The sequence below is a fragment of the Phoxinus phoxinus genome, assembly GCF_949152265.1.
Source record: "Phoxinus phoxinus genome assembly, chromosome: 15".
In the NCBI taxonomy this organism is placed as follows: Eukaryota; Metazoa; Chordata; class Actinopteri; order Cypriniformes; family Leuciscidae; genus Phoxinus; species Phoxinus phoxinus.
In genome coordinates, this window is record NC_136890.1 from 16,225,326 (window position 1) to 16,286,273 (window position 60,948).

General features: G+C 36.9%; 6 protein-coding genes and 2 long non-coding RNA genes across 14 annotated transcripts; 1 reads left to right on the forward strand and 7 right to left on the reverse strand.

Annotated features, from left to right (window-relative positions):
- Positions 1–1,103: 1,103 nt before the first annotated feature.
- LOC307011704 (uncharacterized protein) lies at positions 1,104–10,064 on the reverse strand. 4 transcript variants are annotated; one of them, XM_079637682.1, is made up of 6 exons: positions 10,012–10,040; positions 9,488–9,594; positions 8,655–8,720; positions 8,480–8,554; positions 8,168–8,264; positions 1,104–3,824 (listed from the first exon to the last, which is right to left on the reverse strand). In XM_079637682.1, the coding sequence occupies exons 5-6, from the start codon at positions 8,193–8,195 to the stop codon at positions 2,071–2,073; spliced, it is 1,782 nt and encodes a 593-aa protein (XP_079493808.1). In that variant the 5' UTR covers positions 8,196–8,264; positions 8,480–8,554; positions 8,655–8,720; positions 9,488–9,594; positions 10,012–10,040; the 3' UTR covers positions 1,104–2,070. The 4 variants fall into 4 exon arrangements, with proteins under 4 accessions (XP_079493808.1, XP_079493807.1, XP_079493806.1 ...); XM_079637681.1 differs by lacking the exon at positions 10,012–10,040 and adding an exon at positions 9,983–10,011; XM_079637680.1 differs by lacking the exons at positions 8,168–8,264; positions 8,480–8,554; positions 8,655–8,720 and having other exon boundaries at positions 9,983–10,064.
- A 1,367-nt stretch (positions 10,065–11,431) lies between these two features.
- On the reverse strand, positions 11,432–16,259 carry LOC307011833 (uncharacterized protein). Of its 4 annotated transcripts, none has more exons than XM_079637848.1 (4): positions 16,147–16,259; positions 15,683–15,756; positions 15,184–15,320; positions 11,432–12,784 (listed from the first exon to the last, which is right to left on the reverse strand). In XM_079637848.1, exons 3-4 carry the CDS (start codon positions 15,266–15,268, stop codon positions 11,928–11,930), a joined length of 942 nt encoding a protein of 313 aa, XP_079493974.1. In that variant the 5' UTR covers positions 15,269–15,320; positions 15,683–15,756; positions 16,147–16,259; the 3' UTR covers positions 11,432–11,927. The 4 variants fall into 4 exon arrangements, with proteins under 4 accessions (XP_079493974.1, XP_079493973.1, XP_079493972.1 ...); XM_079637847.1 differs by lacking the exon at positions 16,147–16,259 and adding an exon at positions 15,993–16,066; XM_079637846.1 differs by lacking the exon at positions 16,147–16,259 and having other exon boundaries at positions 15,683–15,810.
- Positions 16,260–16,959: 700 nt separating this feature from the next.
- On the reverse strand, positions 16,960–29,660 carry LOC307012230 (uncharacterized protein). The gene is made up of 20 exons (XM_079638646.1): positions 29,323–29,660; positions 28,897–29,057; positions 28,560–28,737; positions 27,884–28,054; positions 27,712–27,806; positions 27,515–27,565; positions 27,046–27,424; positions 26,688–26,864; positions 26,351–26,439; positions 23,210–23,249; positions 21,269–21,445; positions 20,843–20,967; positions 20,506–20,683; positions 19,826–19,996; positions 19,654–19,748; positions 19,457–19,507; positions 18,988–19,366; positions 18,622–18,798; positions 18,287–18,375; positions 16,960–18,159 (listed from the first exon to the last, which is right to left on the reverse strand). The coding sequence occupies exons 1-20, from the start codon at positions 29,582–29,584 to the stop codon at positions 18,148–18,150; spliced, it is 3,057 nt and encodes a 1,018-aa protein (XP_079494772.1). The 5' UTR covers positions 29,585–29,660; the 3' UTR covers positions 16,960–18,147.
- A 4,195-nt stretch (positions 29,661–33,855) lies between these two features.
- Positions 33,856–38,824, reverse strand: LOC307012231 (uncharacterized protein; the record flags this gene model as incomplete). Its single annotated transcript, XM_079638647.1, has 12 exons — positions 37,987–38,824; positions 37,556–37,716; positions 37,219–37,396; positions 36,550–36,710; positions 36,213–36,390; positions 35,534–35,704; positions 35,362–35,456; positions 35,165–35,215; positions 34,696–35,074; positions 34,330–34,506; positions 33,995–34,083; positions 33,856–33,867 (listed from the first exon to the last, which is right to left on the reverse strand). Exons 1-12 carry the CDS (start codon positions 38,246–38,248, stop codon positions 33,856–33,858), a joined length of 1,914 nt encoding a protein of 637 aa, XP_079494773.1. The 5' UTR covers positions 38,249–38,824.
- Positions 38,825–42,640: 3,816 nt separating this feature from the next.
- On the reverse strand, positions 42,641–43,719 carry LOC307011428. The gene is made up of 3 exons (XR_013800418.1): positions 43,396–43,719; positions 43,060–43,148; positions 42,641–42,932 (listed from the first exon to the last, which is right to left on the reverse strand). It is a non-coding gene; the product is annotated as an uncharacterized lncRNA (long non-coding RNA).
- An 8-nt stretch (positions 43,720–43,727) lies between these two features.
- LOC307012233 (uncharacterized protein) lies at positions 43,728–55,766 on the reverse strand (the record flags this gene model as incomplete). The annotated part of the gene is made up of 11 exons (XM_079638655.1): positions 55,113–55,766; positions 54,682–54,842; positions 54,345–54,522; positions 46,621–46,781; positions 46,284–46,461; positions 45,617–45,777; positions 45,280–45,457; positions 44,592–44,762; positions 44,420–44,514; positions 44,223–44,273; positions 43,728–44,132 (listed from the first exon to the last, which is right to left on the reverse strand). The coding sequence occupies exons 1-11, from the start codon at positions 55,372–55,374 to the stop codon at positions 43,728–43,730; spliced, it is 2,001 nt and encodes a 666-aa protein (XP_079494781.1). The 5' UTR covers positions 55,375–55,766.
- LOC307011426 (serine/threonine-protein kinase pim-3-like) lies at positions 51,851–53,931 on the reverse strand. Its single transcript, XM_079637061.1, has 7 exons — positions 53,666–53,931; positions 53,494–53,588; positions 53,297–53,347; positions 52,828–53,206; positions 52,462–52,638; positions 52,126–52,214; positions 51,851–51,998 (listed from the first exon to the last, which is right to left on the reverse strand). Exons 2-7 carry the CDS (start codon positions 53,554–53,556, stop codon positions 51,987–51,989), a joined length of 771 nt encoding a protein of 256 aa, XP_079493187.1. The 5' UTR covers positions 53,557–53,588; positions 53,666–53,931; the 3' UTR covers positions 51,851–51,986.
- Positions 51,943–52,567, forward strand: LOC307011429. Its single transcript, XR_013800419.1, has 3 exons — positions 51,943–52,020; positions 52,107–52,232; positions 52,428–52,567. It is a non-coding gene; the product is annotated as an uncharacterized lncRNA (long non-coding RNA).
- Positions 55,767–60,948: the final 5,182 nt, after the last annotated feature.

Here is a 60,948-nt window from a genome sequence, read left to right on the forward strand (position 1 = left end):
GATGTAAATGTAAATGTACATGTTTTAATGTATTGTGTCATGTCTAAATGTTATTCAGCCTAAGAGCAAGTGGGGGTGTTGAACATTGGTGACCTTGAATGTGATCTCATGTTGACTAAGGGGGTGTGAGTTTAAGGGGTGTGGTTCATTCATTGTGGTTTTACAGGTGTTGCAATTTAATAAATGACTGCATTCGCCTGTGTGTGTGTGCACGCCAGTCAAACGAAACCCGATGGCTACGTGAGTTTATTCCTCCATCATGGTTTAGCCGGTTTTCTACCCTTTATGTTATGATGGCAAACTTAACACTATAGGTGATTTTTAAAAAGTTGCTAAATCCCAGTGACCAACAGATAGGCTACTGTTACAGAAACTCATGCTGATTCAGCTTTGGTCATATTTTAAGGATAGTTTTGTCACAATATTTAACGCTCAGTGCAAATAGCAATTGCCAAAACTCATTTAAACTTTTACGGCAGTTTTCATTGTTCTCACCTGTACCATAGGTGATACATTTTAATCATTGTTCCAAAGTCTTGCCAATTAATGACTGAAATTCCAAGCCTTGTTTATTTGAAACCTGACATATTTTTTCTGATTTGCCAGATGAGTTCATATGCATAGTTTTTGTTATATTGATAGGCTATAAAAGTAGAAAAGGCAACACATTGAAAAAAAAAACTAATGTTGATTGACAGGCTATAAATAGCCTACACTATTTATATATATAAATAGCCTACACACACACATACAATGTTGTCTTAAAATGACCTTAATGTAGCTTAGTATTTATTGCGTTCAAATGTTGATATAGAATGTTAGGAATTGGGAAGAGAGGAAAATAAAGCCATACAGATGCAACAAATATAAAACCAACACAACCGAATAGTTTACAAGCTATTCACATGCACACACCTCTTTGAACATAATGGGTGGAGCTTGACCTAATTATGTTTATGGTAGTCTCACGTAACCAGACATTCAGGTCTTAAATTGGCCAAGGATCCCGCAAAAGGACATCTGACTGACATGTAAAGCAACCAATCACAGTTTGTTATGTTCTGTGTCATGTTTAGGGGTGTGAAAATGTAAAGTCGATGTCCCTACAATAATAGCAGCATGAATCTAATAAATTATTTATTCAAGAATGTTGTGTAAGTTTACTGCAACAATGGAACCGCGAACTTCATATACTTTTGAAAATCCAGCGTTTAGTTGATCCTGGTAAGCGCTCATTGTCACAGTTGTAAACAAGACAGCTTTCCTCTACCATGAGGGGGTTCGGCATCACAATGGATTTGTTGCCAGGTGGACCATTAAAGAACGTGACACACACCTTCAGGAAATCCTGTAGAATTCAACCAATCAGATGACGACTTAAAAACTCCTGAAGTGTTTCCCATTTTGTGTGCCATATGCATCGGACGTGCAGCCAATGGTCTGTGGCTATGACGTTTGAGGCTGAGACTAGGGTTATATGGGTAGGGTTAGGCTGTGGTTGGAACTTCTAGCTCCACCCATTACATCCAGAGAGAGAGAGAGCTTGACGTCAAGCTCCAACCGTTGGCTCTACAGTGAGCAGCCTCTCTTAACATGAGCACTTTTAAACCAAAGGATTTACACATTCACTAATTTAGTACACTATTCCACACATCCTCCTGCCTCCTGTTAAAGAACACTGAACGAGTTCAAAATCAGACTTACTAGTTGCTGAACTGATGAAGACTAAACAGAAGCCATACAAGACATTTTAATACATCCATCTCACAGTTTGACTTAAAATAGTCTAGAAACTCTGAAAATATTTGTTGTAGAATGCTGAGCACATTTATGAGTTAAATTTAGGATTGATTATATAGAAGTTTATATAAAAGTCTATGTATTCAAGTGGATGAATGTTTTAATGGGGCACTGCACAAGCTGCCTCTATAGATGAGCCATGACTAAGTAAAACTATTTACTTGGTGATACAAAATGAAAAACAGCGAAACAGTACCTCCACCACAACAGTATTGGAAATGTTCACCCATGACACTTTGTAGCACAACACAGCAACTTTGTTTAACACAATTAAGGCGCCATCACATGACCCCCATGAAAGTCACTTGTTACTATGTCAGGTTTTTCTCCTGTATGGATTTGTTTCTTTCGTTTCAAGTAGCTTGCTCTGGAATTAGGTTTCACACAGACATGAAATCTCCGATGCGATCTTAAATAGCAGAGCCATTTAAAACTCTTTCCACACCGAGAACACAAATAGGGTCTTTTGTCTGCATGACTTCTCAGGTGTATCTCTAAGTGTGAAGGCAAAATAAATGTTTTATTACACTGATTGCAATTAAATGGCCTGAGTCCAGAGTGAATGCGCAGATGATTTTTGAAATTGCTCATCTTTGTAAACCTCTTGCCACACTCAGAACACTGTGATTTCTCTCCAAAATGAGTTTGCAGATGACTTTTAAGCTGTCTCAGATAAGCAAAACTCTTCTCACACTGAACACACATGTAGGGCCTGTCTCCAGTGTGAAGTCTCATGTGAGCCGTAAGATTTCCTTTAAGTGCAAAACTTTTTCCACAAGGGCAGGAGAAAGGCCTTTCACCAGTGTGAATTCGCATGTGAATCTGAAGTTTTGATTTGCTTTCACAAATCCTTCCACAGTGATGGCAGGTAAAAGGCTTCTCATTGGTGTGCACACTTCTCATGTGACCATTAAGAAGTCCTTTATATCTGAAACTCATACCACACAGATGGCAACTGAAAGGCTTTTCTCCAGTGTGAAGTTTCATGTGATAATTAAGGAGTCCTTTATGAATGAAACTCTTTCCACACTGAGGGCAGGAGAAAGGCTTTTCTCCAGTGTGAATTTGTATGTGAATCTTAAGGTTTGATTTGCTTTCACAAATCCTTCCACAGTACTGGCACACGAAAGGCTTCTCGTCGGTGTGAATATATCTCACGTGGCGACTAAGCTGTCCTTCAAGAATGAAACTCTTTCCACACTGAGGGCAGGTGAAAGGCCTCTCTCCAGTGTGAAGTCTCATGTGGTAGTTAAGGGATGTTTCATGTTTTAAACACTTTCCACATTGATGGCACTTGAAAGGCTTCTCCTCAGTGTGACATCTCATGTGTGCCTTAAGGTTGTTACTTATTTGAAACCCCTTTCCACATTGGTGGCATTTGAAGGGCTTCTCTCCGGAGTGAATTATCACATGCCTGTTAAGGCGTGCTATGTCTTTGAAACTCTTTCCACACTGATGGCATATAAAATGGTTCTCTCTTGAGTGGATTTTCATGTGTAAATTAAGGGTCACTTTATGTATGAAACTCTTTCCACACTGATTACATGTGTAAGGCCTTTCTCCAGTGTGAATCCTCATGTGATCCCTCAAGGTCTTGCTTCGTATGTAACTTTTCCCACACTGATTACATGCGTAAGGCCTTTCTCCAGTGTGAATCCTCATGTGATCCCTCAAGGTCTTGCTTCTTGTGTAACTCTTTCCACACTGATCACACGTGTACGGCTTCTCTCCCGTGTGAACTCTCATGTGGTTTTTAAGGCTTCCGTTTGTAGTGAAAATGTTCCCACACTGTTGGCATGTGAAAGGGCATTGTCCAGAGTGATTCGCCTCGTGTTTTTTAAGGCTTTTTTCATAAGTGAAATTCCTGCCACACTGAGGACAGATGTAACACTTTTTAGAACCTGCCTTCCGAGCTCTTTTTTGTGAGGGCGCCCGTTCAGTCTGTGAGCAAAGTGTTTCTTCATGATGATCTTCCTCCTCAGTTTCATTCAGTTCTTGACTCTCCACTTTCATCACCACCAGATCTATGGTGAAACAAAAGAATAATTCAAGTTAACCCAGTTTAATGGCACAAAGTAACATCATAACATACAAAAATCAGGCAGCGTGCAATACAGAATGCTCATATTCTGGTGACAAAATGTGCACTGTACGCAGACACTCGCATACACGTAAAAACAAAGTAGCCAATACTTTGGGCTTAACACCTTAAATGCAGAACCAGGCATTTTTTCTATACAGTGCTCTATATATACTTGAGATACAGTATAATCAATCCAATTTTCCTATGTAATCATATATTATTTTAATGTTTTACCTATGTATTAATCTAAACTCTTTATGTTTCAGCCTTACTTAATCAAGATCACATACTATGTGTGGTATCTGCGAGTTTCTATTTTAATTTCCTGAATGACCATTTACATTAGGGGAGCGCGGGGCACAACCTAACGCGGGGCTAAATGTAACACGGACCTTTCATGTAGTTACTCAGGGTCACGCGGGTTGTGTTTACGCTCTTTTTCTCTCGCTGCCAGAAGACGGTCTCCCGTGGATTTGTGAAAATATATAAAATAAAATAGTTTTGATAATATTTTGTGAAGATACGGGACAAAGAGTGTTTTGACACCATCTAAGTATTTTTTTTCATCATACGTATTTTTCTGTTTCTGAGTTGTGTGTGTACGTCACCAAATCTAACTTTATATTGCCTTAATCACTGTCTTGTTGGCTAAAACATGGCACCATTTTGAAACATGTCAGCAACTCCTAGCAACTGTTAGCTAGGTTTAAAATATTTTTTACACAGCGGGGTTAGTTGTAACACAGTGTTACAACTAAGCTGCCAAGTGTTCACGATATAAAAACAGGGAGCCTTCTTCTTTCAGTTTTTTTTTTTACAGAATGAGACATTCAAAGCGGAAAACAGATAGAGGAGTGAGTAGGGACCTTCTGTGTATTTCTGCCAGATGAATTTGAATCAAAGTCAAAATATGATTATTTTTTTTTACTTTGTAGGCTATGGGATTTGTTTACTATATTGATCACTTGTTTATTTATTAAAATATTGCCTGTTTTCATGTAATAAACACTTTAAAATGTTATTTTAAGCTTGTTTTTATTATTATTACTGTTACTATTAATAATTGTAATAATTTTGCATGCAAAACTGTGCAGCCCTTTCCTAGATCTCTATCCATGAAATTGATCCATAATAGAAGGATGATTGGATGATTGGATGAGGGATGGATGTATGGATAACTATCTATACAGATGTACAAACAATATCAAACTATACAGATAAAATAGTACTGAATTATGTGTGTTACACACAAGTGTTACAACTAACCCCTCTGTCTGTTACAACTAACCCCGCATATGGGGTAAGTTGTAACATTTGCACTTCTGTCACTTTCAGTGCAACTGTACGAAAATGGAAGGTCCTAGAAAAAAACTTTAAGTGTTCATTTGTAGCAGAGATATGTATGTTTCTTGTGTAAAAAAAAAATTAGTCTAACCTAATTATTTTTTAAATAATTGAGCCAAAACCAAAATGCGCTAGGTTGTGCCCCGCTCTCCCCTATATCAGGGGTGCATGCCCAATCCTGCTCCTGGCGATCGACTGTCCTGCACAGTTCACCTCCAACCCTAATCAAACACACCTGAAGCAACCAATTAAGGTCTTCAGAGCACGTCAGGATCACTTGAAAAAATTAAAGGCAGGTGTGTTTGATTAGGATTGGAGATGAACTGTGCAGGACAGTCGATCGCCAGGAGCAGGATTGGGCACCGCACATAAATATTAGAAACTTTCATTTTTCTCCATCAACACCCAATCAAATTACAGATGCAAAACACCATGCTCGAAGACAAAGGATCATAAACTTTCCCTCGACTAAGCTTTAGTGGAAAGTTTAAGTTACCATTGGCTCACTGACCCCCTGAGGTGTGACGCCATTATGGTTTAAAAGTTCATCAATCACAAGATCACAGGCGGATTCAGTTTGTGCCAGGCAGCAGCCTTGTCTTTTCAATTATAAAATATCCTCTGACTGTTATTTGTGGGTCACGTCCATTCACTGGATTCCCCTATCATGCAGAATTTGGCTACATGCTAGTATTGCACAATAAGAAAATTACTTCCTATACCCTGGAAATCAACATTTCTTAGAATTAATAAACAATTAACACTGAGTGTTTGCTGGACAAAAAGGAAATGGTATTAATTATGCTGCATCAAGTTAACTCTTACGGTCACACTTTAGATTAGGGTCCAATCCTCACTATTAACTATTAACTATTAACTTTTGCCTCAGTAAACTCCTTAATTACTGTTTATATATAGTTAAAGGTAGTTGTTAAGTTTAGGTGTTGGGTAAGGGATGTAGAATATGGTCATGCAGAATAAGGTATTATTTTTGTGCATTATAAGTACTAATAAACAGCCAATATCATATAATATGCATGCAACTAGTGAGGAGTTATAATAAGCAACTAGTGAGAACTGGACCCAAACTCAGATGATCTACATATTTTTAATTAAATTATAACTAGTTTATTTATTCATATTTCCCTTTGGGCTAATTAACTACTGTCATGTTATATTAAAGGCAAATAAGCAAGTCTAGAGACCTGCAACAGTTATTTTATGATCATTTAGATCACTGATTGTTGGCTAGCAGAACCCTTTTTTACAAGGTTCCATAAAGAACCATGCTTTGAAATCCTTAATGATGTTATAAATAACTTTATTACTATTAATTTTATTACTACCTATTAATTATTATTATATAAATCTGCCTGATCTTATAATACTTTATTGGAGACTTTATTTTTTTTTATTGACAAAGGAATTTGTAGGGGAAAAATGACAATGCTCTAACAAGAGGGTTTGTACAGCGTTTGAGTTTATTAAGACTGTCTGATGGCGGTTTATCAACAACTTCAATAGAGGTTACATAGTTACGCCATTAGGTGGTGGCAAGGGACTGACTTTAAAAGTGAGTTAGTCGATTCATTCTGGAGGTTGTAAACAAGGAAATATTAACAAGGACAAGAAAAGCGACTCCAGGGGTGAATAGGGTGGCCATTTTCATAAAACCAAAAAGGAGGACACTTTGCAGAATTTAGTGAGGCAAGAATAGGCCTAATTGCATAGGACTCTGCATGATGTACTCGCAACTACAATACAATTTTGTCCATATCGATGGTATCATGATACAGTGATTCTGAAATAGCCTACTCTATTCATTGCCAGACAATTTGATCTACGGTATATCTTAATGTAGACCTATGTGTAACAGAAGAGGCAAAAAAGTGTTTGTTCACAGTATTTGTATTTATTCAAGACATTATGTCTGTTTCAAAAACTGACCACTGAGATGAACTTGTCTTGCAAAGTGCACTGTGCCTTAAAACATAACATTTCTTCTTGAAATAAAAGAAATACATAAATAAACAAATAATCTGGCACAGTGCCAGAAAACATTTCTGGACTTCTGGAAATAACATAAATACATAAATAAACAAATAATGAATGCGAAAAATAAATAACACATTTATGGATATAAATTCATGCTCTTTTGTCCATCCTGGATTAAATGAGGTCTGACGTTTCGGCATGTTAACGTTATGATATATGTACGTGGAGGCTTGTTTAAGTTTTTAACCAATGATATATCAGGTATTTATTTGACACCGCTTTCAGTCAATCATTTGTTTGACCAGAGATCTTACGGCATTAGACGCTATGCGTCCCAATAAAGATTCTAGAGTGGGGTTTTTTAGGCCGATTCAGCGCAACTCCAAAAAGAAGGACAAATGAGTGTCCGGCTTGAGCCTGTGCAGGACGCCGGACAGAGGGCTTAAAATCCGGACTGTCCGGCCAAAATCCGGACGTATGGCCACCCTAGGGGTGAAGCTGAATCTGACGCTTCACTTCAAAGAGATCAAGCCATTGACCAGCGCTGTCATTGAAAGGATACTATGACAAAGATATCGCTTTCCTCATTCAAAGTGATTTTTTTTAAATGTACAGTATATGATTGACATGAAAAATGAAAGCTGTATCACATACTTCAAACCATGTGAGCAATATTATGCTCATAGCCATACAAAATGGCTCAGTATCTATATCAAATGGGCTGCACCTTAATTTTATGGGAAAACTTTTTATTTTTGATTAAAAGATTAAACACTAATTTAATTTATATATAGTCTAAGTCAAATTCAAGTAGCCTACTTTAAGCACCTTGTACGAACCATGTTATTAGTATTAAATGGTATGACATCTGAAGATGATTAATACAGAAAGAAAGAAAAATAGAAACACAAAATAATGTAGTTCCAGTGAAATATCAATATTTACAGTCATCTGTGATGTCTATGTCTATCATTATGTGTTTTGGTATAACTGAGTGAATGGCAGCTTCTCTCTGCAGATGATGAGGTGTGACAGCATCTGTCTGGGTAGAAAAACATTTGTTCAAGTAAAAGCAATTAGGTCAAAAGTAGCTGTTGTGAATGTTATTACAGTTAGTAATGTTAAAATTAAGAAGAAGAAAAAATATATAAAATATTATGGGATATATTTAATGTTTTTTTGTGGACTAGGCATTTGCAAGGATAAACCCAAGTAATAATTGAAAATCCTCTAACAGTATGGATCTATGTCACTTACTTGCTTAGTGGAGAAGAGGAGAGAAGTATCATCAACTGAACCAATCTTGTCACACTTACGTGCTCCGTTTAAAAACTAAGAAAAACAAAATGACAGTATTTTTTTCCTATTTTTTCTAGGAAACCAGTTCAAATTTGACCTTTAAAATGTATAGACATTTTAAGAATGTTATTACCTGTTGAGAGTGTCGACCATCTGTGTAGTTGGATGGTTGAGCTCCAGAAAATCAATAATGTGATGGCTTTGAAATAAGTTTTTGAAAGTTACAGATAAAAAAAAAATAAAAAAAAATGAAGAACCCCCAAACTCTTAATTTCAGCATAAAAGGTTTCCTGACACTCACAGAAAAAAAGGTACAAAAGCTGTCACGGTGGAAGCACCGATACACCTCAGTACCTAAACGGTGCATATTATTGGTACCTTAAAAGCATTAGCTAAAGTGTAGCCTACATGTTAGAACCTAAAAGGTAAGTGTACCTTTTGAAAAGGTATCACCCCAGTGACAGCTTTTGTAACCTTTTTTTCTGAGAGAGCAGAATGATATGGTTCTAAATAGAATGTGTAAAGGACAAGTAAAGAAAATTCATTGGATCTGACATTTTAGATCAAACTGTGGGGATGATAGTATACATTTTAGTAGCAGATGAGAGCTACAAGTCAGGACCAGTGGTCAACAGCTTTTAATATAAACACAATGTAAACACACACTTCTTAGGACTTCACATCATTCACTCAAGAGTGAATGAAAGACATAGATAACATGAGTAGGCTACAACACAAATGAACCTGCAATCCATTATATTGTTTTTAAATTGTATTTTTATTCAAGAAATATATTTGCCATTATGACAATGATAGCCTGTTATTTAGCTAAATTTTCTAATTTTGTCTGTCCACATGAGGTGACCCACTCTGTTTAATTACGTGTCTCATATGATTTTTAAACACTTTTTGTTCAACATATATATAAACATTTTAATAATACAAATAAATGACTTATGAACCAACCTGTATGATCCTCAGCATCTTCATTTTTCACTCTCAATTGTTCTGAAATACTTATGTCTTCAGTCTCCTCTTTAATAAATTCCATCTTGAAAACTTGTTTCTTGTTCCTGCATGTTTGGACATTTTGTCATTTTTAATATGAGGAAAACAATAAACGCAAAGGAATATAAAATATAAACTGCTTATCTTTTACTCACGTATTCATAGGTAATCATAAACGAGCAATTTAGGCTACTAGTCAAACTATCAGGGTTCATGCAACGTCTTACAGTACAGTTGTCAAACACAAAAATATAACAATAAAACGGGTGTAATATAATGAAATAATCATTACTGAAGACACGATTTAGAAAGATGAAAATTGAAAGACAAGAGAGAAAACGGCAATTATCCATTGACTGAAATCCGAACTGCAAAGCGTTACACAGCACCACACAAAATAATTCGTTTACAAATGATTAATGCATATAACGATTTGTAGCCATGTAAACGCACCAAATGCATAGACGTTCAAAAACTCGAACCTTTGTTGAGCCAGAGGAGAACGGTCCAGCCTTATGATGTCATACCACCAGACCAAAATAAAAGTCCCGTCCACATATAGGCTACTGCCTAAAATCACAGAGTGCTTAAAAATGTACATGCATAAAAGACTTCATACAAATAATATGTCAAAGACATTCAGAGCGGAAATGTAAAGTGAATTATTGAATTAGCCTACGTATTTAAAAACAAAATGTTGTCAGATGATGTGCTGAAAATATAAAGATTAGGCTAATGATCGAGTGATCATCTGAAATTCAAAAATATTTTTTTACGTTTTGGTGAAGAAACCATTTATACCCAGAAGAAGACAACTGAGGGCACTCAATAATTATCATTAAAAGTCAACAATTATTTTCATGCTGTGATGGGGTGGTCTGAACTTTAAATTAGAACATGCATTTTTTTATATTATAATATTGAATGCTGGAAATTAAATAATAATAAAAAAAGTTTCCTTCTGTGCCATGACTGAAGTTTTACGGAGCCCCTAAAGGACATGGAGTAGGGATGTGTGCAACGACTAATTTCAGTATCGTTAAAACTGATTTTTTTTAACCGACTAGTTGACTAGTATAACCCAGAGAAAAGCCTGACGTGTACTGACAACCATACATTATTTAACCACAACATATTTGTACAACATATTTGTTATAGTACTTATTTATTAGACACTCATACATATTAAATATATACTAGTATTTATTTATCACATGGTATTTATTTATTAGATACTAGTACTTATTTATTAGAAACTCGTATCTAATAGCCTACTTTGTACTTTTTGATTAGCTACCAGTAGTTATTCAATATTCTAGTATATTTTATTTTACTAGTAAGCTTTTTGGTAACACTTTATTTTAAGGGTCCAGAATTATGCACTAGTAATTAATGATTAACTTGTCCACAATAATGCATTAGTTAAGCACGAACACACTAGTAATGATTAACTTAACATACTCTAAGGGCATATTAGCCATTATTTACAATTTATTAAACATTTGAACGATCCATATTTCTTTGTCACAAATGTGTACGTTAACTTTGAACACACCGCACAGGTGCACAGACAATCCGACAGCCTTATGGGAGAGTTGTGTCCTTCTTCTGTGCCTGCTTAAGGACAATAGCGGGGAAAGAGTTAAAAAGGGAAACCAGAAGAGATACTGTGGATCAGATACGCACAGATCAGCTTTAAAGTCACCCGAATGTAATGTTAAAATTAAATCATCCACCTGCCACCCACCCAAACCAATGATTTTCTCTGATTTAGATATCCGCACCTGATCGTCAGCAATAAGCATGATATGGCTTTACTCCTTCAAATTAAATTGTCACTGTTTCCATCACTGCAACTTCCCGAACATACACACAGGACATTCAATAAGTTCAGCACAAGCAAAGGCTAGATATTATTAGTTTATTGTCATATACAGCGCTTCACATCGTTACATATCACATATCATCACTGCTGGTCCACGGTACTTTTCTTTCCTTTAGTTCTTTAATTCTACTTTTTGAAATTTGATCTGATATGTTTTGCCTCCATTCCTGCTTGAGGGTATGCAAATAGAGCCTGATGATAATTAAGCTTTACACACGTCAATATTTCCATCATAATGTTGGAAAACACTTATAATCATTTCTGTTAAGCTTGTGTATATTCTTTATGTGTATGATATAAATTTAACTTGCATTGTTGTTGAAGAGATATGCGTTTTTGAAAAAAGTAAAAGAGTGGCACACGTTTGTTACGTTTTACCAAATTCAGTGTCTTTATTAAAATAAAACACTAATGATTTATCTCTCATCCACAGGCGACCGACCCGGGTCGCAAGTGTCCCGGGCTTTAAATCATTCCCTCTTATGAATTGTCATGTGACACTTAAGGTGTCCTTTATGTATGAAAATCTTCCCAGGTGTAAGGTCTCTCTCCAGTGTGAATCCTCATGTGAGTCTTAAGGTTTCCTTTAGATGTGAAACTCATTTCACACTCGGGACAGGGGAAATGCTGCTCTTTGGGGTGAATATTTTTATGAATGTTAAGGAGTTTCTTCGTTGTAAAAACCTTCTCACATTGAGTACATGTCAAATCGTTCTCTTTTTTGTGAGCTCTCATGTGAGTATTAAGCTTTTTTTTTTTAATGAAACTCGTTCCACACTGAGGGCAGGTGAAAGTCTTCTCTTCAGTGTGAATCTTCTTGTGGTAAGCAAGGGATTCTTTCTGTTTTAAACCCTTTCCGCACTGATGGCACCTGAAAGGCTTCTCCTCAGTGTGACTTCTCATGTGTCTTATGAGGTCCTTTTTACATTTGAACACCTTTTCACATAGGTAACATTCGTAGGGCCTCTTTCTGGAGTGAATTATCATGTGAATGTTAAGGCGTTTCACAGACGTGAAACTCTGTCCACATTGATGGCATATAAAACGGCTCTCTCCTGAGTGAATTCTCAAGTGGAAATCAAGGGTGACTTTACGTATGAAACTCATTCCACACTGATCACATGCGAAAGGCTTCTCTCCAGTGTGAATCCTCATGTGGTATTTCAAGTTTTGTGCTGAAGTGAACGACTTTCTACACTGTTGACAGGTGAAATATCTTTTAGATCCCGTCTCCTCACCTCTTTTTTGGGAGAAAGACTTTTCAGGCTGTGAACAAAGTTTATCTTCAGTTTTGAAATCAAGTTTCTCATACTGTTGTGTCTCCTCCATTTCATTCAGTTGTGGACTCTCCTCTTTAAGCGGCATCAGGTCTGAATGGTGGAAACAGAAAAATACAAGTTAACCCCATTTTCTTAAAGCAACAGACATGTACGTTCATTAATATGCACTATCCAAAAAAATAAAAACAACTATTTGTATTCAATGTGCTAAATGTTAATTCTGTCATCCTATTAATGGAAAATTAGCAGGTTTGGAAAAGCCGCAGCAGTTTTTTTTTATGGCAATTTAAATCAGGGGTTCCTAGCCATATTCCCGGTTTAGCATAAACAATCATTGCTAGACAGTTAATGAACATAATCTTGCTTTTTCATAACCTTGCATCTTTATTTACACCTGAAATGTTGCACGTATATGTAACAACAAGTATTAATCATAATGTACTTTGAATTATATAAAAAATGTCAGAAAGATATCAGTTCTGCTGTTGTTCATAAATACCAGTAGTGATGTTGTACAATGAGGATGTTGTCATGTTGCCAGAAACAGCATTATCAATGTCCCAATGTGTAGTGAGCCAGGGTCCTTTACCATCCTTACCAGTGCCTGAATTCAAGTACACGATATACTGATTCACGAGCTCGGGAGCTAGGGAGCTGAATGAGACTCATGTAATATGTCTCCTTTGGGGCTCTAGGAATGGTTTAGGCTACGTTCACACTGTCAGTCCAAATCCGATTATTTGTGTATCCGATTGGAATCTGATCTAAAATTATTGATGTCCACACTGTGTATCGCAACAGTTTAGATCCGATTTGTGTGTCCATGCATCTCTTTCGTTTTCAGGAATATCTGCATTGGTTTCTATGTCAATGACGTTGCATTGGTAGGCCAAAAACAATAACAAAAACAATAACAACCGCAACATGGAGGGGTTTGCAATAGAGACGTTGTCTTATTTAAATTTTAAAACATGGAAATGTGTAGCCGCCACGCAGGATTTCAAACCACATATGGATGTAGGCTACTGTAGCTTGAAACAGATTTGTTAAGACTACGTTTTTTTTTCTGTTCACATTAGCTAATTCTGATCGGATTTCTATCGGATATGCACAAAAATCGGATTTGGACTGACAGTCTGACCGTAGCCTTAGATCAGGGTTTCCTAATCTTGATCCTCGAACACCTTCAATGCACGTTACGCATTTGATTATTTATTTTTTTGACTCCTGATTCAACTCATCAGCTAGTTATTAGAAACTTCAAAACCTGAAATGTGCGTGTCAGATAAGGGAAACATTCATTCAAACTGTGTACTGTTGTGTTACACCAGGACCAGGGATGGCTTTTCAGCCAGATTACAGCACTTCTCAGAGGCTCGATCTTGAGGCTCTATTAGCACCACAGTTTACTCCGTCACACCCAGAAAAAGCACACAAGTTGTGTTTACAAGACATGAAATACAATCCTTGTTCCATCTTCTCTGAGGTGAATACATCCACTGTTCATCGTAACAAGAAGTTATTATGTTATGCATCAACTATCATTCTGACTGTCATCAGACAAACTGAGTTCCGGTCCGGAGATAACAGCCTACACGGATACTTTTTTGGGACTTCTAGGTGCTTTATTTCATGTCACGTTTCTGTTAATCTTGATTTGTGTTTTAATTTTGCTCACAACTTGTGTGCTTTTTTTGACGGAGTGAACTGCGATGCTAATAGAGTCACACGAATGCGCACTGAAGACCAACGGCCAAGGTCAGGATTTTTCGTTAACTAATACTTTAAATTTCATACTGCATAACCCCAGAACACTTCTGTGATACGTTTGCGTCTTTTTTAAAAAGTTTGATGCTGGTCGCTATTCACCGCCATTATAGGGACGAGCACGAACAGGACATTTTTTTATTTATTATTCTTTTGTGGTCCATAAAAGAAAGAATGGCATATGCCATTAGAACAACACCAGGGTGAGTAATTTATTATTTTATTTTCATTTTAGGGGGAACTATACCTTTAATGTATTATTTACTTATGATTATATTAGCATAAATAAGTAACTCAAGTATTTTTATTTTATTTTTAAATGGAAAAAATAAAATAATTACACAGTTTAATCGTTTTTGTAATACTGAAACTGATATTGACACAGACTACCTAAACTTTGGTATTGTGACAACACTAAGTGCTCTACATCTTGTAAATTTACATTTATCTTTTTTTTAAAGCATGGATTTAACTCCATATTCCAGTGCCTATCATGATGATTGATTTTGTGATGATGACATTAAGACAATTATTTATATTTTTTTTAGCAAATCAGCTTTAATTGTGGCACTCATGACTTGATTCTTCATATTCTTTAGTAATTCTTCATATGTTCAGATTGTCATTTTACATACTTTTTGAAAATGATCAATTATTTGCTTACATGTCAACATTTTAAAAAAGAAAAATAAGTTCTAAGTTCACATTTGAAATGAACCAACCTGTTTGTTCCTCAGTATCCTCATGTTTCACTCTGAATGGTTCTGAAATTCTCATGTCTTCAGTCTCCTCTTTAATAAATGGCATCTTGGAAAACTGTCACGTGGATCTCAGTTGTTTCACCGATTGTGTCTTGTTCCTGTATGTTTGGACATTTCCCATGTTTAAAATGAGGAAAACAATCAATAGAAAAAGAAAAAAGATAAATCCAAACTTTATTCGTATTAATGCACTTGCAGATAACAATCTTAAAAAGGCGATTTACGAGACAAACTACCAGCTCATGTAATGCTTTAGTTGGTAGAAATGGGTGTAATATTATTAAATAATAATTTCTGAATTGAAAACGGCCAATAACTGAGAACTGAACTGTAAAGCATCACACGACACCTCACACAATATAATCCATTCATTTCACATTACTTGTAAAAACTATGAGTATATTGAACGATTTGTATCAATTTAAACACCTCAAATATTTAAGCGTTCAAAAACTCAAACCTTTGTTGGGCCAGAGGAGAGCGGTGCAGCCTTATGATGTCATAACACCAGGCTAAAATAAAAGTCCCCTCCACCTAAAATCACAGAACGTGCATATAAATGTACATCCAAGACTGCATACAAATAACACAATATGTAATTCAGAGCGGAAATGTCAAGTGAATTCTTGAATTACGCATTTAAAAACAAAATATTATCAGCAGATTGTGTTAAAAATATAAAAACTACTAATGAAAGGGTGAGCAAAACAACTGGAAATACGAGATTCTGTCTAAAGACAAAATGTTGACGTTTTGGTGCAGAAACCTACGGTGGTCCATTAGTGCACAACACAACAACATTTTAAAAAGCAAACATAAGTTCACAACACAACGGAAATGAGCCACAACACAACGGAAAATGTACAACACTACGGACGGTGAGCATTGCGATAACTTTAATCCTTTTTTATTACATAATTTTACCTGTGAATGTGTAAATATTAGCATGCACACCTTCTTTTCAGCATAATATCAGCATAATATTGTAATCAGCTATGAATGGCCTACGTTCATCGTGTGTACTACTTATTGAGTTCTGAAAAGTTTGGAAAACTCTTGATTTATAACCGGTATGTTTTCAAGGTTTGAAATGTACTTGAATTTTAAAATATCATTGTTAAAAATGCTTGAGATTCTTTTCTTAGAACATATCTATATAGGCTACATGAAACCTGTATAGGCCCATGTATAACTTATATGTATAAAGTATGGATTTTATTATCATTTAATTGTATGTATCTTTTAAATTTTTGCTATGTACTTGTATTTTTGCTACCTTGGCATTAAAAATAAATAAAAAATAAGGTGGATAGAGGACCTGCAGAAGAAAACTGATTTGTTTTCCATATAAAGATAAAAGGGTTTGGAAAATGCTGAGGTGCAATAGGTGATTGTCTACAAAAAATTTTTTATTTGGCCTATGCTGGTTGAAAGTTTGCTCATATCCTGATATAGCAATCACAATGTTAAGCGGTGTAACAACACACATACCATTTCTCAAAATCAGGCACACCAATATTGTTTATATGACATATTATGTATTGAACAATAATAGTTAATGAACAATAACAGCCATTATACAAGAATAAAAAGTTTGTAGAATAGCAAACAGACAAGCCAACAATTCAGTCAAAGGTTGAATAAAAATATAAAGTTATAAAACTTAACTTTGCCCTCAGTCAAAACTATTTGATCAGGAACAAATAACAGATTTGTAATATCATTTACACTATCTACAAAAAAGACAGTCACCAAAACAATAACATCACGTAGTTAGTCTAATATAACTGAAATAGACCAAATGCTATATTAAAACACCAAAACACAGAATATTAAGTTTCTGATCATAGGCAGAGGGTGAACCCACACCATGAGGATATGTGCTTCCACTCTAAAAACATTTACTATATGACAGGCTATATGCAGGATTTGGCATGGCAGAAATCTTGCAAAGAGCGCTCATTTTATTATATCATTAAAAAGCTGTTATACAACTTCATCGCGATCTCACAAAGTTAAGCTATCAGTAAAGCTGATGCACAATAATGTCTTATTTACATAGCCCAACTGCTTATTATAAGGAGAGGATTTGCGCGCGCGTAGAACTAATCCACCAATAGTTTAGCCAATATTATTTTATGGAGAAAACTGATCCTAGACCAGCATTTATAGACAGCTTTCCCCTCTAAAAGCAATCAGAAGCATAATTTATCTCATAATTCTGACATAGATTTCCCACAATTGTGAGTTTATCTAACAATTCTGACTTTATAACACGCAAATGTGACTATATATCACGTGACTCTGACTTTATAACCTGCCATTTTGAGTTTACAGTATATCATGCAATTCTGAGAAAAATTACCTCTTTTTTTTTTACATGGAAACAGTAGCATAGGCTATTTTTAGCAGGCAAATGAATATGGAAATTCAACAAGTGCGTGGCCACAGGAAGGTACACTTGTGCAGAACCTATAACACACGCTCCGACTAATTTCCGATTTAGGCTATATTTCTGGAGACAATGTTATTTAAAGTTACAGAGATTAGTGCCCCTGTGAGCTAAATGCTGCTGAAGACATTTCGTTATGGAATACGTGAATACTTTTTTTGCTCTCAATAGTAAGTTTGCTGAATGACCATATGATTAAGGGGGCACATTGTGTCATCTGGGGGGGCACTGCCCCCTAATGCCCCCCCTTGGCGACGGGCCTCCCAGGGCTACAAAGCATTGTGGGACCACTCATATCAGCCTGTTAGATACAAAGCAGAAGGAGGAAGCAGCCAAAGACTGGAAATTCTGTGACATCCAGTGCAGGATCCTTTGGAGAGGGCCGTGGCAGAAGCAGCTTTCACAGGAACTTCTGGGGCGACTAAGAGAGCAATTCTGACATGACGTGCAGCTCTGACATTCCTCTTCATGTCTTATTCTGTGACCTGAAACAAACAAACAAAAAAGGTTACAGTCATAGATTACAATTAGAAGAATTTTTTTTTAAAATCTTTAAAATGAAAAGTGAATATAATCTTCAAAATCATTTGTAGCTGATCTTAGGCTCATTACCTTAAACCATTCATGTCGAAGGATTTCCCTCAAATGAATCCGTTGTCTTGGGCTTTCCTTCAGGAGGGATCGAATCAGGAGGCAGCATTCTGTGCAGAACGATAGAAGTGAGTCAGATTATTACCTTAAACTTTACACCTGCTGTCTTTGTATTAAGCTGTAAGATTCGACTATTCTATAAAGTACGGTCAAAAAATCAGAAAAAAATGCTTGTATTATCCAATATCCGTCTTTTATACGGCCACTTGGCTCAGGTGTTACTTTTTCTGTATTTCTTTGTTTTGTATGATTTAAATTACAGTTGGTCTTCTTTGCTGTGATGAATGCCATCTTACCGTTTGACAAGCCAGGCTCAGACCAGGTGTCTTCCTCAATCATTTGCTTGTCTCTTGGTTCTGGAATGCGTCCACACACCAACAGGAATAAGAGCACTCCCAGAGACCACACAGTAGCTGGTTTGCCGTGGTACTTGCCCTCTGTGCAGTACTCAGGCGGGCGGTAGTCTAGAGTGCCTGCAGAAAAAAGATTTGTCTGATGGGTAAGTACCATAGCATGAAATACCATAGCATGTGGTAAAAACATCTGGTGTTTTTAATTTAAAAAAATGCTGCCTCAAATGTGAGATATGGTTTATATGATACCAATTTAACTAGTCAATAGAACTTAAGTCCCAAACTACAGGTTTGATTCATAATTCATACCACAGAATCTTTTATAGGCAGATTCCTGCAGGAGATCCCCGCAGCCGAAGTCAATCAGTTTGACCTGAAGAGTTTCTGTGTTGATCAGCAGGTTCTCCAGCTTAATATCACGGTGAAACACTCCACGGCGACAGCACATATGAGCAGCCATGGTTGTCTGCGCCATAATAAACCGCGCTGTGTCTTCATCTAGGATGCCTTCGTGACCATTCCAAAAATCCCACAGATCTTTACATGGTGAGGGACGCTCCAAGACCATGATATATCGGTCAGGCTGGTCCTGCCAGTCCAGCAGCTCAATGATCTCTGAAACTTTGGGGCCCCTATTAGCAAGGATTAATAGGCCGACCTCTAATGGGAATTTTGCCGGATGACCAGGCTGGAAGAAAGATCATTGTTATATGAAGGTGTTGTCATTATGTTTACATATTTTAATTTGAAAACAACATAGTGAGTGTAGCCTACTTACAATGTAGATGTATTTCATGTTCTGCGGCTTTCTGGCAATTTTCACTGCCACCTGATAATAAAAAACAAAAAACATTGTAACATTTCTAACACGTCAAATGCAGTAAATAGTTGAAAAATAAACACAAAAAGACTTGAAATGGCTATAGTGAGACAAAATAAATTTGTTGGCTAAATATTGTAAGAAAATGACGATACCTCAAGGCCATCCTCCAAGCGTTTCCCTTCATAAACCGAGCCGAATGATCCCTCACCGAGCATTCTGCCGATTTCATACCGGCTCAAAATGTTGTCTGCAAAAAGTGCAACTTCATTTTAGTTGCATGGACAGCAGTGAGTTTAATGCTTGAGGTCATGGCCGTAAACTCACCCTCAGTTGTCACGTCCACTCTGTTGTTGTGACCTGGTGCTGGACTGACTGGACTGTGCTGGACTGGAGCTGGAGGGGTTTGAACCTGCTGATCTTCAAGACCACTGGGTAGAGGTTCCTGAAGACCATGATCCTCTGCACCACAGACACTGGACTGTAGACCATTTTGATCTAAATCAAGGAATATCAAGGACACACTTCTTTACAAACCAACCCTCAACAAACTACTTGTCTGGCCTTAAAATGTATAATACAGAATAAATAAATAAAGTGAATCAATCAATTCAATAAATAAATGAATAAATTATTAATTAAATTAAATTGTATTAAATTAATAAATTAAACACTGCATAGTCATATTATGGTGATTCTTCAGTTGCTACATGAATTCTTAAACAAATAAAAGTTCTGTTTAAATATGTAAGACATGTCCTGGAAAAAAATGTATAACTTTGATCAAACTTTTGGATTTTTGATATAGGTGTGAATTTGTAACATATGGTAATTACATGGCACTTCATCCAAGGGAACAGACAAATTCCCTTAATTAATTAAGTTCCCGTGAATGACACGTTTCCATTAATGGATACTCATATCTAGCTGAAAATGATGTAGACTTTATGATGTACAGAGCACTAATAAACAGCATTTACACATTCTCAACTGGTCATTGGATTTACCCTCAGCGTGTCTCTCACTAATGGTTCCAGTGGTCTGATCCTCCACTTTCTGACCCTGACCTGAGCCACTGCTGTGAAGAGAGAGACGCTCTCCAGAACTCCAGTGAAGAGAGAGCAGATCTACAGAACTACTCTTCTTCCTCTGTCTCTCCTGACTATCACTTTCCTCACTAACAGGCTGATGATATACATAGAGCACATAGAAGAGATTTGACCTTGATTTCTTCCCATATCACAATAAACAAAGAACATTTAAAACAAATGCACAAAAAGGTGTAGAAATCTTCCAAATATTAATATATTCAAATTCATTTGTAGCTTATTAGGGCCAATATACCTCAAACCATTTCTGGAAAAGTGCTGGACTGTGGTGGACTGGAGCTGGACGGGTTTGAACCTGCTGATCTGCAGGAGGAAGAACTTCAAGACCACTGGGTAGCGGTTCCTGAAGACCATGATCCTCTGCACCACAGACACTGGACTGTAGACAATGTTGATCTAAAGCAGGGAATATCAAACAAAAGTATGTTTCAAACAAATAATTATAATTATTAAACATTGGATCCTCATATTATGGCTATTCTTCTGTTTAAATGTTTTATTTTTTTGAACAACCCTTGTTTAAATATTCATGACATGTCTTGGAATAAAAAATCAATCTGATTATTGGCTCGATCAAACTTCAGTTTTTATATAATAATGGTGTGGTCATTTCATTAATGATGACACTCCAGTGATATTCTCCAATGGTCATTTGATTTACCCTCAGCTCTTCTCTCCTGTATCGGTGCGGTATTCTGGTCTGCGATGATGCCGCTCCAGTCCCAGTAATGAAGCTTCACAGAGCTATCCATCCTCCTCCTCTTTCTCCTTGGTGTGGACGGACGTCCATCATCTGGGCTCTGCTGGCTGTCTCTCTGGCACTCTCTCTTCCTGGGACCTGTGGGCACAGAAACAAACTCACAAGACAGAGGTGTTAAATGTTCAGGAATAAGCTCGGGGGGTGTCCGGGTCGGGCCTTGCATCCTCCTTCAAACTGCAATGAAAACAATACAAATACAATACAAAATAGAATACAATACAATGCTCCTCAGAAATACCCCTCCCCCCAAAACAAATAAATAAATAAAATAAAACTCCCTCTAAAACAAGAAAACAACAATACAATTAAAGAGTCATCCGAAATAATATGAACTTTAAAAAAATAAATCGATGTAACGTTAGAGGATAAATATAATCCGATCTCCTTCTAGAATAAAAGTTTCCTCTCTGAAATCCTCAGAACAGCTTCAAAATCTCCAGATCAGCACAGAAAATATTCAGCAAAAGTCTCTCAACCAACAGATAGCGATCAAAGTGTTTGTTGATAATATTTGCAGTCAGAATTCATAAGACGCGTCGCCATAGCAACTAAAATTCGAATCACTCATATGCACGCATGCGCACCCGAAGTCGCGTGCGTGAGCAAAGCGCACATCGAATCTGCAAACAAACCGAGTCTGTCCATGCAGGACTGAATGTAATTATTAAATAACCATTTAACAAGTGATATAATAATGTATCAGTACTGCTTAGCTAAAAAATGGAAGTTTACAATTCGACGGTTAAAACATGAAATAAGGTGCCATGAATCAGTTCAATTGAGTTTGATGTGGCTATATTGTCAGTAATAAAATAATCATTAAAAATGTGATCGTTAAAAAAAAGTATCAAACATTTATGTCAATTCGATTCAAAGTCAGATGAATACTAATGTTGTCCACCAGAGGGAGCCGCAGGATAGCAAATCCTTTACGATCACAGTTCATAATAATTAAGTTATAATGCTAACTTTGTTTTAAATAGTTGATATAAAAACGTTTCGATTGTTAGATTTATTCAGATACAGAAAAAGAAATGTACATATGATGAATATATAATATAGTGCAAAAAGTTATTTTCTAGGGTTATTTTTTCTAATTGTCTAATGAGTTTATTCATGACTTTTATGAGGTAAATGTAACATTGCTCTCAAGCTTTCTTAGTTTGAGTGATTACATGAGACATGATTAGTTTATTCATGATAGTTTATTTAGAAATGTGTAAAAAGGAAGAAATGGTATTCAGTTAAGAACCGCTTGAACTGAGATAGGAGCTACAATGAGGTCGGAGGAGCTACAACACGCGACATTAAAAATGTCAAAATGGTATTTATTGTTTAAATTTGATAATAATATTGACATAATTTGAAATCTGAAACTTTATAACAAAGCACAAAAACAAATTGCGATTTATTAGATAGAAGGTGCACTACAATGTTCTGTTCGTTCATCAACTAAAAATGACTGACTAAAAGATTGATTCTTCGAATTTAAGAATTGATATTCCTTCATAAAAATAAGAAGCGAAAAAAAAGAGAGAATTAGTTATTCTTACCCAGCCCTGTATTTTGAATCAATATTCATATGGATCACGCAAAACAAAAACGCAGAATGGATCAATTATATTTACTATAATCAGCAGAGATTTAATGACTTATGTTTGGAGATCAGTGTTGCACTTTTACCAAATAATACTGCACAGGGAGGAAAATTTAACAAATATGATTGAGTCCAAAAAGCTTAAGAGCAGAAGTTAAGAAAAACTTGATTTAAAGTTTGGAGAATTATGAGGATGGTTTGCTAAGTTGGAGTTGCAATATTGAAAGGGGGTTATTATTCTGTACTTCCCATGTTAAGATCACTAGTTGAAAGTCTCCTCATATCCTGATAGCAATCACAATGTTAAGCGGTGTAACAACACACATACCATTTCTCAAAATCAGGTAGGCCAATATTGTTTATATGATATATTATTTATTGAACAATAATAGTTAATGAACAATAACAGCCATTATACAGGAATACAAAGTTTGTAGAATAGCAAACAGACAAGCCAACAATTCAGTCAAAGTACAAAGGTTGAATAAAAATATAAAGTTATAAAAACTTAACTTTGCCCTCAGTCAAAACGATTTGATCGGGAACAAATAACAGATTTGTAATATCATTTACACTATCTACATTGCATTTTCATGTGTGGTCACCAAATACTGCTAGATGAAAATATCACTTCCTCAAAACAAGGCACCAGACACTACCAGGGCTACAAAGCATTGTGGGACCACTCGTATCAGCCCGTTAGATACAAAGCAGAAGAGGAAGCAGCCAAAGACTGGAAATTCTGTGACATAATAATAATAATAATAAATAATACATTTTATTTAAAGGCGCTTTTCATGGCACTCAAGGACACCTTACAAAATTCATAAAAAAAAAAGACATTAAACAATCAAACCAGTACAGCAACAAACATTAAATCACATAAAAACCTGCCTGTACAAATACGTTTTAAAACGAGATTTAAAGTCTGAGACACTAGAGCTGTTGCGAACCTCTACAGGAAGAGAGTTCCATAAATGGGGAGCAGCATAGCCAAAAGCTTGTGATCCCATAGAAGTTGTCCGAGTGCGTGGCTGAATACGTGTAAGTGCAGAAGCAGATCTTAGAGTGCGGGAAGGAATGTGTATATGAAGAAGATCTTGAAGATAGGAAGGAGCCAAATTGTTAAGTGCTTTGTAAGTTAAAAGTAAGATTTTAAAATGTACACGGAATTTAACTGGGAGCCAATGCAACTTCTGTAAAACAGGTGAAATGTGTTCAAAAGTGGAAGTTTTGGTAATGACTCGAGCTGCAGCATTTTGGAGGAACGGTCTTAAAGTGGTTCAAATCTTTTTTAACCAATAGAACTTTTTCATTTAAAATAGGAAACTCTAATTCATCATCGCGCAAGCTAACCTGTGGTGTACCGCAGGGGTCTGTTCTTGCACCTACTCTTTTCTCTCTCTATCTGCTTCCCTTGGGATCTATCTTTAGGAAACACAACGTTTCTTTTCATTGCTACGCTGATGATATGCAAATCTATCTGCCTCTAACCTCTGATAATGAGCATGCTCTTAGTTGTTTATCCACATGTCTGGACGACGTAAAATCATGGCTCTTAAAAAAATTCCTTTTTTTAAATTCAGATAAAACGGAGGCCATTGTTTTTAGCCCCTCCGAAACCAGTAGACAAAACTCACAAAATTTAGAAATCTCAAACCTGAGTACCTCATCCCAAGTGCGTAATCTAGGAGTGATGATCGATAATAGTCTGAAATTTGACAGGCAAATTGCCTCTGTAGTGGGCTCTAGCTTCTTCTATTTACGCTCTCTCTCTCAAATTAAATCTTTTCTCTCTAACGCCTCTTTAGAGGTTGCTGTCCATGCCTTCATAACACCGAGGCTGGACTATTGCAACTCTCTATATTATGGTGTTGCTAAGACTCAAATTTCACGGCTAAGTCGTTCAAAACGCAGCAGCGAGATTTCTGAAGGGATGTAAAAAGTTTGAGCATGTTACACCCCTTCTGAGATCCCTACATTGGTTACCGGTTCAGTATAGAATTGAATACAAAATTCTATTGTTGGTCTACAAATCACTAAATAATCTTGCACTATTATACCTGTCAGACCTACTTCACTTATATACCCCCAAGCGAGGGCTTAGATCGGTAAACAAATTCCTCCTTCAGATTCCCAGAACCCGCTTGAAAAATAGGGGAAATAGAGCGTTTGAAGTAGCGGGCCCCACGTTGTGGAACAAACTCCCAATCCAAATTAAAATGGCCTCCTCCTTATCTGAGTTTAAATCTGCTCTGAAAACTCATCTGTTTGATTCAGCTTTTAATATGTAATTGGATTTTGTACTCACTGATCCTAAGTGATCATTGTTTGTTTTATTGTGTATTTTATTGCAATTTTTGTACAGCACTTTGGTCGGTTGTCAGCCGGTAGTAAATGTGCTCTATAAATAAACGGAACTTGACTTTGAACATTTTGTACTAACTGTAATTTATGAAGAGATTTGGAAGCAATCCCATAAAACAAAGCATTACAATAGTCGATTCTAGATGTTACAAGAGCATGCACAAGTGTAGCAGTGCTCTTGAGTCAAAGGACAGGACGCAGACGATTTATATTGCGGATATGGAAGAATGCAGAACGGGTAACTCTATTAATGTGAGATTCAAAAGACAGAGTTGTGTCAAGAATGACACCCAAACTTTTGACCTGGTTCGATAGAGGAACAGAACAGTTATCTATTTCCATAGAAGAAATATTCGACTTACTTATTGTATTTTTTGAACCAACAAGAAGAATCTCTGTTTTACTGCTGTTCAATGTTAGAAAATTACTTGAACACACGCTCCGACTAATTTCCGATTTAGGCTATATTTCTGAAGACAATGTTATTTAAAGTTACAGAGATTAGTGCTCCTGTGAGCTAAATGCTGCTGAAGACATTTCGTTATGGAATACGTGAATTCTTTTTTTGCTCTCAATAGTGAGTTTGCTGAATGACCATATGATTAGGGGGGCACATTGTGTCATCTGGGGGGGCACTGCCCCCTAATGCCCCCCCTTGGCGACGGGCCTCCCAGGGCTACAAAGCATTGTGGGACCACTCATATCAGCCTGTTAGATACAAAGCAGAAGGAGGAAGCAGCCAAAGACTGGAAATTCTGTGACATCCAGTGCAGGATCCTTTGGAGAGGGCCGTGGCAGAAGCAGCTTTCACAGGAACTTATGGGGCGACTAAGAGAGCAATTCTGACATGACGTGCAGCTCTGACATTCCTCTTCATGTCTTATTCTGTGACCTGAAACAAACAAACAAAAAAGGTTACAGTCATAGATTACAATTAGAAGAAAACATTTCTAAAATCTATAAAATGAAAAGTGAATATAATCTTCAAAATCATTTGTAGCTGATCTTAGGCTCATTACCTTAAACCATTCATGTCGAAGGATTTCGCTCAAATGAATCCGTTGTCTTGGGCTTTCCTTCAGGAGGGATCGAATCAGGAGGCAGCATTCTGTGCAGAACGATAGAAGTGAGTCAGATTATTACCTTAAACTTTACACCTGCTGTCTTTGTATTAAGCTGTAAGATTCGACTATATTTTATAAAGTACGGTCAAAAAATCAGAAAAAAATGCTTGTATTATCCAATATCCGTCTTTTCTACGGCCACTTGGCTCAGGTGTTACTTTTTCTGTATTTCTTTGTTTTGTATGATTTAAATTACAGTTGGTCTTCTTTGCTGTGATGAATGCCATCTTACCGTTTGACAAGCCAGGCTCAGACCAGGTGTCTTCCTCAATCATTTGCTTGTCTCTTGGTTCTGGAATGCGTCCACACACCAACAGGAATAAGAGCACTCCCAGAGACCACACAGTAGCTGGTTTGCCGTGGTACTTGCCCTCTGTGCAGTACTCAGGCGGGCGGTAGTCTAGAGTGCCTGCAGAAAAAAGATTTGTCTGATGGGTAAGTACCATAGCATGAAATACCATAGCATGTGGTAAAAACATCTGGTGTTTTTAATTAAAAAAAATGCTGCCTCAAATGTGAGATATGGTTTATATGATATCAACTTAATAGAAATTAAGTCCCAAACTACAGGTTTGATTAATAATTCATACCACAGAATCTTTCATAGCCAGATTCCTGCAGGAGATCCCCGCAGCCGAAGTCAATCAGTTTGACCTGAAGAGTTTCTGTGTTGATCAGCAGGTTCTCCAGCTTAATATCACGGTGAAACACTCCACGGCGACAGCACATATGAGCAGCCATTGTTGTCTGCGCCATAATAAACCGTGCTGTGTCTTCATTTAGGATGCCTTCGTGACCATTCCAAAAATCCCACAGATCTTTACACGGTGAGGGATGCTCCAAGACCATGATATATCGGTCAGGCTGGTCCTGCCAGTCCAGCAGCTCAATGATCTCTGAAACTTTGGGGCCCCTATTAGCAAGGATTAATAGGCCGACCTCTAATGGGAATTTTGCCGGATGACCAGGCTGGAAGAAAGATCATTGTTATATGAAGGTGTTGTCATTATGTTTACATATTTTAATTTGAAAACAACATAGTGAGTGTAGCCTACTTACAATGTAGATGTATTTCATGTTCTGCGGCTTTCTGGCAATTTTCACTGCCACCTGATAATAAAAAACAAAAAACATTGTAACATTTCTAACACGTCAAATGCAGTAAATAGTGGAAAAATAAACACAAAAAGACTTGAAATGGCTATAGTGAGACAAAATAAATTTGTTGGCTAAATATTGTAAGAAAATGACGATACCTCAAGGCCATCCTCCAAGCGTTTCCCTTCATAAACCGAGCCGAATGATCCCTCACCGAGCATTCTGCCGATTTCATACCGGCTCAAAATGTTGTCTGCAAAAAGTGCAACTTCATTTTAGTTGCATGGACAGCAGTGAGTTTAATGCTTGAGGTCATGGCCGTAAACTCACCCTCTGTTGTCACGTCCACTCTGTTGTTGTGACCTGGTGCTGGACTGACTGGACTGTGCTGGACTGGAGCTGGAGGGGTTTGAACCTGCTGATCTTCAAGACCACCGGATAGAGCTTCCTGAAGACCATGATCCTCTGCACCACAGACACTGGACTGTAGACCATTTTGATCTAAATCAAGGAATATCAAGGACACACTTCTTTACAAACCAACCCTCAACAAACTACTTGTCTGGCCTTAAAATAAACTATAATACTAAATAAATGAATAAAGTGAATCAATCAATTAAATAAATAAATATATTAATTAAATTAAATTGTATTAAATTAATAAATTAAACACTGCATTGTCATATTATGGTGATTCTTCAGTTACTACATGAATTCTTAAACAAATAAAAGTTCTGTTTAAATATTTAAGACATGTCCTGGGAAAAATAATTATAACTTTGATCAAACTTTTGGATTTTGATATAGGTGTGAATTTGTAACATATGGTAATTACATGGCACTTCATCCAAGGGAACAGACAAATTCCCTTAATTAATTAAGTTCCCGTGAATGACACGTTTCCATTAATGGATACTCATATCTAGCTGAAAATGATGTAGACTTTATGATGTACAGAGCACTAATAAACAGCATTTACACATTCTCAACTGGTCATTGGATTTACCCTCAGCGTGTCTCTCACTAATGGTTGCAGTGGTCTGATCCTCCACTTTCTGACCCTGACCTGAGCCACTGCTGTGAAGAGAGAGACGCTCTCCAGAACTCCAGTGAAGAGAGAGCAGATCTACAGAACTACTCTTCTTCCTCTGTCTCTCCTGACTATCACTTTCCTCACTAACAGGCTGATGATATACATAGAGCACATAGAAGAGATTTGACCTTGATTTCTTCCCATATCACAATAAACAAAGAACATTTAAAACAAATGCACAAAAAGGTGTAGAAATCTTCCAAATATGAATATATTCAAATTCATTTGTAGCTTATTAGGGCCAATATACCTCAAACCATTTCTGGAAAAGTGCTGGACTGTGGTGGACTGGAGCTGGAGGGGTTTGAACCTGCTGATCTGCAGGAGGAAGAACTTCAAGACCACTGGGTAGCGGTTCCTGAAGACCATGATCCTCTGCACCACAGACACTGGACTGTAGACAATGTTGATCTAAAGCAGGGAATATCAAACAAAAGCATGTTTCAAACAAATAATTATAATTATTAAACATTGGATCCTCATATTATGGCTATTCTTCTGTTTAAATGTTTTATTTTTTTAAACAACCCTTGTTTAAATATTCATGACATGTCTTGGAATAAAAAATCAATCTGATTATTGGCTCGATCAAACTTCAGTTTTTATATAATAATGGTGTGGTCATTTAATTAATGATGACACTCCAGTGATATTCTCCAATGGTCATTTGATTTACCCTCAGCTCTTCTCTCCTGTATCGGTGCGGTATTCTGGTCTGCGATGATGCCGCTCCAGTCCCAGTAATGAAGCTTCACAGAGCTATCCATCCTCCTCCTCTTTCTCCTTGGTGTGGACGGACGTCCCTCATCTGGGCTCTGCTGGCTGTCTCTCTGGCACTCTCTCTTCCTGGGACCTGTGGGCACAGAAACAAACTCACAAGACAGAGGTGTTAAATGTTCAGGAATAAGCTCGGGGGGTGTCCGGGTCGGGCCTTGCATCCTCCTTCAAACTGCAATGAAAACAATACAAATACAATGCAAAATAGAATACAATACAATGCTCCTCAGAAATACCCCTCCCCCAAAACAACTAACGTTAAATAAATAAAATAAAACTCCCTCTAAAACAAGAAAACAACAATACAATTAAAGAGTCCTCAGAAATAATATGAACTTTAAAAAAATAAATCGATGTAACGTTAGAGGATAAATATTATCCGATCTCCTTCTAGAATAAAAGTTTCCTCTCTGAAATCCTCAGAACAGCTTCAAAATCTCCAGATCAGCACAGAAAATATTCAGCAAAAGTCTCTCAACCAACAGATAGCGATCAAAGTGTTTGTTGATAATATTTGCAGTCAGAATTCATAAGACGCGTCGCCATAGCAACTCAAATTCGAATCACTCATATGCACGCATGCGCACCCGAAGTCGCGTGCGTGAGCAAAGCGCACATCGAATCTGCAAACGAACCGAGTCTGTCCATGCAGGACTGAATGTAATTAATAAATAACCATTTAACAAGTGATATAATAATGTATCAGTACTGCTTAGCTAAAAAATGGAAGTTTAAAATTCGACGGTTAAAACATGAAATAAGGTGCCATGAATCAGTTCAATTGAGTTTGATGTGGCTATATTGTCAGTAATAAAATAATCATTAAAAATGTGATCGTTAAAAAAAGTATCAAACATTTATGTCAATTCGATTCATACTCAGATGAATACTAATGTTGTCCACCAGAGGGAGCCGCAGGATAGCAAATCCTTTACGATCACAGTTCATAATAATTAAGTTATAATGCTAACTTTGTTTTAAATAGTTGATATAAAAACGTTTCGATTGTTAGATTCATTCAGATACAGAAAAATAAATGTACATATGATGAATATATAATATAGTGCAAAAAGTTATTTTCTAGGGTTATTTTTTCTAATTGTCTAATGAGTTTATTCATGACTTTTATGAGGTAAATGTAACATTGCTCTCAAGCTTTCTTAGTTTGAGTGATTACATGAGACATGATTAGTTTATTCATGATAGTTTATTTAGAAATGTGTAAAAAGGAAGAAATGGTATTCAGTTAAGAACCGCTTGAACTGATGAGCTAACGTTACAATGAGGTCGGAGGAGCTACAACACGCGACATTAAAAATGTCAAAATGGTATTGTTTAAATTTGATAATAATATTGACATAATTTGAAATCTGAAACTTTATAACAAAGCACAATATTGAAAGGGGGTTATTATTCTGTACTTCCCATGTTAAGATCACTAGTTGAAAGTCTCCTCATATCCTGATAGCAATCACAATGTTAAGCGGTGTAACAACACACATACCATTTCTCAAAATCAGGTACGCCAATATTGTTTATATGACATATTATTTATTGAACAATAATAGTTAATGAACAATAACAGCCATTATACAGGAATACAAAGTTTGTAGAATAGCAAACACACAAGCCAACAATTCAGTCAAAGTACAAAGGTTGAATAAAAATATAAAGTTATAAAAACTTAACTTTGCCCTCAGTCAAAACGATTTGATCGGGAACAAATAACAGATTTGTAATATAATTTACACTATCTACATTGCATTTTCATGTGTGGTCACCAAATACTGCTAGATGAAAATATCACTTCCTCAAAACAAGGCACCAGACACTACCAGGGCTACAAAGCATTGTGGGACCACTCATATCAGCCCGTTAGATACAAAGCAGAAGAGGAAGCAGCCAAAGACTGGAAATTCTGTGACATAATAATAATAATAATAATAAATAATACATTTTATTTAAAGGCGCCTTTCATGGCACTCAAGGACACCTTACAAAATTCATTTAAAAAAAAGACATTAAACAATCAAACCAGTACAGCAACAAACATTAAATCACATAAAAGCCTGCCTGTACAAATAAGTTTTAAGACGAGATTTAAAATCTGAGACACTAGAGCTGTTGCGAACCTCTACAGGAAGAGAGTTCCATAAATGGGGAGCAGCATAGCCAAAAGCTTGTGATCCCATAGAAGTTGTCCGAGTGCGTGGCTGAATACGTGTAAGTGCAGAAGCAGATCTTAGAGTGCGGGAAGGAATGTGTATATGAAGAAGATCTTGAAGATAGGAAGGAGCCAAATTGTTAAGTGCTTTGTAAGTTAAAAGTAAGATTTTAAAATGTACACGGAATTTAACTGGGAGCCAATGCAACTTCTGTAAAACAGGTGAAATGTGTTCAAAAGTGGAAGTTTTGGTAATGACTCGAGCTGCAGCATTTTGGAGGAACGGTCTTAAAGTGGTTCAAATCTTTTTTTAACCAATAGAACTTTTTCATTTAAAATAGGAAACTCTAATTCATCATCGCGCAAGCTAACCTGTGGTGTACCGCAGGGGTCTGTTCTTGCACCTACTCTTTTCTCTCTCTATCTGCTTCCCTTGGGATCTATCTTTAGGAAACACAACGTTTCTTTTCATTGCTACGCTGATGATATGCAAATCTATCTGCCTCTGACCTCTGATAATGAGCATGCTCTTAGTTGTTTATCCACATGTCTGGACGACGTAAAATCATGGCTCGTAAAAAATTTCCTTTTTTTAAATTCAGATAAAACAGAGGCCATTGTTTTTAGCCCCTCCGAAACCAGTAGACAAAACTCACAAAATTTAGAAATGTCAAACCTGAGTACCTCATCCCAAGTGCGTAATCTAGGTGTGATGATCGATAATAGTCTGAAATTTGACAGGCAAATTGCCTCTGTAGTGGGCTCTAGCTTCTTCTATTTACGCTCTCTCTCTCAAATTAAATCTTTTCTCTCTAACGCCTCTTTAGAGGTTGCTGTCCATGCCTTCATAACATCGAGGCTGGACTATTGCAACTCTCTATATTATGGTGTTGCTAAGACTCAAATTTCACGCCTACAAGTCGTTCAAAACGCAGCAGCGAGATTTCTGAAGGGATGTAAAAAGTTTGAGCATGTTACACCCCTTCTGAGATCCCTACATTGGTTACCGGTTCAGTATAGAATTGAATACAAAATTCTATTGCTGGTCTACAAATCACTAAATAATCTTGCACCATTATACCTGTCGGACCTACTTCACTTATAAACCCCCAAGCGAGGGCTTAGATCGGTAAACAAATTCCTCCTTCAGATTCCCAGAACCCGCTTGAAAAATAGGGGAAATAGAGCGTTTGAAGTAGCGGGCCCCACGTTGTGGAACAAACTCCCAATCCAAATTAAAATGGCCTCCTCCTTATCTGAGTTTAAATCTGCTCTGAAAACTCATCTGTTTGATTCAGCTTTTAATATGTAATTGGATTTTGTACTCACTGATCCTAAGTGATCATTGTTTGTTTTATTGTGTATTTTATTGCAATTTTTGTACAGCACTTTGGTCGGTTGTCAGCCGGTAGTAAATGTGCTCTATAAATAAACGGAACTTGAACTTGAACATTTTGTACTAACTGTAATTTATGAAGAGATTTGGAAGGAATCCCATAAAACAAAGCATTACAATAGTCGATTCTAGATGTTACAAGAGCATGCACAAGTGTAGCAGTGCTCTTGAGTGAAAGGACAGGACGCAGACGATTTATATTGCGGATATGGAAGAATGCAGAACGGGTAACTCTATTAATGTGAGATTCAAAAGACAGAGTTGTGTCAAGAATGACACCCAAACTTTTGACCTGGTTCGATAGAGGAACAGAACAGTTATCTATTTCCATAGAAGAAATATTCGACTTACTTATTGTATTTTTTGAACCAACAAGAAGAATCTCTGTTTTACTGCTGTTCAATGTTAGAAAATTACTTGAACACACGCTCCGACTAATTTCCGATTTAGGCTATATTTCTGAAGACAATGTTATTTAAAGTTACAGAGATTAGTGCTCCTGTGAGCTAAATGCTGCTGAAGACATTTCGTTATGGAATACGTGAATTCTTTTTTTGCTCTCAATAGTAAGTTTGCTGAATGACCATATGATTAGGGGGGCACATTGTGTCATCTGGGGGGGGGGCACTGCCCCCTAATGCCCCCCCTTGGCGACGGGCCTCCCAGGGCTACAAAGCATTGTGGGACCACTCATATCAGCCTGTTAGATACAAAGCAGAAGGAGGAAGCAGCCAAAGACTGGAAATTCTGTGACATCCAGTGCAGGATCCTTTGGAGAGGGCCGTGGCAGAAGCAGCTTTCACAGGAACTTCTGGGGCGACTAAGAGAGCAATTCTGACATGACGTGCAGCTCTGACATTCCTCTTCATGTCTTATTCTGTGACCTGAAACAAACAAACAAAAAAGGTTACAGTCATAGATTACAATTAGAAGAAAACATTTTTAAAATCTTTAAAATGAAAAGTGAATGTAATCTTCATAATCATTTGTAGCTGATCTTAGGCTCATTACTTTAAACCATTCATGTCGAAGGATTTCGCTCAAATGAATCCGTTGTCTTGGGCTTTCCTTCAGGAGGGATCGAATCAGGAGGCAGCATTCTGTGCAGAACGATAGAAGTGAGTCAGATTATTACCTTAAACTTTACACCTGCTGTCTTTGTATTAAGCTGTAAGATTCGACTATTCTATAAAGTACGGTCAAAAAATCAGAAAAAAATGCTTGTATTATCCAATATCCGTCTTTTATACGGCCACTTGGCTCAGGTGTTACTTTTTCTGTATTTCTTTGTTTTGTATGATTTAAATGACAGTTGGTCTTCTTTGCTGTGATGAATGCCATCTTACCGTTTGACAAGCCAGGCTCAGACCAGGTGTCTTCCTCAATCATTTGCTTGTCTCTTGGTTCTGGAATGCGTCCACACACCAACAGGAATAAGAGCACTCCCAGAGACCACACAGTAGCTGGTTTGCCGTGGTACTTGCCCTCTGTGCAGTACTCAGGCGGGCGGTAGTCTAGAGTGCCTGCAGAAAAAAGATTTGTCTGATGGGTAAGTACCATAGCATGAAATACCATAGCATGTGGTAAAAACATCTGGTGTTTTTCATTTAAAAAAATGCTGCCTCAAATGTGAGATATGGTTTATATGATACCAATTTAACTAGTCAATAGAACTTAAGTCCCAAACTACAGGTTTGATTAATAATTCATACCACATAATCTTTCATAGGCAGATTCCTGCAGGAGATCCCCGCAGCCGAAGTCAATCAGTTTGACCTGAAGAGTTTCTGTGTTGATCAGCAGGTTCTCCAGCTTAATATCACGGTGAAACACTCCACGGCGACAGCACATATGAGCAGCCATTGTTGTCTGCGCCATAATAAACCGCGCTGTGTCTTCATCTAGGATGCCTTCGTGACCATTCCAAAAATCCCACAGATCTTTACATGGTGAGGGACGCTCCAAGACCATGATATATCGGTCAGGCTGGTCCTGCCAGTCCAGCAGCTCAATGATCTCTGAAACTTTGGGGCCCCTATTAGCAAGGATTAATAGGCCGACCTCTAATGGGAATTTTGCCGGATGACCAGGCTGGAAGAAAGATCATTGTTATATGAAGGTGTTGTCATTATGTTTACATATTTTAATTTGAAAACAACATAGTGAGTGTAGCCTACTTACAATGTAGATGTATTTCATGTTCTGCGGCTTTCTGGCAATTTTCACTGCCACCTGATAATAAAAAACAAAAAACATTGTAACATTTCTAACACGTCAAATGCAGTAAATAGTGGAAAAATATACACAAAAAGACTTGAAATGGCTATAGTGAGACAAAATAAATGTGTTGGCTAAATATTGTAAGAAAATGACGATACCTCAAGGCCATCCTCCAAGCGTTTCCCTTCATAAACCGAGCCGAATGATCCCTCACCGAGCATTCTGCCGATTTCATACCGGCTCAAAATGTTGTCTGCAAAAAGTGCAACTTCATTTTAGTTGCATGGACAGCAGTGAGTTTAATGCTTGAGGTCATGGCCGTAAACTCACCCTCAGTTGTCACGTCCACTCTGTTGTTGTGACCTGGTGCTGGACTGACTGGACTGTGCTGGACTGGAGCTGGAGGGGTTTGAACCTGCTGATCTTCAAGACCACCGGATAGAGCTTCCTGAAGACCATGATCCTCTGCACCACAGACACTGGACTGTAGACCATTTTGATCTAAATCAAGGAATATCAAGGACACACTTCTTTACAAACCAAACCTCAACAAACTACTTGTCTGGCCTTAAAATGTATAATACAGAATAAATAAATAAAGTGAATCAATCAATTCAATAAATAACTGAATAAATTATTAATTAAATTAAATTGTATTAAATTAATAAATTAAACACTGCATTGTCATATTATGGTGATTCTTCAGTTGCTACATGAATTCTTAAACAAATAAAAGTTTTGTTTAAATATTTAAGACATGTCCTGGGAAAAAAACTATAACTTTGATCAAACTTGTGGATTTTGATATAGGTCTGAATTTGTAACATATGGTAATTACATGGCACTTCATCCAAGGGAACAGACAAATTCCCTTAATTAATTAAGTTCCCGTGAATGAAACGTTTCCATTAATGGATACTCATATCTAGCTGAAAATGATGTCGACTTTATGATGTACAGAGCACTAATAAACAGCATTTACACATTCTCAACTGGTCATTGGATTTACCCTCAGCGTGTCTCTCACTAATGGTTGCAGTGGTCTGATCCTCCACTTTCTGACCCTGACCTGAGCCACTGCTGTGAAGAGAGAGACGCTCTCCAGAACTCCAGTGAAGAGAGAGCAGATCTACAGAACTACTCTTCTTCCTCTGTCTCTCCTGACTATCACTTTCCTTACTAACAGGCTGATGATATACATAGAGCACATAGAAGAGATTTGACCTTGATTTCTTCCCATATCACAATAAACAAAGAACATTTAAAACAAATGCACAAAAAGGTGTCAAAATCTTCCAAATATTAATATATATTCAAATTCATTTGTAGCTTATTAGGGCCAATACCTCAAACCATTTCTGGAAAAGTGCTGGACTGTGGTGGACTGGAGTTGGAGGGGTTTGAACGTGTTGATCTGCAGGAGGAAGAACTTCAAGACCACTGGGTAGAGCTTCCTGAAGACCATGATCCTCTGCACCACAGACACTGGACTGTAGACAATGTTGATCTAAAGCAGGGAATATCAAGGATACACTTCTTTACAAACCAACCCTCAACAAACTACTTGTCTGGCCTTAAAATGTATAATACAGAATAAATAAAGTGAATCAATCAATTCAATAAATAAATTAATAAATTATTAATTTAATTAAATTGTATTAAATTAATAAATTAAACACTGCATAGTCATATTATGGTGATTCTTCAGTTGCTACATGAGTTCTTAAACAAATAAAAGTTTTGTTTAAATATTTAAGACATGTCCTGGAAAAAAATGTATAACTTTGATCAAACTTTTGGATTTTGATATAGGTGTGAATTTGTAACATATGGTAATTACATGGCGCTTCATCCAAGGGAACAGACAAATTCCCTTAATTAATTAATTAAGTTCCCGTGAATGACACGTTTCCATTAATGGATACTCATATCTAGCTGAAAATGATGTAGACTTTATGATGTACAGAGCACTAATAAACAGCATTTACACATTCTCAACTGGTCATTGGATTTACCCTCAGCGTGTCTCTCACTAATGGTTGCAGTGGTCTGATCCTCCACTTTCTGACCCTGACCTGAGCCACTGCTGTGAAGAGAGAGACGCTCTCCAGAACTCCAGTGAAGAGAGAGCAGATCTACAGAACTACTCTTCTTCCTCTGTCTCTCCTGACTATCACTTTCCTCACTAACAGGCTGATGATATACATAGAGCACATAGAAGAGATTTGACCTTGATTTCTTCCCATATCACAATAAACAAAGAACATTTAAAACAAATGCACAAAAAGGTGTAGAAATCTTCCAAATATTAATATATTCAAATTCATTTGTAGCTCATTAGGGCCAATATACCTCAAACCATTTCTGGAAAGGTGCTGGACTGTGGTGGACTGGAGCTGGAGGGGTTTGAACCTGTTGATCTGCAGGAGGAAGAACTTCAAGACCACTGGGTAGCGGTTCCTGAAGACCATGATCCTCTGCACCACAGACACTGGACTGTAGACAATGTTGATCTAAAGCAGGGAATATCAAACAAAAGCATGTTTCAAACAAATAATTATAATTATTAAACATTGGATCCTCATATTATGGCTATTCTTCTGTTTAAATGTTTTATTTTTTTAAACAACCCTTGTTTAAATATTCATGACATGTCTTGGAATAAAAAATCAATCTGATTATTGGCTCGATCAAACTTCAGTTGTATTTTGATATAATAATGGTGTGGTCATTTAATTAATGATGACACTCCAGTGATATTCTCCAATGGTCATTTGATTTACCCTCAGCTCTTCTCTCCTGTATCGGTGCGGTATTCTGGTCTGCGATGATGCCGCTCCAGTCCCAGTAATGAAGCTTCACAGAGCTATCCATCCTCCTCCTCTTTCTCCTTGGTGTGGACGGACCTCCATCATCTGGGCTCTGCTGGCTGTCTCTCTGGCACTCTCTCTTCCTGGGACCTGTGGACACAGAAACAAACTCACAAGACAGAGGTGTTAAATGTTCAGGAATAAGCTCGGGGGGTGTCCGGGTCGGGCCTTGCATCCTACTTCAAACTGCAATGAAAACAATACAAATACAATACAAAATAGAATACAATACAATGCTCCTCAGAAATACCCCTCCCCCAAAACAACTAAATAAATAAAATAAAACTCCCTCTAAAACAAGAAAACAACAATACAATTAAAGAGTCCTCAGAAATAATATGAACTTTAAAAAAATAAATCGATGTAACGTTAGAGGATAAATATTATCCGATCTCCTTCTAGAATAAAAGTTTCCTCTCTGAAATCCTCAGAACAGCTTCAAAATCTCCAGATCAGCACAGAAAATATTCAGCAAAAGTCTCTCAACCAACAGATAGCGATCAAAGTGTTTGTTGATAATATTTGCAGTCAGAATTCATAAGACGCGTCGCCATAGCAACTAAAATTCCAATCACTCATATGCACGCATGCGCACCCGAAGTCGCGTGCGTGAGCAAAGCGCACATCGAATCTGCAAACAAACCGAGTCTGTCCATGCAGGACTGAATGTAATTATTAAATAACCATTTAACAAGTGATATAATAATGTATCAGTACTGCTTAGCTAAAAAATGGAAGTTTAAAATTCGACGGTTAAAACATGAAATAAGGTGCCATGAATCAGTTCAATTGAGTTTGATGTGGCTATATTGTCAGTAATAAAATAATCATTAAAAATGTGATCGTTAAAAAAAAGTATCAAACATTTATGTCAATTCGATTCATAGTCAGATGAATACTAATGTTGTCCACCAGAGGGAGCCGCAGGATAGCAAATCCTTTACGATCACAGTTCATAATAATTAAGTTATAATGCTAACTTTGTTTTAAATAGTTGATATAAAAACGTTTCGATTGTTAGATTCATTCAGATACAGAAAAATAAATGTACATATGATGAATAATATAATATAGTGCAAAAAGTTATTTTCTAGGGTTATTTTTTCTAATTGTCTAATGAGTTTATTCACGACTTTTATGAGGTAACTTTAAATGTAACATTGCTCTCAAGCTTTCTTAGTTTGAGTGATTACATGAGACATGATTAGTTTATTCATGATAGTTTATTTAGAAATGTGTAAAAAGGAAGAAATGGTATTCAGTTAAGAACCGCTTGAACTGAGCTAGGAGCTACAATGAGGTCGGAGGAGCGACATTAAAAATGTCAAAATGGTATTTATTGTTTAAATTTGATAATAATATTGACATAATTTGAAATCTGAAACTTTATAACAAAGCACAAAAACAAATTGCGATTTATTAGATAGAAAGGTGCACTACAATGTTCTGTTCGTTCATCAACTAAAAATGACTGACTAAAAGATTGATTCTTCGAATTTAAGAATTGATATTCCTTCATAAAAATAAGAAGCGAAAAAAAAGAGAGAATTAGTTATTCTTACCCAGCCCTGTATTTTGAATATTCATATGGATCACGCAAAACAAAAACGCAGAATGGATCAATTATATTTACTATAATCAGCAGAGATTTATTGACTTATGTTTGGAGATCAGTGTTGCTCTTTTACCAAATAATACTGCACAGGGAGGAAAATTTAACGAATATGATTGAGTCCAAAAAGCTTAAGAGCAGAAGTTAAGAACAACTTGATTTAAAGTTTGGAGAATTATGAGGATGGTTTGCTAAGTTGGAGTTGCAATATTGAAAGGGGGTTATTATTCTGTACTTCCCATGTTAAGATCACTAGTTGAAAGTCTCCTCATATCCTGATAGCAATCACAATGTTAAGCGGTGTAACACACATACCATTTCTCAAAATCAGGTACGTCAATATTGTTTATATGACATATTATTTATTGAACAATAATAGTTAATGAACAATAACAGCCATTATACAGGAATACAAAGTTTGTAGAATAGCAAACAGACAAGCCAACAATTCAGTCAAAGTACAAAGGTTGAATAAAAATATAAAGTTATAAAAACTTAACTTTGCCCTCAGTCAAAACGATTTGATCTGGAAAAAATAACAGATTTGTAATATCATTTACACTATCTACATTGCATTTTCATGTGTGGTCACCAAATACTGCTAGATGAAAATATCACTTCCTCAAAACAAGGCACCAGACACTACCAGGGCTACAAAGCATTGTGGGACCACTCATATCAGCCCGTTAGATACAAAGCAGAAGAGGAAGCAGCCAAAGACTGGAAATTCTGTGACATAATAATAATAATAATAAATAATACATTTTATTTAAAGGCGCTTTTCATGGCACTCAAGGACACCTTACAAAATTCATTAAAAAAAAAGACATTAAACAATCAAACCAGTACAGCAATCAAACATTAAATCACATAAAAGCCTGCCTGTACAAATACGTTTTAAGACGAGATTTAAAATCTGAGAGACTAGAGCTGTTGCGAACCTCTACAGGAAGAGAGTTCCATAAATGGGGAGCAGCATAGCCAAAAGCTCGTGATCCCATAGAAGTTGTCCGAGTGCGTGGCTGAATACGTGTAAGTGCAGAAGCAGATCTTAGAGTGCGGGAAGGAATGTGTATATGAAGAAGATCTTGAAGATAGGAAGGAGCCAAATTGTTAAGTGCTTTGTAAGTTAAAAGTAAGATTTTAAAATGTACACGGAATTTAACTGGGAGCCAACGCAACTTCTGTAAAACAGGTGAAATGTGTTCAAAAGTGGAAGTTTTGGTAATGACTCGAGCTGCAGCATTTTGGAGGAACGGTCTTAAAGTGGTTCAAATCTTTTTTAACCAATAGAACTTTTTTTTAGTTAAAATAGGAAATTCGAATTCATTATCGCGCAAGCTAACCTGTGGTGTACCGCAGGGGTCTGTTCTTGCACCTACTCTTTTCTCTCTCTATCTGCTTCCCTTGGGATCTATCTTTAGGAAACACAACGTTTCTTTTCATTGCTACGCTGATGATATGCAAATCTATCTGCCTCTGACCTCTGATAATGAGCATGCTCTTAGTTGTTTATCCACATGTCTGGACGACGTAAAATCATGGCAAATCAAATTTCCTTTTTTTAAATTCAGATAAAACGGAGGCCATTGTTTTTAGCCCCTCCGAAACCAGTAGACAAAACTCACAAAATTTAGAAATCTCAAACCTGAGTACCTCATCCCAAGTGCGTAATCTAGGTGTGATGATCGATAATAGTCTGAAATTTGACAGGCAAATTGCCTCTGTAGTGGGCTGTAGCTTCTTCTATTTACGCTCTCTCTCTAAAATTAAATATTTTCTCTCTAACGCCTCTTTAGAGGTTGCTGTCCATGCCTTCATAACATCGAGGCTGGACTATTGCAACTCTCTATATTATGGTGTTGCTAAGACTCAAATTTCACGCCTACAAGTCGTTCAAAACGCAACAGCGAGATTTCTGAAGGGATGTAAAAAGTTTGAGCATGTTACACCCCTTCTGAGATCCCTACATTGGTTACCGGTTCAGTATAGAATTGAATACAAAATTCTATTGCTGGTCTACAAATCACTAAATAATCTTGCACCATTATACCTGTCAGACCTACTTCATTTATATACCCCCAAGCGAGGGCTTAGATCGGTAAACAAATTCCTCCTTCAGATTCCCAGAACCCGCTTGAAAAATAGGGGAAATAGAGCGTTTGAAGTAGCGGGCCCCACGTTGTGGAACAAACTCCCAATCCAAATTAAAATGGCCTCCTCCTTATCTGAGTTTAAATCTGCTCTGAAAACTCATCTGTTTGATTCAGCTTTTAATATGTAATTGGATTTTGTACTCACTGATCCTAAGTGATCATTGTTTGTTTTATTGTGTATTTTATTGCAATTTTTGTACAGCACTTTGGTCGGTTGTCAGCCGGTAGTAAATGTGCTCTATAAATAAACGGAACTTGAACTTGAACATTTTGTACTAACTGTAATTTATGAAGAGATTTGGAAGGAATCCCATAAAACAAAGCATTACAATAGTCGATTCTAGATGTTACAAGAGCATGCACAAGTGTAGCAGTGCTCTTGAGGGAAAGGACAGGACGCAGACGATTTATATTGCGGATATGGAAGAATGCAGAACGGGTAACTCTATTAATGTGAGATTCAAAAGACAGAGTTGTGTCAAGAATGACACCCAAACTTTTGACCTGGTTCGATAGAGGAACAGAACAGTTATCTATTTCCATAGAAGAAATATTCGACTTACTTATTGTATTTTTTGAACCAACAAGAAGAATCTCTGTTTTACTGCTGTTCAATGTTAGAAAATTACTTGAACACACGCTCCGACTAATTTCCGATTTAGGCTATATTTCTGAAGACAATGTTATTTAAAGTTACAGAGATTAGTGCTCCTGTGAGCTAAATGCTGCTGAAGACATTTCGTTATGGAATACGTGAATTCTTTTACTTCAATAGTAAGTTTGCTGAATGACCATATGATTAGGGGGGCACATTGTGTCATCTGGGGGGGGGCACTGCCCCCTAATGCCCCCCCTTGGCGACGGGCCTCCCAGGGCTACAAAGCATTGTGGAACCACTCATATCAGCCTGTTAGATACAAAGCAGAAGGAGGAAGCAGCCAAAGACTGGAAATTCTGTGACATCCAGTGCAGGATCCTTTGGAGAGGGCCGTGGCAGAAGCAGCTTTCACAGGAACTTATGGGGCGACTAAGAGAGCAATTCTGACATGACGTGCAGCTCTGACATTCCTCTTCATGTCTTATTCTGTGACCTGAAACAAACAAACAAAAAAGGTTACAGTCATAGATTACAATTAGAAGAAAACATTTTTAAAATCTTTAAAATGAAAAGTGAATGTAATCTTCAAAATCATTTGTAGCTGATCTTAGGCTCATTACCTTAAACCATTCATGTCGAAGGATTTCCCTCAAATGAATCCGTTGTCTTGGGCTTTCCTTCAGGAGGGATCGAATCAGGAGGCAGCATTCTGTGCAGAACGATAGAAGTGAGTCAGATTATTACCTTAAACTTTACACCTGCTGTCTTTGTATTGAGCTGTAAGATTCGACTATTCTATAAAGTACGGTCAAAAAATCAGAAAAAAAATGCTTGTATTATCCAATATCCGTCTTTTCTACGGCCACTTGGCTCAGGTGTTACTTTTTCTGTATTTCTTTGTTTTGTATGATTTAAATTACAGTTGGTCTTCTTTGCTGTGATGAATGCCATCTTACCGTTTGACAAGCCAGGCTCAGACCAGGTGTCTTCCTCAATCATTTGCTTGTCTCTTGGTTCTGGAATGCGTCCACACACCAACAGGAATAAGAGCACTCCCAGAGACCACACAGTAGCTGGTTTGCCGTGGTACTTGCCCTCTGTGCAGTACTCAGGCGGGCGGTAGTCTAGAGTGCCTGCAGAAAAAAGATTTGTCTGATGGGTAAGTACCATAGCATGAAATACCATAGCATGTGGTAAAAACATCTGGTGTTTTTAATTTAAAAAAATGCTGCCTCAAATGTGAGATATGGTTTATATGATATCAACTTAATAGAAATTAAGTCCCAAACTACAGGTTTGATTCATAATTCATACCACAGAATCTTCCATAGCCAGATTCCTGCAGGAGATCCCCGCAGCCGAAGTCAATCAGTTTGACCTGAAGAGTTTCTGTGTTGATCAGCAGGTTCTCCAGCTTAATATCACGGTGAAACACTCCACGGCGACAGCACATATGAGCAGCCATTGTTGTCTGCGCCATAATAAACCGCGCTGTGTCTTCATTTAGGATGCCTTCGTGACCATTCCAAAAATCCCAGAGATCTTTACATGGTGAGGGACGCTCCAAGACCATGATATATCGGTCAGGCTGGTCCTGCCAGTCCAGCAGCTCAATGATCTCTGAAACTTTGGGGCCCCTATTAGCAAGGATTAATAGGCCGACCTCTAATGGGAATTTTGCGGGATGACCAGGCTGGAAGAAAGATCATTGTTATATGAAGGTGTTGTCATTATGTTTACATATTTTAATTTGAAAACAACATAGTGAGTGTAGCCTACTTACAATGTAGATGTATTTCATGTTCTGCGGCTTTCTGGCAATTTTCACTGCCACCTGATAATAAAAAACAAAAAACATTGTAACATTTCTAACACGTCAAATGCAGTAAATAGTGGAAAAATATACACAAAAAGACTTGAAATGGCTATAGTGAGACAAAATAAATGTGTTGGCTAAATATTGTAAGAAAATGACGATACCTCAAGGCCATCCTCCAAGCGTTTCCCTTCATAAACCGAGCCGAATGATCCCTCACCGAGCATTCTGCCGATTTCATACCGGCTCAAAATGTTGTCTGCAAAAAGTGCAACTTCATTTTAGTTGCATGGACAGCAGTGAGTTTAATGCTTGAGGTCATGGCCGTAAACTCACCCTCAGTTGTCACGTTCACTCTGTTGTTGTGACCTGGTGCTGGACTGACTGGACTGTGCTGGACTGGAGCTGGAGGGGTTTGAACCTGCTGATCTTCAAGACCACCGGATAGAGCTTCCTGAAGACCATGATCCTCTGCACCACAGACACTGGACTGTAGACCATTTTGATCTAAATCAAGGAATATCAAGGACACACTTCTTTACAAACCAAACCTCAACAAACTACTTGTCTGGCCTAAAAATAAACTATAATACTAAATAAATGAATAAAGTGAATCAATCAATTAAATAAATAAATAAATAAATAAATATATTAATTAAATTAAATTGTATTAAATTAATAAATTAAACACTGCATTGTCATATTATGGTGATTCTTCAGTTACTACATGAATTCTTAAACAAATAAAAGTTATGTTTAAATATTTAAGACATGTCCTGGGAAAAATAATTATAACTTTGATCAAACTTTTGGATTTTGATATAGGTGTGAATTTGTAACATATGGTAATTACATGGCACTTCATCCAAGGGAACAGACAAATTCCCTTAATTAATTAAGTTCCCGTGAATGACACGTTTCCATTAATGGATACTCATATCTAGCTGAAAATGATGTAGACTTTATGATGTACAGAGCACTAATAAACAGCATTTACACATTCTCAACTGGTCATTGGATTTACCCTCAGCATGTCTCTCACTAATGGTTGCAGTGGTCTGATCCTCCACTTTCTGACCCTGACCTGAGCCACTGCTGTGAAGAGAGAGACGCTCTCCAGAACTCCAGTGAAGAGAGAGCAGGTCTACAGAACTACTCTTCTTCCTCTGTCTCTCCTGACTATCACTTTCCTCACTAACAGGCTGATGATATACATAGAGCACATAGAAGAGATTTGACCTTGATTTCTTCCCATATCACAATAAACAAAGAACATTTAAAACAAATGCACAAAAAGGTGTCAAAATCTTCCAAATATTAATATATTCAAATTAATTTGTAGCTTATTAGGGCCAATATACCTCAAACCATTTCTGGAAAAGTGCTGGACTGTGGTGGACTGGAGCTGGAGGGGTTTGAACCTGTTGATCTGCAGGAGGAAGAACTTCAAGACCACTGGGTAGCGGTTCCTGAAGACCATGATCCTCTCCAGCACAGACACTGGACTGTAGACAATGTTGATCTAAAGCAGGGAATATCAAGGATACACTTCTTTACAAACCAACCAACCCTCAACAAACTACTTGTCTGGCCTTAAAATGTATAATACAGAATAAATCAATAAAGTGAATCAATCAATTAAATAAATAAATATATTAATTAAATTATATTGTATTAAATTAATAAATTAAACACTGCATAGTCATATTATGGTGATTCTTCAGTTGCTACATGAATTCTTAAACAAATAAAAGTTCTGTTTAAATATGTAAGACATGTCCTGGAAAAAAATGTATAACTTTGATCAAACTTTTGGATTTTTGATATAGGTGTGAATTTGTAACATATGGTAATTACATGGCACTTCATCCAAGGGAACAGACAAATTCCCTTAATTAATTAAGTTCCCGTGAATGACACGTTTCCATTAATGGATACTCATATCTAGCTGAAAATGATGTAGACTTTATGATGTACAGAGCACTAATAAACAGCATTTACACATTCTCAACTGGTCATTGGATTTACCCTCAGCGTGTCTCTCACTAATGGTTCCAGTGGTCTGATCCTCCACTTTCTGACCCTGACCTGAGCCACTGCTGTGAAGAGAGAGACGCTCTCCAGAACTCCAGTGAAGAGAGAGCAGATCTACAGAACTACTCTTCTTCCTCTGTCTCTCCTGACTATCACTTTCCTCACTAACAGGCTGATGATATACATAGAGCACATAGAAGAGATTTGACCTTGATTTCTTCCCATATCACAATAAACAAAGAACATTTAAAACAAATGCACAAAAAGGTGTAGAAATCTTCCAAATATTAATATATTCAAATTCATTTGTAGCTCATTAGGGCCAATATACCTCAAACCATTTCTGGAAATGTGCTGGACTGTGGTGGACTGGAGCTGGAGGGGTTTGAACCTGCTGATCTGCAGGAGGAAGAACTTCAAGACCACTGGATAGCGGTTCCTGAAGACCATGATCCTCTGCACCACAGACACTGGACTGTAGACAATGTTGATCTAAAGCAGGGAATATCAAACAAAAACATGTTTCAAACAAATAATTATAATTATTAAACATTGGATCCTCATATTATGGCTATTCTTCTGTTTAAATGTTTTATTTTTTTAAACAACCCTTGTTTAAATATTCATGACATGTCTTGGAATAAAAAAATCAATCTGATTATTGGCTCGATCAAACTTCAGTTTTTATATAATAATGGTGTGGTCATTTAATTAATGATGACACTCCAGTGATATTCTCCAATGGTCATTTGATTTACCCTCAGCTCTTCTCTCCTGTATCGGTGCGGTATTCTGGTCTGCGATGATGCCGCTCCAGTCCCAGTAATGAAGCTTCACAGAGCTATCCATCCTCCTCCTCTTTCTCCTTGGTGTGGACGGACCTCCATCATCTGGGCTCTGCTGGCTGTCTCTCTGGCACTCTCTCTTCCTGGGACCTGTGGGCACAGAAACAAACTCACAAGACAGAGGTGTTAAATGTTCAGGAATAAGCTCGGGGGGTGTCCGGGTCGGGCCTTGCATCCTACTTCAAACTGCAATGAAAACAATACAAATACAATACAAAATAGAATACAATACAATGCTCCTCAGAAATACCCCTCCCCCAAAACAACTAAATAAATAAAATAAAACTCCCTCTAAAACAAGAAAACAACAATACAATTAAAGAGTCCTCAGAAATAATATGAACTTTAAAAAAATAAATCGATGTAACGTTAGAGGATAAATATTATCCGATCTCCTTCTAGAATAAAAGTTTCCTCTCTGTAATCCTCAGAACAGCTTCAAAATCTCCAGATCAGCACAGAAAATATTCAGCAAAAGTCTCTCAACCAACAGATAGCGATCAAAGTGTTTGTTGATAATATTTGCAGTCAGAATTCATAAGACGCGTCGCCATAGCAACTAAAATTCCAATCACTCAAATGCACGCATGCGCACCCGAAGTCGCGTGCGTGAGCAAAGCGCACATCGAATCTGCAAACAAACCGAGTATGTCCACGCAGGACTGAATGTAATTATTAAATAACCATTTAACAAGTGATATAATAATGTATCAGCTAAAAAATGGAAGTTTAAAATTCGACGGTTAAAACATGAAATAAGGTGCCATGAATCAGTTCAATTGAGTTTGATGTGGCTATATTGTCAGTAATAAAATAATCATAAAAAATGTGATCGTTAAAAAAAAGTATCAAACATTTATGTCAATTCGATTCATACTCAGATGAATACTAATGTTGTCCACCAGAGGGAGCCGCAGGATAGCAAATCCTTTACGATCACAGTTCATAATAATTTAGTTATAATGCTAACTTTGTTTTAAATAGTTGATATAAAAACGTTTCGATTGTTAGATTCATTCAGATACAGAAAAAGAAATATTCATATGATGAATATATAATATAGTGCAAAAAGTTATTTTCTAGGGTTATTTTTTCTAATTGTCTAACTTAATGAGTTTATTCATGACTTTTATGAGGTAAATGTAACATTGCTCTCAAGCTTTCTTAGTTTGAGTGATTACATGAGACATGATTAGTTTATTCATGATAGTTTATTTAGAAATGTGTAAAAAGGAAGAAATGGTATTCAGTTAAGAACCGCTTGAACTGAGATAGGAGCTACAATGAGGTCGGAGGAGCTACAACACGCGACATTAAAAATGTCAAAATGGTATTTATTGTTTAAATTTGATAATAATATTGACATAATTTGAAATCTGAAACTTTATAACAAAGCACAAAAACAAATTGCGATTTATTCGATAGAAAGGTGCACTACTATATGTTCTGTTCGTTCATCAACTAAAAATGACTGACTAAAAGATCGATTCTTCGAATTTAAGAATTGATATTCCTTCATAAAAATAAGAAGCGAAAAAAAAGAGAGAATTAGTTATTCTTACCCAGCCCTGTATTTTGAATCAATATTCATATGGATCACGCAAAACAAAAACGCAGAATGGATCAATTATATTTACTATAATCAGCAGAGATTTATTGACTTATGTTTGGAGATCAGTGTTGCTCTTTTACCAAATAATACTGCACAGGGAGGAAAATTTAACGAATATGATTGAGTCCAAAAAGCTTAAGAGCAGAAGTTAAGAAAAACTTGATTTAAAGTTTGGAGAATTATGAGGATGGTTTGCTAAGTTGGAGTTGCAATATTGAAAGGGGGTTATTATTCTGTACTTCCCATGTTAAGATCACTAGTTGAAAGTCTCCTCATATCCTGATAGCAATCACAATGTTAAGCGGTGTAACACACATACCATTTCTCAAAATCAGGTACGCCAATATTGTTTATATGACATATTATTTATTGAACAATAATAGTTAATGAACAATAACAGCCATTATACAGGAATACAAAGTTTGTAGAATAGCAAACAGACAAGCCAACAATTCAGTCAAAGTACAAAGGTTGAATAAAAATATAAAGTTATAAAAACTTAACTTTGCCCTCAGTCAAAACGATTTGATCGGGAAAAAATAACAGATTTGTAATATCATTTACACTATCTACATTGCATTTTCATGTGTGGTCACCAAATACTGCTAGATGAAAATATCACTTCCTCAAAACAAGGCACCAGACACTACCAGGGCTACAAAGCATTGTGGGACCACTCATATCAGCCCGTTAGATACAAAGCAGAAGGAGGAAGCAGCCGAAGACTGGAAATTCTTCGACATAATAATAATAATAATAAATAATACATTTTATTTAAAGGCGCCTTTCATGGCACTCAAGGACACCTTACAAAATTCATTAAAAAAAAGACATTAAACAATCAAACCAGTACAGCAACAAACATTAAATCACATAAAAGCCTGCCTGTACAAATACTTTTTAAGACAAGATTTAAAATCTGAGAGACTAGAGCTGTTGCGAACCTCTACAGGAAGAGAGTTCCATAAATGGGCAGCAGCATAGCCAAAAGCTCGTGATCCCATAGAAGTTGTCCGAGTGCGTGGCTGAATACGTGTAAGTGCAGAAGCAGATCTTAGAGTGCGGGAAGGAATGTGTATATGAAGAAGATCTTGAAGATAGGAAGGAGCCAAATTGTTAAGTGCTTTGTAAGTTAAAAGTAAGATTTTAAAATGTACACGGAATTTAACTGGGAGCCAATGCAACTTCTGTAAAACAGGTGAAATGTGTTCAAAAGTGGAAGTTTTGGTAATGACTCGAGCTGCAGCATTTTGGAGGAACGGTCTTAAAGTGGTTCAAATCTTTTTTAACCAATAGAACTTTTTTTTAGTTAAAATAGGAAATTCGAATTCATTATCGCGCAAGCTAACCTGTGGTGTACCGCAGGGGTCTGTTCTTGCACCTACTCTTTTCTCTCTCTATCTGCTTCCCTTGGGATCTATCTTTAGGAAACACAACGTTTCTTTTCATTGCTACGCTGATGATATGCAAATCTATCTGCCTCTGACCTCTGATAATGAGCATGCTCTTAGTTGTTTATCCACATGTCTGGACGACGTAAAATCATGGCTCTTAAAAAATTTCCTTTTTTAAAATTCAGATAAAACAGAGGCCATTGTTTTTAGCCCCTCCGAAACCAGTAGACAAAACTCACAAAATTTAGAAATCTCAAACCTGAGTACCTCATCCCAAGTGCGTAATCTAGGAGTGATGATCGATAATAGTCTGAAATTTGACAGGCAAATTGCCTCTGTATTGGGCTCTAGCTTCTTCTATTTACGCTCTCTCTCTCAAATTAAATCTTTTCTCTCTAACGCCTCTTTAGAGGTTGCTGTCCATGCCTTCATAACATCGAGGCTGGACTATTGCAACTCTCTATATTATGGTGTTGCTAAGACTCAAATTTCACGCCTACAAGTCGTTCAAAACGCAGCAGCGAGATTTCTGAAGGGATGTAAAAAGTTTGAGCATGTTACACCCCTTCTGAGATCCCTACATTGGTTACCGGTTCAGTATAGAATTGAATACAAAATTCTATTGCTGGTCTACAAATCACTAAATAATCTTGCACCATTATACCTGTCAGACCTACTTCATTTATATACCCCCAAGCGAGGGCTTAGATCGGTAAACAAATTCCTCCTTCAGATTCCCAGAACCCGCTTGAAAAATAGGGGAAATAGAGCGTTTGAAGTAGCGGGCCCCACGTTGTGGAACAAACTCCCAATCCAAATTAAAATGGCCTCCTCCTTATCTGAGTTTAAATCTGCTCTGAAAACTCATCTGTTTGATTCAGCTTTTAATATGTAATTGGATTTTGTACTCACTGATCCTAAGTGATCATTGTTTGTTTTATTGTGTATTTTATTGCAATTTTTGTACAGCACTTTGGTCGGTTGTCAGCCGGTAGTAAATGTGCTCTATAAATAAACGGAACTTGAACTTGAACATTTTGTACTAACTGTAATTTATGAAGAGATTTGGAAGGAATCCCATAAAACAAAGCATTACAATAGTCGATTCTAGATGTTACAAGAGCATGCACAAGTGTAGCAGTGCTCTTGAGTGAAAGGACAGGACGCAGACGATTTATATTGCGGATATGGAAGAATGCAGAACGGGTAACTCTATTAATGTGAGATTCAAAAGACAGAGTTGTGTCAAGAATGACACCCAAACTTTTGACCTGGTTCGATAGAGGAACAGAACAGTTATCTATTTCCATAGAAGAAATATTCGACTTACTTATTGTATTTTTTGAACCAACAAGAAGAATCTCTGTTTTACTGCTGTTCAATGTTAGAAAATTACTTGAACACACGCTCCGACTAATTTCCGATTTAGGCTATATTTCTGAAGACAATGTTATTTAAAGTTACAGAGATTAGTGCTCCTGTGAGCTAAATGCTGCTGAAGACATTTCGTTATGGAATACGTGAATTCTTTTACTTCAATAGTAAGTTTGCTGAATGACCATATGATTAGGGGGGCACATTGTGTCATCTGGGGGGGGGCACTGCCCCCTAATGCCCCCCCTTGGCGACGGGCCTCCCAGGGCTACAAAGCATTGTGGAACCACTCATATCAGCCTGTTAGATACAAAGCAGAAGGAGGAAGCAGCCAAAGACTGGAAATTCTGTGACATCCAGTGCAGGATCCTTTGGAGAGGGCCGTGGCAGAAGCAGCTTTCACAGGAACTTATGGGGCGACTAAGAGAGCAATTCTGACATGACGTGCAGCTCTGACATTCCTCTTCATGTCTTATTCTGTGACCTGAAACAAACAAACAAAAAAGGTTACAGTCATAGATTACAATTAGAAGAAAACATTTTTAAAATCTTTAAAATGAAAAGTGAATGTAATCTTCAAAATCATTTGTAGCTGATCTTAGGCTCATTACCTTAAACCATTCATGTCGAAGGATTTCCCTCAAATGAATCCGTTGTCTTGGGCTTTCCTTCAGGAGGGATCGAATCAGGAGGCAGCATTCTGTGCAGAACGATAGAAGTGAGTCAGATTATTACCTTAAACTTTACACCTGCTGTCTTTGTATTGAGCTGTAAGATTCGACTATTCTATAAAGTACGGTCAAAAAATCAGAAAAAAAATGCTTGTATTATCCAATATCCGTCTTTTATACGGCCACTTGGCTCAGGTGTTACTTTTTCTGTATTTCTTTGTTTTGTATGATTTAAATTACAGTTGGTCTTCTTTGCTGTGATGAATGCCATCTTACCGTTTGACAAGCCAGGCTCAGACCAGGTGTCTTCCTCAATCATTTGCTTGTCTCTTGGTTCTGGAATGCGTCCACACACCAACAGGAATAAGAGCACTCCCAGAGACCACACAGTAGCTGGTTTGCCGTGGTACTTGCCCTCTGTGCAGTACTCAGGCGGGCGGTAGTCTAGAGTGCCTGCAGAAAAAAGATTTGTCTGATGGGTAAGTACCATAGCATGAAATACCATAGCATGTGGTAAAAACATCTGGTGTTTTTAATTTAAAAAAATGCTGCCTCAAATGTGAGATATGGTTTATATGATACCAATTTAACTAGTCAATAGAACTTAAGTCCCAAACTACAGGTTTGATTCATAATTCATACCACAGAATCTTTCATAGCCAGATTCCTGCAGGAGATCCCCGCAGCCGAAGTCAATCAGTTTGACCTGAAGAGTTTCTGTGTTGATCAGCAGGTTCTCCAGCTTAATATCACGGTGAAACACTCCACGGCGACAGCACATATGAGCAGCCATTGTTGTCTGCGCCATAATAAACCGCGCTGTGTCTTCATTTAGGATGCCTTCGTGACCATTCCAAAAATCCCAGAGATCTTTACATGGTGAGGGACGCTCCAAGACCATGATATATCGGTCAGGCTGGTCCTGCCAGTCCAGCAGCTCAATGATCTCTGAAACTTTGGGGCCCCTATTAGCAAGGATTAATAGGCCGACCTCTAATGGGAATTTTGCGGGATGACCAGGCTGGAAGAAAGATCATTGTTATATGAAGGTGTTGTCATTATGTTTACATATTTTAATTTGAAAACAACATAGTGAGTGTAGCCTACTTACAATGTAGATGTATTTCATGTTCTGCGGCTTTCTGGCAATTTTCACTGCCACCTGATAATAAAAAACAAAAAACATTGTAACATTTCTAACACGTCAAATGCAGTAAATAGTGGAAAAATATACACAAAAAGACTTGAAATGGCTATAGTGAGACAAAATAAATTTGTTGGCTAAACATTGTAAGAAAATGACGATACCTCAAGGCCATCCTCCAAGCGTTTCCCTTCATAAACCGAGCCGAATGATCCCTCACCGAGCATTCTGCCGATTTCATACCGGCTCAAAATGTTGTCTGCAAAAAGTGCAACTTCATTTTAGTTGCATGGACAGCAGTGAGTTTAATGCTTGAGGTCATGGCCGTAAACTCACCCTCAGTTGTCACGTCCACTCTGTTGTTGTGACCTGGTGCTGGACTGACTGGACTGTGCTGGACTGGAGCTGGAGGGGTTTGAACCTGCTGATCTTCAAGACCACCGGATAGAGCTTCCTGAAGACCATGATCCTCTGCACCACAGACACTGGACTGTAGACCATTTTGATCTAAATCAAGGAATATCAAGGACACACTTCTTTACAAACCAACCCTCAACAAACTACTTGTCTGGCCTTAAAATGTATAATACAGAATAAATAAATAAAGTGAATCAATCAATTCAATAAATAACTGAATAAATAATTAATTAAATTAAATTGTATTAAATTAATAAATTAAACACTGCATAGTCATATTATGGTGATTCTTCAGTTACTACATGAATTCTTAAACAAATAAAAGTTCTGTTTAAATATTTAAGACATGTCCTGGGAAAAAAACTATAACTTTGATCAAACGTTTGGATTTTGATATAGGTGTGAATTTGTAACATATGGTAATTACATGGCACTTCATCCAAGGGAACAGACAAATTCCCTTAATTAATTAAGTTCCCGTGAATGACACGTTTCCATTAATGGATACTCATATCTAGCTGAAAATTATGTAGACTTTATGATGTACAGAGCACTAATAAACAGCATTTACACATTCTCAACTGGTCATTGGATTTACCCTCAGCATGTCTCTCACTAATGGTTGCAGTGGTCTGATCCTCCACTTTCTGACCCTGACCTGAGCCACTGCTGTGAAGAGAGAGACGCTCTCCAGAACTCCAGTGAAGAGAGAGCAGATCTACAGAACTACTCTTCTTCCTCTGTCTCTCCTGACTATCACTTTCCTCACTAACAGGCTGATGATATACATAGAGCACATAGAAGATATCTGACCTTGATTTCTTCCCATATCACAATAAACAAAGAACATTTAAAACAAATGCACAAAAAGGTGTCAAAATCTTCCAAATATTAATATATTCAAATTTATTTGTAGCTTATTAGGGCCAATATACCTCAAACCATTTCTGGAAAAGTGCTGGACTGTGGTGGACTGGAGCTGGAGGGGTTTCAACCTGCTGATCTGCAGGAGGAAGAACTTCAAGACCACTGGATAGCGGTTCCTGAAGACCATGATCCTCTCCAGCACAGACACTGGACTGTAGACAATGTTGATCTAAAGCAGGGAATATCAAACAAAAGCATGTTTCAAACAAATAATTATAATTATTAAACATTGGATCCTCATATTATGGCTATTCTTCTGTTTAAATGTTTTATTTTTTTAAACAACCCTTGTTTAAATATTCATGACATGTCTTGGAATAAAAAATCAATCTGATTATTGGCTCGATCAAACTTCAGTTGTATTTTTATATAATAATGGTGTGGTCATTTAATTAATGATGACACTCCAGTGATATTCTCCAATGGTCATTTGATTTACCCTCAGCTCTTCTCTCCTGTATTGGTGCGGTATTCTGGTCTGCGATGATGCCGCTCCAGTCCCAGTAATGAAGCTTCACAGAGCTATCCATCCTCCTCCTCTTTCTCCTTGGTGTGGACGGACCTCCATCATCTGGGCTCTGCTGGCTGTCTCTCTGGCACTCTCTCTTCCTGGGACCTGTGGGCACAGAAACAAACTCACAAGACAGAGGTGTTAAATGTTCAGGAATAAGCTCGGGGGGTGTCCGGGTCGGGCCTTGCATCCTCCTTCAAACTGCAATGAAAACAATACAAATACAATACAAAATAGAATACAATACAATGCTCCTCAGAAATACCCCTCCCCCAAAACAACTAAATAAATAAAATAAAACTCCCTCTAAAACAAAAAAACAACAATACAATTAAACTAAATAGTCCTCAGAAATAATATGAACTTTAAAAAAATAAATCGATGTAACGTTAGAGGATAAATATTATCCGATCTCCTTCTAGAATAAAAGTTTCCTCTCTGAAATCCTCAGAACAGCTTCAAAATCTCCAGATCAGCACAGAAAATATTCAGCAAAAGTCTCTCAACCAACAGATAGCGATCAAAGTGTTTGTTGATAATATTTGCAGTCAGAATTCATAAGACGCGTCGCCATAGCAACTAAAATTCCAATCACTCATATGCACGCATGCGCACCCGAAGTCGCGTGCGTGAGCAAAGCGCACATCGAATCTGCAAACAAACCGAGTCTGTCCATGCAGGACTGAATGTAATTATTAAATAACCATTTAACAAGTGATATAATAATGTATCAGCTAAAAAATGGAAGTTTAAAATTCGACGGTTAAAAACATGAAATAAGGTGCCATGAATCAGTTCAATTGAGTTTGATGTGGCTATATTGTCAGTAGTAAAATAATCATTAAAAATGTGATCGTTAAAAAAAAGTATCAAACATTTATGTCAATTCGATTCATAGTCAGATGAATACTAATGTTGTCCACCAGAGGGAGCCGCAGGATAGCAAATCCTTTACGATCACAGTTCATAATAATTAAGTTATAATGCTAACTTTGTTTTAAATAGTTGATATAAAAACGTTTCGATTGTTAGATTCATTCAGATACAGAAAAAGGAATGTACATATGATGAATATATAATATAGTGCAAAAAGTTATTTTCTAGGGTTATTTTTTCTAATTGTCTAATGAGTTTATTCATGACTTTTATGAGGTAAATGTAACATTGCTCTCAAGCTTTCTTAGTTTGAGTGATTACAAGAGACATGATTAGTTTATTCATGATAGTTTATTTAGAAATGTGTAAAAAGGAAGAAATGCTAGGAGCTACAATGAGGTCGAAGGAGCTACAACACGCGACATTAAAAATGTCAAAATGGTATTTATTGTTTGAATTCGATAATAATATTGACATAATTTGAAATCTGAAACTTTATAACAAAGCACAAAAGCAAATTGCGAATTATTAGATAGAAGGTGCACTGTTCGTTCATCAACTAAACTTTAGAATAGATATGAGAAACATATTTGTCTTAATTTAGAACCTCATGACATTTTACTTTGTTTCCAAAACCCATATTTTTCTGAAAAACTAAATTATATAATTCAGTTATTTTGGCGAAGTTTTATATTCATAAGACAAAAATAAAAGAAAACCTCATATATTACCTTTTATACCACTGATCTCACAGTATACTTTGAAAGCCTTTCAAATATAAGATCACAAAACAAAGTTTTTGAAAATATCTATAACTACCTTGATATTATAAACTTTTATTTTTGCATTTATTTATATTATGTGCATTTTATACTTACTGTTATTCTCTGGTTTACACATTTTGAGCTGTATTTACAATGCCTTGTATTAATCTTGTTTTTTTTATTGCATTATACTTGAAATGTCTGTACTTGAACTAAATAATAAAATAAAAATATAATTAAAAAACAAATTAAATTATTATTTTAAAGATAAAAATATCTCATGACACTATTAAAGTCATACTAGTTTTGAACTTTCATTTAAAGTACATACAAACTAAAAGTAATGTTATTTTTTATAATAATGGTAAAGCAAATGTTTTTGCTGTATAAAAGCATATATACTGTACATGTTTGATCAAACACTCACCATATAATTATAAAATTAAGTTAAAACAGTTTAATAAACTTTTAAGTGACATTAATCAATTAAGCAAAACAAACACCATTTTATACAAAATACATTGATTCAGTTGTCATTTTTACAATTCATTTTTTGAAACGTCAATAGAATGTCATCAAAGGCTTGTGTTCTAAGTCAAAACTCATTACTTCACTGATTCATACTGTAGTAGCAGTCCATAGAACAGAAGCCATCAAACTCAGTGAAGGTGAAGACCCCCTTTTTTTTAGCTAAAGGAAATGACGTATAACTATATGGGATTAATATCCTGCCATTTTCGCTCAGTCTGAGTTTCAAAGTTTCAGAGCAGAGCTGCGTGACAACGCTGCCAACAATCACGCGAGTCGCAAGCTCGCAACTGTGTGCGCGTATCTCCGCAAAGTGGGTGTTGTAAACTCAGCTCTGAAAAAATAGTCTGCAAAGGAGTGCAAATTTAATGTAATGTAATAAGTTTCGCCCTTTCGAACCTCAGTTTTCAGAGTTTCAAAACTTTTTTTCACCTATTCGCACACCCGTTTTCAGATCACGGGTTTCAATGTTTCAAATCTGGAAAACAAACTATACAGTGGGAGAACACTGACAAATTTGAAACTCTGAAGAAAAAATTGCGCAACATCGTAAATTTTTTTTTGCAGTTCTGAAGAAGGAAATCTCAAAAACAACATAATGTTTGCAGAGATATTCTTATTTTTTTACATTTTGCAAGCTTGTAAATCTTATTTTTCGATCTTGGAAAACTTTTTTTTTTAAGATTTTGAGTTTTCGAACACTTAGTTTCAACCTTTCAGAACTTTATTTTCAGTTTTGAATCATGGCAGGATATTAATCCCATATAACTATGGTTACTGCTGATTGGCCAACCCAGTTGCCAGGAGGAAACTCCTTTGACCAATGAGAAACCTCTTACTACGCCCCTACCTCTTGCCACGCCCATTACTCCAAGCTGCAGCTACCCCTGTCTCAATTTGTTGAGTGGTGCAGCATGATGTCATCGTCGTCTTCTTCTCGAGTTTTATGGCGGTAAGGGTTTAGCAAACCAACTTCAAATAATGTAAGAGTGGAAGTTACTTTCTTCAATGAACTTTTAAGGAATTTCAACATTTTGTTATATCCAAATTTTATTTAAAACTATAGGCTCATAGTGTGTTTGGACAAGAGACAAAGAGCAGCAACTTTAACATTAACACAATTAAGGCACCATCACGTGGACGCCACAAAAGTCACTTGTTACTAAAACATTGTCAGGTTTTTCTCCAGTATGTATTTGTTTCTTTCGTTTCAAGTAGCTTGCTCTGGAATTAGGTTTCACACAGACATGAAATCTACAATGCGATCTTAAATTGCAGAGCCATTTAAAACTCTTTCCACACCGAGAACACAAATAGGGTCTTTTGTCTGCATGACTTCTCAGGTGTATCTCTAAGTGTGCAGGCAAAATAAATGTTTTTTTACACCGATTACAATTAAAAGGCCTGAGTCCAGAGTGAATGCGCAGATGCTTTTTGAAATTGGTCTTGTTTGTAAACCTCTTGCCACACTCAGAACACTGCGATTTCTCTCCAAAATGAGTTTGAATGTGAATTTTCAGTTGTGTTGAATAAGAAAAACTCTTTTCACACTGAAGACACTTGTAAGGTCTCTCTCCAGTGTGAAGTCTCATGTGAGACTTAAGGTTTCCTCTATGTGTGAAACTCTTTCCACACGGAGGGCAGCTGAAAGGCTTCTCTCCGCTGTGAATTCGCACGTGAACTTTAAGGTTCGCTTTGCCTGTACAAGTTCTTCCACAGTGATGGCACATGAAAGGCTTCTTTCCTCTGTGAATCTTTACATGCCTCGTAAGATGTTCCTTGTCTGTAAAACTCTTTCCACACCGCTGACATTTTACATTTCTTTTGTGAATTTTCATGTGACAATTAAGGTGTCCTTTATGTATGCAACTCTTTCCACACTCAGAACAGGTGAAAGGCTTTTCGTCAGTGTGAATCCTCATGTGAGTCTTAAGGTTTCCTTTAAGTGTGTAACTCTTTCCACACTCAGGACAGGGGAAAGGCTTCGCTTTGGGGTGAGTACTTTTATGCACTTTAAGCTGTTTCTTGTCTGTAAAACACTTTCCACATTGATTGTATTTCAAAACATTTACTCTTGTGTGAACTCTCATGTGAACATTAAGATGTCCTTTTTGTATGAAACTCTTTTCACATTGATTGCAGCTGAAACGCTTCTCTCCAGAGTGAATCTTCATGTGGTAATGAAGGGATCCTTCATGTTTTAACCACTTTCCACATTGATGGCACTTAATAAGCTTCTCCGCATTGTGACTTATCATATGTCTCTTTAGATCCTTTTTTATTTTGAACCCCTTTCCACATTGTTCACATTTGAAGGGCTTCTCTTCAGAGTGAATTATCACATGCCTGTTAAGGCGTTCCAACGACATGAAACTCGCTCCACACTGATGACATATAAAATGAGTCTCTCTTGAGTGAATTCTCACGTGTAAATTAAAGGATAATTCCGGTATTTAACACCTTGAGTCTATATTGTAGTTTGTTTTGGATGAACAAGAGTGGTGGACAACATTTTTTTGACAATGGTTCCTCTCTCGAGTTTTTGACTATAAAAGAATTGGCCATGGACCCATTTAACATTGGAGTCAATGGGCATGTCCGAAAATGTCATTAAAACAACCTTTAACATTATTTTTCAAAACTGTGCAACTCACCGAGTGATTAGTGATGTTAGTTGATGTTCCAGAACCAAAAAGTGTTGCGAAATACAGTTTCTGTCGTGTTTTATTCGTCATTTTGTAAAATCCCATTGTTGAAAAAATAGTTCCACTATAGCAAAATAAACGGATTGGAATCATATATTGCGACGATATATTGTTTATAATCATCAACGAACATCACTAACCACTCTGTGAGTTTAACAGTTTTGTAAACGAACATTATTGGCTGTTTTAATGACATTTTCGGACATGCACATTGACTCCAATGTTAAATGGGTCCATGGCCAATTCTTTTGTAGTCAAAAACTCGAGAGAGGAACCATTGTCAAAAAAATGTTGTCCACCACTCTTGTTCATCCAAAACAAACTACAATATAGACTCAATGTGTTAAATACCGGAATTAACCTTTAAGGGTATCTTTACGTGTGTAACGCTTTCCACACTGATCACATTCGAAAGGTCTTTCTCCAGTGTGAATCCTCATGTGATCCTTTAAGGTATTGTTTCGTGTGTAACTCTTTCCACACTGATCACACGTGTACGGCTTCTCTCCAGTATGACTCCTCATATGGATTTTAAGGTTTCCTGCTGTAGTGAAAATTTTTCCACACTGTTGGCAGGTGAAAGAACTTTTAGATCCCGTCTCCTCGCCTCTTTTTTGTGAGGAAGACTTTTCAGTCTGTGAGCAAAGTTGATCATTCAGCATATCGTGTTTCTCATACTGATCTTTCTCCAGTTGTGGACTCTCCTCTTTAAGCGGCATCAGGTCTTAAAGGTGAAAAAAGAAAAATACAAGTTAAGAAAACAAAAAAGACATCAAACAACTATTTTTTTTCAATGTGCTGAAGGTTAATTCTGTCATTATCATATTAGTGGAAAATTTAAAAAGTCTAGATACATCCAGCAGTTATTTTATGAACATTTAGATCAGTGGT

Coding starts and splice junctions, on each gene's coding strand:
- LOC307012230 (XM_079638646.1), bottom strand. CDS start 29,584: ATGCAAGGCCCGACCCGGACACCCCCCGAGCTTATTCCTGAACATTTA. Junction 26,865..27,045: donor TGGCTATGAAAGATTCTGTG/GTATGAATTATT, acceptor TTTTTTCTGCAG/GCACTCTAGACTACCGCCCG. Junction 26,440..26,687: donor TGAGCCTGGCTTGTCAAACG/GTAAGATGGCAT, acceptor CGTTCTGCACAG/AATGCTGCCTCCTGATTCGA.
- LOC307011426 (XM_079637061.1), bottom strand. CDS start 53,556: ATGCTCGGTGAGGGATCATTCGGCTCGGTTTATGAAGGGAAACGCTTG. Junction 53,348..53,493: donor GCTTGGAGGATGGCCTTGAG/GTATCGTCATTT, acceptor TTTTATTATCAG/GTGGCAGTGAAAATTGCCAG. Junction 52,639..52,827: donor TGGCTATGAAAGATTCTGTG/GTATGAATTATG, acceptor TTTTTTCTGCAG/GCACTCTAGACTACCGCCCG.
- LOC307011833 (XM_079637848.1), bottom strand. CDS start 15,268: ATGCCATTTATTAAAGAGGAGACTGAAGACATGAGAATTTCAGAACCA. Junction 12,785..15,183: donor GGATACTGAGGAACAAACAG/GTTGGTTCATTT, acceptor TCCACCATTCAG/ACCTGATGCCGCTTAAAGAG.
- LOC307011704 (XM_079637679.1), bottom strand. Junction 3,825..9,487: donor AGATGCTGAGGATCATACAG/GTTGGTTCATAA, acceptor GTTTCACCATAG/ATCTGGTGGTGATGAAAGTG.